This window comes from Struthio camelus, chromosome 25 (assembly GCF_040807025.1).
Source record: "Struthio camelus isolate bStrCam1 chromosome 25, bStrCam1.hap1, whole genome shotgun sequence".
NCBI classification, from domain to species: domain Eukaryota; kingdom Metazoa; phylum Chordata; class Aves; order Struthioniformes; family Struthionidae; genus Struthio; species Struthio camelus.
In genome coordinates, this window is record NC_090966.1 from 5,085,600 (window position 1) to 5,147,489 (window position 61,890).

Consider the following 61,890-nt stretch of genomic DNA (forward strand, 5'->3'; position numbering starts at 1 on the left):
TAATCTAGCAGGACCCGAGGAAGTCAGAGTTATCCGTAGCACATAAAAATGATACTTAAATTGGAATATTTCTATGTAAAAAACAGCACTACTTTCTTCTCAGCCCTTCCGTAGTTTGCAATCTTACAAGAATGCAAGAGGAAACCCTCGCTATGATCCTGCTGGGAAGAGATGCACTCGAGCACAGCAAACTGGTCAAACTGTCGTGCCAAGAGTGACCTTAAGGAACCTGGGGCGAAGGGGCTGCTTTGTCCTTTTAACATCTCCCCCCTCCTCGCTGGGCATGTGCCTGTGGGGAACAAGGCATTTGGGTAGCAGATGGGTGCTCTGGTAGGTCTGGAAACCTCTCAGGCAAAACTAAATCCTTCCTTCCCACCAGGAGGTTCAGGCCTTATTTTGCAGAACAACATGTACAAGCCGAGTTTCCCCACGGGAGTAGCTTGCCCTGTTCCTCCGGTGTCTGGCTGGATGCCGGCGTGCCACCGGCGCGCTGAGCAGCAGAGCAGCCTCGTTCCTCAGCCCTCGGATCCCATCCCTCCGGCCCAGGCAACGGTTGATGGGCGACGCTTCCAGGCGAGCGAGGGCTGCCGTGGGTTTTGCGGGCAGCGCCGAGGGATGCCCTCCTCCCGAGGCTCCGTGCGGCTCCCTTCTGCGCTGGAAAAACCGCGGCTGGGGGAGCGCTTGTTTTCCTAATGTGACATTACCCGTTGCAGCATCTTTCTCAGGGAGCAGTGCACTCTGCCATTAATTGGAGGGAAAACAATCAGAGACCTGCTGCTTTTGGAGTTTGTTGAAAGCGCAGGAAGATGGGGAAACGCTGGTGTCTGTGAAGCGGCAGCTGGTGCTGAGCTCCGGCGGGGGAGCGGGAGGAGGAGGGAAGCAGTTGTATTTGGGTTCTGGGTCTAAGTCTAATTGGCAAAACTGTAGTAATTCTTAGATCAAATACGTGATGCATCCAGCCCGCTTGTGTTTTTAGTCTACTGCGTGTAATAACAAGTCACAACACTGGGGATTTCATGAATAATCGCTTCTGCTTGGCACCCCCCCCCCCCAGTGGAGGATTTCCAGAGCGCTTGGTGATCGTGCTGTCCTGCTCCGTCCCTGAAAGCAGGTGAATGTTATCTTTATAGAGAGAGAGAAGGCAGATGAGACAAAAGCCTGGACTAACTTGGTTAAGTTTATCGGGGCAATCAATAGCACGATCCGGATTTATGCGTAGGAATGGAGATTCTCGAACCGCTCAGCCGCGCTGCATCGAGAAGGAGCCGTCGCTCCTCGGCACAGCTCGCGTCGGCTCTGCAGGTTACGTGGTCCGGGAAAAAGCAGAAACTCTTGTCTCAGCGGCGATAGAAAAGGAAAGATGCCAGGGAGCGACAGTGAAGAGACTTGAAGAGGACTTGAAAGGCGCTTTGGTGCCCCGAGGAGTGGGGAGGGCTTTGGTGGGTCCCGGAGACCCAGCTCCCGGCCAGCCGCTGCCGTTCGACCTGTCGTGTGATCTCGGGCCGGCAACGTCTCCTCTCCTTTTCTGCCTCTTGCCTGCTCAGTTTGCAAGCTTTCCAGGACCGATTTCTCTTATTGCGACTGTGCTCAGTGTGATATTGGCCTGGCATTAATTATAACAACAAAAGCATATCCAAATTTGCTTTTATGCATAGAGTGTACATAGGACAGCGTACTAGAACAGCCAGTATTAATGCATCTAGGAGACACCTATGGCTATTAAAATGGGCAATTGCAATCATAAAGGCATGGCTGATTCACTAGACCTCATTAAAGTCTAATAATCTCCATAATGATGCAGCGCTGGACATAGGCAGCCCTAGTCCGTACGAGCTGGAGAGCTGCAAAGCCTCTATTAGCCGCCTGATAGTTTGAGCGTGAAACTGTAAAATGTCTTTATTTGTGTTGTGAAAGCACTTAGCAGTCCCTCCATGCAAAAAATTACACCGTGTACCCAGCTGCAGGAGCTTGGTTACCGCCACCCTCAAATTTGTCAAAGAACACTTTAAAGCCTGTCTCAAGTTAGCCTGATTTAGGAATCATGAAATCTCACACTGTTTGATGTTTATGTTTGTATTCTGACATCTAAGCCTCTGGGAATATCGTTTTCTTGCTCTTTCATGACCAAGCCAATCTTTTTTTTTTTTTTGGAAGCCGAAGTTCTCACGTAGCCAAATCTCTCCGATAGCCACTGCTGGGAGAACGCTTCCCTCTATTGCCAAACTGATGAAAACCTCAAGGGCTGGCAACTCTTCAATTGTCATGCTTTTTAAAGAAGTTATCACGTTCAGTAGGCTTCTTATGACAGTAACTTTTTGTTCCTTATTAATTTGCAAGGAAGCTTTTTACGAACAACCTTCCTTCGTGTTCAGGACCTTGGCATCTCGTTGGAACGTGTGGAAAATGTTTATGATTGGAAAACCTCCTTGGCCCCCGACTTGAGAAAATTGATGCCTTGAGGCTGTCATAACGGTGGGAAAGATCAGGTTCTGCCATTCTTGCGTTAAATCGTACCTACCTGTGAGAGTTATCCTTTTTGCCATCTCGGAGTAAGGTATTAGCACGCTTGGGAGGTGATGGTTGGCAACGAGCCTCTACTTTGGATCTGGGGCCACTGCTGGTTTTTGGATATGGTAGGTAGAAAATAGTAGAAAGACAGAGTCTGATAGAGTGGAAGATAACAAAGGAAGGAGAACAGGTCCCAGTATCCTAAAAAGAAATGGACTGGGGCTTACCGGAGGTTGACTCCTAATCATTTTTCAAGGCACGGGACAAAACGGACAAACGGCCCCGCTTGAACGGGGCGCGACGGCTTCGTATTCCCGCAGTAATTCTGATTTCTTGGCAGGCGTCGAACGTGGGCGCTGGCCGGCGCTGACGGCCTGGCCGCGCTCTCGGGCGTCCCCGCAGCCCGGGCAGCGGGAACGAGGGGCGGTAAGGGCCCGGGCGCCGCTGCCGGGCTGCCGGAGGGTGCAGCAGCCTGTTCTGGGAAGCCGGCTGCTCAATGCTCAGGCGGGCAGGTTCGCTCAGCTCTGAGCCTCGCGAAATTTAAATTAGGAGGATTTTGCGGGGAAGAGGAAGGAGTATTAACAAACTGCGGCGAGCTAATTGCTGGAGACGGAGAACGCGCGCCGGGTAGGTCTAGCTGACGGCGTAAGTATTTCCATCGGGGTTTTTCCGTCTTCGCAGACGACGATCTCGGCCGTCCGCTGCGTTATCCAAGATGAGTGGGAGCTGCGTTTTATTAACGGAGATGGCCTCTAATGGCCAAAACGCCTGTGGATGTCTCTATGACGCTTTACTGAACTCTGGTGTCACGGAGAATTTCTGAAGTCCGCTTTCCCCGGTCATCACGTGCGGCTTCATTCGTGATGAAGTTTGCAACTCGTGAAACGTCGTCTAGACAAACTTTAGGCCCGCCTAGCCAAAACCCCTATTTTATGCTCCTATGCTAATGGGGAAAGAGATTAAACTTTGGCTCCTTGCGCAGATACGGTCACAAGGATTCAACTCCTCCGCTCGCGGCGCAGAAGGAGCTCCGGGGCCGGCCCCCGCAGCACCGCGCGGCTCCCTCGATGAGCCCCAAAGCAAATAATCAGCAGCGATAACAGAACGCAGTCGGGTAAACCTCGATTTAGCCCCTAACGTCTCCACGCGCGCAAGGTAAGTTTGGCTGAGCAGGTGGGCGCAGAGGCTCTCCATCGCATCTAACTGTGGCGGGGAGGTGGGGGGACGCGTTTTGGGGGTGTGGGGTTTTTTCCTTGCTGGTTTTTCCCCCTACAGCTTGATGAAACGCTCTGGGTGACTTAGCTAGCAGGAATCCTCTTCTCCCAAGCCGGAATAATGGCCCGTCCTGGTCTCCTAGTAACTGCCGGCTGCCACAGCACTTTTGACAATGGTGCATCCTTTGTAGCCTGCTTTTTTCTTTTTCTTTTTTTTTTTTTTTCCCTTTCTCTTCCTGCTGTCTGCTCTGTTTCTTCAAATGGCAATTGTCTGCAATTTCTCCAAATGAGCAACTTTTTGTGTGTGGTCGTTCTGTTTGTTTCGTCTGTGCTGGCAGAAAAAGGGTTTAACGTGTCTTTTTGTGTTTCTGCTCTTAAAGGAAGCATGAAACCTTGGGGAACAGACCTTTGTGAGACGGTGCTTCCTCTCCCCCCCCACCCCCCCCCCAAAAAAAAAAAAAAAACCCAAGTATTACTACAGTTATTTTCTGAAACGGTGCTTTCAAAGCATTTTAAACTTTTGTTCCCCGAGTAAAAATCTTCCCATTGATTATTGCACTGAAAGGCTTTCTTTGCTGGATGCCTGTTGGACCTGGCCTCGGCGCCGGTGTAGAAGCGCACGCGGCGAAGCTGCACGGCCGTGCGCCGCTGCCCAGCAAACCTGCCTCCCGCCTGCAGAGGTGGAAGGAACCGGACTCGTGCACGCTGAAGCGTAAAGCCCGCTTGCAGCCGCTGCAGATAACTTGCGAGAGTTGGGTTGGCGTGAGGGCATTTTTGGACTTGGCCTGGCGCGCTGGACCTGGGGGTTGTTGGCGAGAGGAAGGGCCGGCCGGGGAAGGCCGCTTTTGTTGTATTCTGGGGAGGCGTGCGTGCCTCAAAGCCGGAGCCTGAGGTTTTAAGGCGTAGAAAAGGGGCCGAGACCAGAGGTTGGGAGCAGCGGTCAGCGGCGCAGCCCTGGGCCCCGCACGAGCAACAGCGATCAAGCGCGGCGGCCGGGTGAAAGCGGTGAAGGTCAAAGTTGGAGCCCCGTCAGCCTACGAAAATTGGATCCAACGCTTGGAGACTAGCGAGGGGGAGTTCGGTAGAAGACCCGCGGAGGTCTGAACGCGGGCGCGATGCCGCCCGTGCCTCGCTCCTAACGGCACGAGTTCCTCCCTCTACCCGGAGGAGAGGCTGAGATTGCTCTCGGCAAAAAACACTTGACCTGCCTGTGCGCTCCTGTGAAAACTTTATTCTCTCTCTCAAGGACAGCTTTGTTGTTGGTTTTTTTTTTTTTTTGTTTAAAGTCAATTAAATGCTACAGTCGGAGCTCGACTTCACACACGCGTACGCGCACACGCAGGCGCGCGCCTTTGCACCAAGGAAATACAGACACGACAGCGTTTAGCGATCAGTGTGGCGGCGGGGAGAGGCGGCTGGGGGACGGCGGGGCGGAGGGCTTGGGCAGAGGGAGCCGGGAGTGATCGGAAGCACAGATGAGATGAAGAGGAAAGGCATGAATCATATATTGTGTCAGGGGAAACACATGAATCATGTATTGTGTCAGTGGTTTCGACAGATTCGACCAGGATTTCTTTATCCGCAGATCCATAGTCCCCAAACCCCCCCGGCGGAGCGGAGCTGTGCGTCCAGCTGGAGCCGTGGTGGGCTCACGCCCATGGTGGTCCCTCTCTTCTCCACGGCCTGGCGCCCTCCCAGCGTCCCCATCTCGGCAGCCCTTCGCACCCCAGTGTCCACCCGGGGGAGGACGTGGCTCCAGCTCGCGCTGCTGAACTTGAGCATAGAGAAGAGGATGTGACCGATGCCAACGGTCATCTTGTGGCCACTGAGGAAATCAGGTGCCTTTGTCTCCACTGAGGTCATTTTCTAGATCCAGGCTTTTCAAGCGTACTTCTGTAGACCTCTCTGCCTCGGATCCAATCTTTGATGACCATGTGGCCTACCTAGATCCAGGCAGATGTATTATTGCATTGGGGAACACAAATCCTGATTGTGGTTTTATGTCCTATATTCTGCATCCTAGATTCAGGCCCCGTCTTCACATGCCAGTCTCTGAAGACCACGGATCCAGGCCAGGTTTAGAAATACCAGACCCTGAAATTCCTTCTCTTGACATGGGAGCTGTTGGGGAAAATAGAAAATCCTCCTCTTCCTTGCTGCAAGAACTCTGGTTTCTAGAGACCTCTGCACACCCGCCCCGCTCATGAAACAGTCCCCATCCCTCCCCCCACCCCCCCCAGCACCCGCTCGTCACCGGGGCACCCGGAGGTGGGCAGAGCGCGTCATCCAGAGGGGTAGTAGGGCACGTCGCTGTGATAGTTGTAGTCAGGACACACCTTCTGCACGAGCCTGTAGTCTATGCTGTAGAAGGTGATGTAGATGCAGATGACTTTGAAGGGCTTCGAGCAAACCCAGGAGACGTGACTTTGGGTGTGCTCGTGGTAGCAGGTTTTAGACGGGTCGTATGTGCAGAGCGTGGTTTTCTTGGCACGATCCACTTTCTCGTATTCCACTCGGCAGTTGAAGATCTTGGATTCTTTGGCCTCGATAAAGATCTGCTGCTCCAGGTCAAACTCCACTGCCTTGGTCGGGGGGACGAGGCTGACCGAGATGTTTCCTTGCCCGGTAGAGTTGTGCCGGAAGAAGACGTTGACCGTACCGTTGCCGTGATCGACCACCTTTCCTGTGATCAAGAGGTTCAACTTTACTGTCTTGATATTGGAGTAGAAGTCTCCCCAGCCAAAAATTTTTTTAAGTTTGCCTGTGGCTGGCCCCAGGTCCCTCTGTCCTCTGGGGCGTGGAGCATGATCCCGCTCGGACAGGTGGTCTAGGATATCCCATAGCTCCCGTGAGCTGCTGACCAGCTCGAGGAGGGTCACGTTCTGGTGTAAGGTCGGAGTTAACAGGGACTTTGGAGCGAGGTGCCCTCTTCTCTTTTGCACTCGAGGTCTCTCTTGGGTCTTGGATTCACGTTGCTCTGCATCTTCCCCTCCTTCTTCTTGGCCACAGGTCACCTGGACAGGGCAATGGTGGAGAATGAAAGGTGGGTGACGTGTGCCTGCCCCCCTTGCCCAGTTGTGTTCATCATAGCCACCCCACTTCTCTGGGCAGGACCTAGCCATCCTCTTCCTCTCCTTGCATTCCTTATTTGCCTTTTCTCTCTTCTTTCCCTTCTGCTTCTCTCTCTAGGATCCATATTTCCCTTCCGGTAGCAAGTTTTCCCTGCTCTCCTTCTCCTTCCGCTCTTGCTTGAGGAACGGGTGGAAGGAGCCGGGACGGGGAGAGGGTTTGTTGGGTGGTGGCGCAGCCGGGCACTTGCACCTTTCTGAGGTGGACGGCTCAGGGTAGAGCCCTCGCACCCCAGGGCACGTCGGCAGAGGCTGGGGAGCGGGGGCCGAGGGTGCCGGCCTCGCCGCCGACAGCGCGTCCCGCGGACCCCTCTGCTCACCTCCGGACCGTTGCCGCGGTTCGCGGGCGAGCGGGGAGCAGCCGGGCAGAGCGACGGAGAAACGCAGCGAGCGCCGTCGCCCGGAGGTGAGACCCTGACCCGGGGAGCTGCCCTTCGCCTCTCCCCGCCGCGCGCGGGCTGCCCCGAACCCGCCTGCAAACTCTCTGCTCCCGCTCCCCCCCGGCACCGGGACTCGGCCCCACGTGCCCCAAGGGACGGGCAGGCACGGAGCCCTGCCGGCACCCGGGATGGGGGGACAAGATCCGCCAGGCAGGCGGATGCCGCAGGCGCGTCGCCCTCGCTCCGGGCAAATCCCGCGCGGGGAACGAGCCGCCTTCGGCTGCCAAGCAAACGCCCGCTTCGCTCCCTGGGGTTTCAGCGCTCGCCTGGTCGAGAAGGAAAAACGGCCGGGGTTGGGGGGGAGCTGGGGCCGGGCCGGCGCGCGGCACCGCCGCGCCGGGGGGCAGCAGGAGGGCGCCCAGCCCGGCCGCCCCGGGGTGCGGGGAGCTGCCCCCCTCCGCCGTGCCCGGGCAGGCTACAGGGTTTTTAGGGTGGTCGGGAATGTGATCGTCCCCGCGCGTGTCCCCTCTGCAAGCCCACCCTGCTGCCGCCCACCCGCTGCCAAGCAGCAGAAGTTTTAGGATGCTTGATTTTTTTTTTTTGGGGGGGGGGTGGAGGGGGAGATGTGGAGGGGGGATTAATTGCTTGGAAAACCATTGCTGGCTGCAAAGCCCCCCTGTCCCTTTGGCCACCCCAAGGCTCCCCCCCGGCCCCCCCGCCCCAGTGGGCCGGGGGCAGCGCGCCTTCCCCTGCCTCCCGCCACTCACCAGCCGGTAGATGCTGCCCTGGAGGAGGAAGACGATGCAGCTCCGCGCGAGATGCATTTTCCAGCCGCTGCCCGCCTGCCTTCTCCCTATCTCAAATTTAGAGAGGGTCTTTTTTTTTTTTTTCCTCCCCTCTTTTCGGGAGCGAGGGACGCAAGCGACGGCAAGGGGGGGGGGGGTGTCCCTCTTTGGCAGCGGGCTCCTAGGGCCCCCCCCGGGCCCCGGCGGCTCCCATCCAGCTGTGCAGCTGGACCGTGCAGCGGGCGCCTGCCCCTCCTGCGCCTTCACCTGCTGCTGCCGCCGCCGCCGCCGGCTCCTTCCATCTGCCGCCGCTCGCCGGAGACTCGCTCAAACTCCGCTCCATCCCCTCGGCGCTCCCTCCCCTGCCAGGTGCGGGGAGCCGAGCGGCACCTCCGCGCGTAACCCTTTGCTGCCTGCACCCCGCCGCGCTCACCGAAAGCCCCGTTTTGGGGCTGGCCGAACGAGGGGGCTGGCAGCGCCTTCGCGCGAAGGAGCCTCGTGCAGCATCCCGCCGGCAGCATCCCGGAGCTGCACGGGGAAGGACCAGCAAGGAGGGAGCGAAACGGGGTGCTGGCAACGGCTGTTAGGGAACCCGCTTGGCTCATTCTGCCCTTTTTAAGCTGCTTTTTCTCGCAGCGGGGGAACAGGGTTGTAGCACTAGCTCGTGGCTCAGCTCTCGCCCCGTCCCCGTGGCGGCCGAAGCCTCGGGGCGCTTCGCCGTCCCGCTCCCGCCGGTCCCAGCAGCAAAATGCTGCTTTTCCTGTTAATTACCTACGGGAGGCTGCTACTCGCTCTGTAAGCGTTGCAAAGAGCGAGAACTGTAACATTTCCAGGGTTTTCTGGGCTGGCAGGAGGTAATAACTTGCCGAAAGCTGGGGCCTGAATGAGGCACCCCCCTGCCCCGGGGCCGGTCGGGATGCGCCGGGCGGCGAAGCTCCCCGCCGCCTGCGTGGGAACTTTGCGCTTGTAGCGTCGCGCCTCGGCCGAGGGGTGCGTACGCGGGGCCGGGCCGTCGCCCGCTTCCTTCTGCGCCGCCGCGGGTGGCACCTCTGCCTTTATAGTCGCGAGAGGAACACGAAAACGCGGCTTCGGTCCCCACTCAGGCAGGCCCGTTGACTTTTATGTTATTCCAGGAAATACGGGGAGGGGGGCCGGGCGCTCTTGCACTTAAGGAGCAAACAGAAGTCAGCGATCGCCCGCGCCGTTACGGAAAGGTAGCCGGGCGCTCGCTCGCGTTGGCGTTGTGTTTCGCCCAAGGGAGCAGTTGGCCTTTTCCCCGGCTCGCCGCGCAGCGCCTTGCCGGAGACCGAACTGAGTCCTGAGCGGTGATTTCCGCCCTTCGCAGCGTGTTCTCCGCCTCCTTGCTGCATCCCCCCCCCTTTGTGCCGAGCCACTCGGGAAAGACGGACCTCGCTGGGTCGCCGAAGGTCCTTAAGCTGCGGGGAGGAGGGGGCGTTCTGCGATGCAGGATGCTCTCGCTTGCATCGCTTTTTTAGCTGCCGTCGATCCCGCGGAGCGGCGGCGTTTTGGGGGTGCGGGAAGCCCCCGCTGCCGGCTGAGAGCCAGCGGAGGGCGAGAGACCGCGGGAGCCCCCAGCCGACCGGCGACAGGGGACAAACCAGGGACCGAGGCCCCACAAAAGCTCCCCCAGAGCTGGGGCTATTAAGCTCCAGAATATTCATCCACGAGCGGCGGCGGAGGGACCCCGGGGCCTCCTAACGCCGGGAGAACACGGTGGCGGCGGCGGATATACGGCGGCACTAACGCTGTCCCGGCCCCGGCGGCGTGCTCCACACCTTTAACAGCCGCCACATCCTCTAACGACCGAGATTTCGATAAAAGAGCTTCATAAAACTCCCAAATGCCGGTGCCGTCACCTGCTTTTAAATCACTGCCGGCGCCGGGGCGGGCGCGCAGCCTTGCCGGAGCGAGCGCCGCTGCCCGCGCCCGACCTCTGCGCCGGGTTGTAAAAATCCTTCGCCGGGGAGGGAGGGAAGAGGCCGGGCAGCTTCGATTCTGGTCCGAGGCCAAGCTGAGGTCGGCACAGCTCCGGGCGAGGAGGAAGAGCCGGGCATAAAAGTGATTTACTGCTCCTTTCTGGGTTTTTCTGGGGTTCGGCGGGAGCTGGGGACTGGAGCGGCATAAAGAAGGGCTGATTTAGGAGCTGCTCCAGCTCGTCTGGTGCTGCTACGGCTCCCTCCGGAGCTGCTGCGATAGCCCGCGAGCGGCAGGCTGGCGCTTCCCTGCCGCCTGCCCGGGCGCTGAGCGGCTGCGCCGGGGCTGCTGGCGGCAGCGCGGGAACGGGCCGGGGGGCAGCGCGGGAACGGGCCGGGGGGCAGCGCAGGAACGAGCTGGGGCAGCATGGGAACGGGCCTGGGGGCAGCATGGGAACGGGCCTGGGGGCAGCGCGGGAACGGGGCTGGGGGCAGCGCGGGAACGGGCTGCTGCCGGCCTGGCGCTGCCGCCCAGGAGCCGCAGCCAGGGCTCCTGCATCTCCTGGGCAGAGCCGGGGCCTCGACAGCCCGAAATGCCCCCCAGCAAGGTGAAGCCTGGGCCAGCGTTTGGGGACCGAGCTCCCTTGAAGCGCTGCTGGACGCGTTCCCGGTGCGCTGGGGAACCGAGCTGGATGCGACTGGGGCGGGAGGAGAGAGCGCGAAAACACTCGTGACCGGTTTTAAGAGCATCCAAACCTTTTTTGCCTGCTGCTTTCGCCCTCGGCGGGGGCCGGGGGGGGGAGGACGGCGAGCGGGCTGGCCTGCAGCACCGAGGCCTCCCCGGCGGCTGCTGAGCACCGGCTGAATCGGTGCAGCGGCTTTGGCTCTGCTCGGCTCGGCCGCTCCAAACCCGCAGCTCCATCTGCTGGGTGCCAAAGCGGCTATTTTGCAAGTTTGTTTATTCGTCTGCGTTTTTTCCGGAGGAGAAAGTCCTGGTGGCCGAGGTGTCTCCTTCCCTGGTCGCCCTGCGCGAGGCCTCGGGCCGGGGGGGTCTCCGGGGACGAGAGCGGCAGCCAGCGGGAGGAGCAGACGGGCTCCATCTTAGGGATGCGCGTTATGGACTTCAAGCTCAATCACAGCGCTTGCTTTACTCTGGCCTTCTCTTCTCCTTCCTGCTCTACGGCTTTTTTTCCTGGGATCAGGGCACTCTTGCCCGCGCCGCTTGTTTGCGCAGCGCCCAGCGAAGCTGCAGCCCGCTGGGGCTCCGGGAGCTGCTGCAAAACCGCTCGCTCCGCCGGCGCCTGCTTCCAAACCCGGACGTCCCCAGCGCCCTGGGAAACCTTTGTTTTTAGGTCCAGGCGATCTGGCTTTTATTATTATTATTATATATATATATTTTTTTTCCCTGGGATAGGCTCGAGCCCGCCGAGAGCGGGGGCCGGATTTGGGGGCGAAGCGGGGAAGGGGTGGACGTGGGCCCTCCCTGCGCTCGCCGCAGTTGCTTTTTGATGCGGGATGTAATCGAAAAGCTGGGACGCGTTGCAGGACGCGTTGCAGGACGCGTTGCCGCTGCTCCAGAGCCCTTTCCCTGCCGTGCAGCTCCAGGTTTCCTTTCCTGGGTTTCTGTTGCCCTCTAGTGGGACCCTTCGCTGGGAAACGCAGGTTGGGGGGGGGGCAGCATATTTTTAAGCAGAAAAGGTGCAATAAGCTAAAGAGCAGGGATGCGACGAGGAAGATGCGCTTTGGCCGTGGCAGGTGCTGCTGGGCATCTTCCGGCGGCGGCGCGCGGGCCCCGACCCAAGCACCCGCGCAAGCGTGGGAGACGGCCGCTGTCAGGCCCCGGCGGCTTTGGCCGAAGGAGGCTGGGCAGCCCCGCAGCCGGCTCATCGCTGCAGTGAAGCGGCTCGGTTCTCTGCTCCTCCGCGGCGGCACGGGCCCCCTGGGCCGCGCGGAAAGCAGGGTTTTTCAAGAGCTTGAGTACCAAAAAGAAGGGGGGGGGGGAAAAAAAAAGAGGGAGTGAAGATGCTGTGGGAGAGACAGCAGCGATCGGGAGGGTAGAGCCTGGCTCGTGTAAAGCCTTGGAAGAAGCAAGCAAGCGCGAGCGGCGCGGGACCGGGCGCCTTGCCGGGAGGGGAGGAAGAGCGTTAACGCGGGGCCGTTAAGAGGCAGCTGCAGCCGCTGCATCGCCCAGCGCAGCCCTTGCTCCCTCCGCCCGCCTTTTGCTGCCCTCCCTGGTTTTATTTCACAGCCCGAAAACCCGAGCTGCCCGAGCTTGTTGGGCCCGCCAGGGAGATTTCCCCATGCTGGGAAATACGGTTATTCCGGATTGATTTGAGCGTAGGGACCCTGCGGCTAAGCCTGTTTCGCTGCCCGAGCCGCGCTGCCGGCCCAGCACCGCTCAGGCGTCGCCCAGGAAAGACCTGCTCTTGCAGGCGCCATCCTGGGGAAAGGTCTCATAAACCGCTCGTCTAAATTCGGGGCCCCCCCCGGGGACAGGGTTGGAGCCGGCAGCCTTTCTCCCGAGCCGGCTAACGCATCGCAGCCGGGTAAGACTCGCATCGCCGCCGCTCGTACGCTAGCCGTGGCCGAAGGGCAATTCGGTGCCGCAGGCTGTTTTGTCAGGTAGTAAAACATAAAGTAGTAGCGCTCCTGGGAAAGCTGTGCGCAGCTCCGGCTGCCCGGCGCCGTCCTGGCAGCCGCCCCGCGCCAGGGCACTGTGCGGGGGTTTGGTGGGTTTTTTTCCACGCTCATCTCCTTTGGGTTTTTGCCTGTGTTGGTTCGTTTGCTTTTTCTCGGGCCGAGCAAACTGGGAGAAAAGAAAAGTCTCGCTGCTGCGCTGGGGGAGTATGGAGATGACGGTCCCTGCTCACCAGGGCGCTGGGGAAACCGCGCTGCGGCTCCGTCCCGAGGCTGCTGAGCCCCCGCGGGCTCCGATTTCGCCTCCCGCCCTCCAAAGCCGAGTATCATCTGCAGAGAAACCAGGAGCGGCGTCTGCGCTCGCTGGGAAAAGAGAGAACCGTGGGGGGGAAAGAAAAGCCCCTGGGCTGGGACGCTGCCGTATTTATCCCCGCTCCGCGTTTTGCCCCCCTGCAGCAGAGCTGCCCAGCGCAGGGACCAGTCTTTCCCCGTTGTTTTTCTGTACCGTGCACGGTTTGTTTTTTTTTTTCCAAGGCAGAGCTTTAGTTTCGCCGGTAAATCCTCCCGTACAGAGGCCTCGCTTTGCAAAGCCGCGCACGGGCGGGCTGCTGCTGCAACGCCGTGGCCTCATCCCCACGAACCCGCCAAAGAGGGTCGTTCCCGGCGCCCGTCCAGCCCGCGCTCGGTGTTTCCGCTGGATGCGGTGCCGGTGGAGGCGACGGTTCGCGTCTCGCGCAGCTATTCCTGCCTCCGGAGCGCGGCGGAGATTAACGGCTCGTTCGTGCTGGGCTCAGCCAACAGCGGCCGAAGGGTCTGAAATGATAAATCGGAGCCGAAAGGGTTCACGGCCTCGTAACGCTTTCCTGGGCCGTGCCCCCTATTTATATCTCGGTGCTAGCGCTGGAAAAGCGCGGTGTAAGCGCGATGCGCTCTATTGGCACAAAAGCTGCCAGGTTTGCAGCCGCCGGCGTTTCCCGCCCGGCTCGCGGAGTGGGACGGCGCTGATTGAAACCAGTGATCGGTAAAACGCGGCGACGCCTCCGGCTGGGCCCGAGTTGTTTGCGTTGCGCTGAAAACGGTGGGAGAGGGAAAAAAAATAATAATCTCAGAGTGCAAAATGCCCTCGGTGCTGTTTTAGCCCGGACAGGGGAGAAGCTGAAATCTTTACAGTTTGCAGCTTGGAAATCTGAGCCGTGAAAGGGGGTGGGGGGGGGCTCTTAACAGGAAACCTCGAAGGCTCCAAAGCTTGGTTTTGGCCCCAAAAAAGGGTGCTGGAGCACCTCCTGCTCCGGATAGGAGCCGCCTTTGGCGAACCTTCTGCCTCCGGCTGCCCGTCGGCCCTCCGCGCCTCGCTGCCTCTCTCGTTTGTGCCTTCCCGGGCGGGCTGCGGAGCGGCGATAGGGCCTGCCTGGGGGCTGGGGAATAACGCCAACGATCAGTACCCCTTAATGCTAGGCTGGGCTGGACAAGGGGGGTTATTTCCCTATGGAAAATTTTGACTCGTTGTCGGAGCAAAGAGCGAGGGAGGGAGCATTGGGCTGAGAACCAGCAAAAAGGGGACTTTTTTTTTTTTTTTTTCTGGAAAACCTGGGGAAAAGGGAGGGAAATTGCTGCGGTGCACTTTAGGTTTGGTGCGAAAGTTTTAAGTTGTATTCGAAAGGTGTTTCCTTAAAAAGAGAGGAAAACAGAGCCGTTGTCAAAAACTCTCTGTGGAAGCATTTTTAGGTGGAAAACCTAAACCTGGGGAGCCGGGGCCATCGGAGGGGAGCGCTGCGATGCTGTGAGCTGGCTGGCAGGCTCCTGTCCGGTCCCATCCCGTCCCTTCCCGTCCCGTCCCATCCCATCCCATCCGGGGCCAGGCAGCGTCCTGCAGCGGGGTGGGAAATTCCCCCAAAAGCCCTTGAACAAGCAAGCCTCATGTTTGGCTCGCTTGATTTTAAGCCTCCCTGCTCCGCGCGGGAAGGCGGGGGGGGTCGAGCGATAGGAAATGAGACTTTGCCAGGTTTTCCCAGGCTCGGTAGCGATTCACTGCAGCTGGGCTTGTGCGTTACCGCTGCTCCGAGCCCCGTTGTCCCAGCGTCCCCGGGGCGAATAGCCCTCGTTCGGCACCCAAATGCACCCGTTTGCTGCTCCTGAGCTGAGCGATAAAACAGCGGGGCAGACGTTTGCCATTGCCTCAAGGTACAGGCGTAGCAAAGGGAGCGATGCGCGGATGATAGGAAGGAAGAAGGGGCGATGGGCGGATGCCGGGAAGGAAGAAGGGGCGATGGATGGACGCTGGGAAGGAAGAAGGGGCGATGGATGGACGCTGGGAAGGAAGAAGGGGCAATGGATGGACGCCGGGAAGGAAGAAGGGGCGATGGATGGACGCTGGGAAGGAAGAAGGGGCAATGGATGGACGCCGGGAAGGAAGAAGGGGCGATGGATGGACGCTGGGAAGGAAGAAGGGGCGATGGATGGACGCTGGGAAGGAAGAAGGGGCGATGGATGGACGCTGGGAAGGAAGAAGGGGCAATGGGCGGACGCTGGGAAGGAAGAAGGGGCGATGGGCGGACGCCGGGAAGGAAGAAGGGGCGATGGGCGGATGCCGGGAAGGAAGAAGGGGCGATGGGCGGACGCCGGGAAGGAAGAAGGGGCGATGGGCGGACGCCGGGAAGGAAGAAGGGGCGATGGATGGACGCTGGGAAGGAAGAAGGGGCAATGGATGGACGCCGGGAAGGAAGAAGGGGCGATGGATGGACGCTGGGAAGGAAGAAGGGGCAATGGATGGACGCCGGGAAGGAAGAAGGGGCGATGGATGGACGCTGGGAAGGAAGAAGGGGCGATGGATGGACGCTGGGAAGGAAGAAGGGGCGATGGATGGACGCTGGGAAGGAAGAAGGGGCAATGGGCGGACGCTGGGAAGGAAGAAGGGGCGATGGGCGGACGCCGGGAAGGAAGAAGGGGCGATGGGCGGACGCCGGGAAGGAAGAAGGGGCGATGGGCGGATGCCGGGAAGGAAGAAGGGGCGATGGGCGGACGCCGGGAAGGAAGAAGGGGCGATGGGCGGATGCCGGGAAGGAAGAAGGGGCGATGGATGGACGCTGGGAAGGAAGAAGGAAGAAGGGGCGATGGACGGATGCTGGGAAGGAAGAAGGGGCGATGGATGGACGCTGGGAAGGAAGAAGGTGCGATGGGCGGACGCCGGGAAGGAAGAAGGGGCGATGGATGGACGCTGGGAAGGAAGAAGGAAGAAGGGGCGATGGACGGATGCTGGGAAGGAAGAAGGGGCAATGGATGGACGCTGGGAAGGAAGAAGGGGCGATGGGCGGACGCCGGGAAGGAAGAAGGGGCGATGGATGGACGCCGGGAAGGAAGAAGGGGCGATGGGCGGACGCCGGGAAGGAAGAAGGGGCGATGGGCGGATGCCGGGAAGGAAGAAGGGGCGATGGACGGACGCTGGGAAGGAAGAAGGGGCGATGGATGGACGCCGGGAAGGAAGAAGGGGCAATGGATGGACGCCGGGAAGGAAGAAGGGGCAATGGATGGACGCTGGGAAGGAAGAAGGGGCGATGGATGGATGCTGGGAAGGAAGAAGGAAGAAGGGGCGATGGGCGGATGCTGGGAAGGAAGAAGGGGCGATGGATGGACGCCGGGAAGGAAGAAGGGGCGATGGGCGGACGCCGGGAAGGAAGAAGGGGCGATGGGCGGATGCCGGGAAGGAAGAAGGGGCGATGGACGGACGCTGGGAAGGAAGAAGGGGCGATGGATGGACGCCGGGAAGGAAGAAGGGGCAATGGATGGACGCCGGGAAGGAAGAAGGGGCAATGGATGGACGCTGGGAAGGAAGAAGGGGCGATGGATGGATGCTGGGAAGGAAGAAGGAAGAAGGGGCGATGGGCGGACGCCGGGAAGGAAGAATTCTCGTTAGAAAAAGTCACCAGCAAACGCAGGATTGGGGGTTTTTCACAACTACCCGAAACCAAAGACGCGCCGACAGCGGGGATCAGGATAGAGCTGCTCAAGGGCGACGATTTGGGCGCGCAGCAGCCTGCCGGGAAGCAACGCGAGCTCCAGCGGGGCCAAACAGCTCAGAAGGAGCCGCAGCGCGGGAGCGGGGACGCGGGGGCGAGCGGCTCGGAGGAGCCCTGGCTCAGCCGCCGGCGCTGCCGCTCCGGAGCGTTTCAAGGCCATGCGGGATATCGGTGGCTCGCGCTCCTCCTGCGGGCCAGGGGAGAGCACGCGCCGGCCCTCTCTTCTCCGCCAAGGGATTCACGCGCGTCTTTCATCTCTTCGGAGAGCGGTGCCTCCGTGGAGGCTCGCGGGAATCGGCGGCGAGGGGAGAAGCAACCGAATCGCAGCCGCCTCTGGCTGAGCTCTGCAGCCGGCGCGGGGGGCGAGGGGAGCGGGAGAGCTGAGCGCCGTTGCTTTGCCAGCGCCTGCTTATGCATTTTATCCAATTACGGCTTAATGCGAAATGCATACGGAGGCCTTGGAGCGGGGACGGGAGCCCAGGGCTCGGCTCGGCGCGGGGCCGCCGGCCCGTTCCCGCGCCCTCTGCCTCGCCGCAGCGGGACTGCTGCAAAGCTTCGGCCGAACGAATGAAGTCGCTCCAAGGCATCATCACTGGCGACGAGTCTGTTTTGAAAAGCCGGAGCCCTTGGCGGGTCTGCTACATAGTCGGCGTTTCCGCTGTGCCGGGAACTTTGCTGGGAGCCGGTCCTTGAACCCGGCCGCCCCGCTGCGGCCGCGTCCGACCTCGCCGTGCCTCTCGCTTTCTCCGTCTTCGTTTTATCCCGAGCGGTTGCTGGCTAACTTTTGCTCTGCTTTAGAAGCAAAAGCCTTGTCTGGAGGCTGCGTTTGCTTCGCTTCGGCATCCCGCTGTTAAATCTCAGTCGGGCTTTTGCTGCTTGATGAAAAGATTTTTTTTTGCGCCGGAAAATCGGGCTGCTTTTCCGATGCCTCGAGTTGGCCGGCCCCAAGCGCTGAACATCGCGGGGGAGCGCTGCAAACGCGAGCCGCCGTCTGCCCAGCGCCGCTTGCTCGCCCTGCCCGGCTAAGCCGCCGGCTGCCGCCCCGGCTCGCCGCTCTGAGCCTTCAGCAAGTCAAAGCAACAAATTGTCCGTTTGAGTGAAACCTACCTGCTAGTCCTGGTCCCGGAGGAAGCCTAGCTCCTGAGCCAAAAGCCGGGAGAAAAATCAATCATTATTATAGGAGATAAAGCACCGTCCAAAGCTCACTTTTTTTTTTTTTTCCTCCCTCCTTGACAAATCGCTTTTTGGCTCGGATTTGCACTTTCTCATATCTAAAGCAGACAGGGAGATGCAGCTAGATAGCGGCCTTCCCTCGCCTCTCCAGCTGCCGCGTTCAACCCCGCGGAGAGGCTCTGCTGGAAACCAGCTTCTCTCCGCTGGTTTTAATAGAGAGAAAAACCGCGCGAGACGATCAACCAGAGACCTTTCTCAAGCCCGGCAAAGACTTTTTTTGGCAACTTAATTGCATTGCCTCTCCTATTTCTGCAGCTTTTCCGCTGCTTAGTCTGTTATCGATAGCAAGCACCCGCCTGGGTGGTCACCGGCCTCCGGGGCCCGAGCAGGTGGGAACTTGTCCCGTTTTGGGCAGGCGCGTTGGCCTTGCGGGTCCAGGCCTGGGAGCGCGTGGAGGAGGGGGTCACCCCTTGGCGGGGTCGGGGGGACTGCTGAGACCCCGGCGGGGCTCGGGGGGCGCGCGGTGATGGAGCGTGGCAGAGGTCAGAGATTTGCAAGCCAGTTGGCTTGGCCCAAGCGTCATCGCTTTGGACGTGTTAATTCTCCTTGTTGCCCGCAGCGAGTTGTTCCCGTCTTCTCTACTTCGGGGACGCTCCTGCGCATCTTTCCGGGGGAGCTAGCTCTCAAGGGGTTTTGTGCCCGCGACGGCTGCGGCACAGATCACTCCGGCGCTACAGCCGCCGTCTCCTTCTGCTCCCAGGGCAATGCATAAATCAAAGCCTGCAAAAATTACGGGGTGGGGGTCGGTGCGGCTCCGTGGCGGGGACGGCACCGGGGGGTAGGCGGCTCTGCCGGAGCCGGGGACAGGGCCAGCTGCGCACAGCCGAGGGGAGGACCCGGCTGCGAGGCCCCGGGCGCCGAATTGTCAGCGGCTCTGGGTGGGAAAGGGGGAGAACGGAGCCAGGGCGGTGGATTAATCGGCCTAAGATCACGCAGCGGATTTTTAGCAGCTGGAAATCAGATGCCGCCTTCCCAGCGCTCTGCTAACCCCAAAGCATCCGTCGCTCTTCCCAGGCGGCTCCTAGGTGCCCCTCTGGTAGCTGGGTGCTCCCTCTAACCGCAAATTGTTGGGTGTCAGGCGCCCAAACGCCTCCTATCCTGATGAGTTTGGATTGCAAAAAGCCCTGACGATGCACGCCAAAAAGCTCGGACGGGGAGGGCTGCAAAGGCCGCCGGCGGTGCCGGCTCTGCTCCCCGCGCCGCGGGACGGCCGCCGCGGAGTGGCTGCGCTGCCCTTACACGATGCTCTGCGGATGTTTTGCTTTGCACCACGAGGTGCTGCTGGCCGAAGGAGGGATGGGTTTGCGAAAAGACGATCGGCTACTGATAGCAAAGTGATTTACGGCGAGGCTTAGGCAAGGCAGCTCCAGGAGTGCTTTTACGTGATGGCCTAATGGTTATTAATTTGTCTGGCATTTACTGTAAAGCTATTAATCCTGATAGGCTTGTTGGGTATTTAATGCAAATATTTTAAGTGCTTCTATGGGATTTTTTTTTTCCCGCAAACGGCGCGTTTAGCTGCACAGCCCGCGTGCAAGCGGTAGCTCCCGTTTCGCTGGAGCGGCCCCGCGTTTCCTGCTCGGCCGCTGCCGTCCCTGGAGCCGGACTCTTCCCCGGCCGCCGCCGGGGCTGGAGGGCTCGGCCGGAGCGGAGAGACCCGCTGCTCGCCGCGCTCCCGTGCTCGCCGGGTTATTTCTTGAATTTCTCCCTCCCTTTAATTGCCTGTTTTACGTTGCTCTTTGGCAAGCTGGGCTCTGCCCATGTGTTTCTATTTAGGTGGCCTGACAGATCGAGGTTTCTGGCCTTCTCGGTGGGAAACGCTGCTCCAAAAGCCTGGAAACGTGTGAAGGCTGCAACCCGATAGGGGCTGGTTCCCCCCCTCGCCCCCCTCCCCGCAGCAGGGAGCACAGCTGATGCCGGGGCGGCGGCGGCGGGAGGAAGGAAAAAAATATCCAAACCTCCCAGGGAAATTGGGAATAGGCGGGACTTTAGCCAGAGATCAAGGTAATAAATCACAGCGTTGTCAGAGCAGCAGGTTCCTTCGGGGGGGAAGTCTGCTCCGAGCCGGGCAAGGCTGGGTTAGGTCCGGGCCGGGGAGCGCCGCGGCGCAGCATCCCGGGGCAGGAGAGGCTCTGCCGTAGCTGTGAAACCGGCTACGTGTGTTTGCCGTGGGCAGCCAGCCCCTGGCTCCAGTCCTCTCCGGAGGGGTTTAAGCCTGGCGTGGGCCATCAAAGGCTGTCCCAGCGTGCCACCCGGGCATTTATTGCCCTTCCGGAGATCCCGGAGCTGCCACCCTGCTGCAGACCCCCTCCAGAGGAAACAAGAGCAGCGTCCTCGGCGTTTCTGGGTGCAAATCACCCAGCCGGGCTTCGTGGCCGGGCCACGGTGGATGGAGGGATGCCGGAGTCTCCTCCGCCCTGGCCGGGGCTGCCAGAGCACCGGAGAGGTGCCCGGGGGGGTCTCCCAGGACCCCGTGTGCCGGGTCCAAGGTGGGAGCGAGGCGCGGGCCACCGTCCCACGCCCCTTGCAGGATCCCACCGGTCGGGACGTCGGCACGGGGCGCGCAGAGACCCCGGCAGCGCTTGCAGCCCCGGCTCGCTCCGGCCGAGCTATGCATCGGGCAGTCCCCGAGCCGGAGCCCACCACAGTGGCTTCTGGTCTCCTCTGTGTGGGACCTCCACCCCGCCACCATCGCCAGGGCTCGGAGCATCCCAGCCCTCGTCACCAGGAGGAGCCGGCACGAGCCGCAGCTCCGGCCGGGGGGGCCCGGGCGCGCCGGAGCCCAGGGTGCTGGGGACAAAGAGCCCTTTGAAGCCCTCGAGGACCGACTGCAGGGCTGGCCCTGCCCGTCCTCCGCTGCGCCGACGGACGCGTCACCCGGCCCCTGAATCGATGGCTTTATCCTTTCTTTTCCGGCTTTGCTCGGTCCGGAGCGCCTGAGCGGAAAGCCGAGGGGGATGCTCGGCGTTTCGGGGGGCTCCTGCCGCCCGGCAGCAGGCGCCCGGCAGCCCGAAGGCAGGCGACCGCGTCGCCTTTCGTGACCTTCGCTCGGAGCCGCGCGCCGGGGCTCGGCTGCCGTCGGGTCCGTAGCCACGGGCTTGGCGGAGCCTCGGCGGTCGCGTCGCTTCTGGTTTCGGCGGCGGCCCGAAAGGCACGTTCCCGCGCCGGCCTCGCGCCTCCGACCGCAGGGCGGGCGTGCGCCTCGCCTCGGCTCCGAGATGCTTTGCTGCTGTTTATCGATGGACGCCGAGGTCTGCGTTGCTTCCTTTAATCTTTCTTACTGCTCCGCTCCGGGGGGGAGCGAGATTTATTGCTGATGCTCGATTGCTTTTTTTGCCTCCCGACATCTGTGTTAACTCTTCCCTCGGCCATTCGGGAGGCATTTAGCCGGAGCAGCCGGGCGGAGGAAATAGCGCAACCGGCTTCGCGGTGCTTCGGAGGGGGCAAGCGCTCCCGGGCCAAGCGCGGCGGGAGGGAGCAGGTGACGGCTCTGAGCGTTTTGCCATATTGCGGGGCCTGGCTGGATGTTCGTGCTGTTGGCTCTGCTCTTCGAATAGCGTTTGGGGATATAAGGCTGCATTGCACGCTGCCGTCCAGACTTTTCCGCGCTGTTGTCCCTTCCACCCTGTCCCCGCCGCTTGCTCGCCATCCCCCGGTCTGCGGCCCCGGCCAAGAGGAAAGGAGATATTTGTGGTAGCAGCCCACGTCCGGCTGACGTTTCTACCTGGAGATGCAGTTGTGCATGCCCCCAGTGAGCTTTGATTATTTTTGAAGATTGAAGCTCTTGGCTGGAAATTCTGGGGTATTTTGGAAGCTCCCGGCGGGTCGGTCCTGCCCTGGAGAAGACGTTCGTCTTTCCCAGCTTCCTCTCCCTGCAGCGGCGCAGGGAAGACGGCTTTCTGCTTACGCCGCTCTTAGGTGACCCGTGTGATAATTGGGTCTAAATTGATTTCACTCATTTCCTGTAAGTCTCTAGGGAGCAAAATTCCCGGCTCGATGGAGGCCGCGAGCAGCCATTGGAAATCCTGCTACCTGCAACGCCTCCCGCGCGGCCCGCTTAATCCCGCGCTGCAGCAAGGGCCCAAATTCTTGCTGAGCTTTCATGCTCTGTGCATGGGCCTCCGTGACTTAACATGCAGCATCACCTGTATATAAATGCATATTCATTTGCATAGCATCTGTTTAAACACGCGCCGCCGCCGCTTTTGTGTTGCAGCTGCCCCAGCCTCTGCTGCGGGGCGCAAAGCCCGCCAGCGGCTCCCTCCGCGGCGACGGGGTTTGCAGCACGGAGCTAGGGCTTGGCAGTACGGATACGGGCAATTTCCTCCAGGCGCGTCTGGATCGCTAGGGCCACCCGGCACGGCCGGGGCTTTGCCGTGTTGCTGTCAGGGCTGGAGCGATTTCGCCAGCGCTGGGGGCGTCCCGCTGCCGGCCCGTCTCGCCTTTCCCAGGCGCACGATGCCACGGGAGCTGCTCTTTCCTACGTATAATTCAGATGGCAGAGGCGGAAGTTGGCGCTTTGCATCCCGTTTCCGGCCGGTCCGCGCCGCCCCGCGCTGACCGCCGTCCGTCCGCGAGCCTGCTTGCTCGCGTGCTTCCCCTCTCCGCTTGCCCTGCCTTAAAATTCACCGAAAACATCCCCCCTCTTTTTATTTTTTTTACGCCCCCGTCAACAGGAAACCGAGTTTTCATTTCGCCCCGGATTTGTGCCGAACGCGTTTGCTTTTCTAGCGGCTTTTATTTATTTGTTTCTTCCGCTAGCGGGGAGCGGGAGAGCTTGCAGCTGGCGGATAGCAGGGGAAGCGGCGGGCGCTAAAAGCGTGAAATAAGTCGATGCAGCGACTTTCACCGAAAACCTAAAACCTCCTTGCAAAGGAAAGGGAGGAAAACAGAGGATAACGTTTCCTCCCGTTCCCGTTGGTCCTGGTGCTGGAGTTTGTCAGAGCGGCGATGATTTACCCGGGGCGGCGCGGGGGTAATCCCCGCGCCGGGGGACTGACGGCTGATTTATGTTGCAGGAAAATCGAGGAGTCTTGTCTTCATCAGCGTGTTCCCTCCCAGCCCTAGGAAAGCTGGTTTGTGTTATTTTCCTTCCGGTAAAAAAATCCCAACTGAGCAAAAAAGTCCTCTGGTTTTTGCAAAAAAAAACAAAAAAACAAAAAAACAAAAAAACACCGCTATTTAGAGCTTTATCTACCCCAGAAATGACCAGACCTAACCCAGGTATCCACAGGGATCGCCCTGCGGAGACGCCGGGATGCGAAGGGCAGATGCTCCGAGGCAGCATCACGAGCGCCAAAGCCTCGCGGCCGCCCCGGCCCCCGCATCCCCCCTGCTCCGCCGGGAAGGAACCAGGTGTAGCCCGAGCTTAATTTGTTTTAAATTAACACGCGGTGGGAGGGAAGAGGGGGGTTGATAAGGCCAAGGGTAAATTTTCTGGGGTTTTGTCACCTGGGAAAACGGCCTTCGCCGGTTCTCCGCGGTGGGGGGGACGGCAGAGGTCTCGGAGCTCGCTTCGATTAGGGGCAAGAAAGCTCTGCTCTCCTCGGCCCCTCGGAGCAGGGCGTTTACACGGTGACCGGTTTAACCCGCTGCTGGTGGGGTTAAGCCTTCTCCCACCCTTCGGAGAGGGGTCGCGGTGGCTGGCGGCAGGAGCGGAGGGCGTCCGGCGAGGGCTGGGGCCGACTCCCGGCGTCCCGGCTGGCTTGGGCGCCCCGGCGCTGCTGCGAGCACGCAGGGGCCAAACTGCCAAAAAAGCCTGGCCGAAATCTTCCCCGCGCTCCGGGATGCTTCAGGGGACAAGGTCGTGGTTGCAAATCACGCCGTGGTTTTACGCGTAGCCCCCTAAGGCCCTTGGCGCTGGCCGGCTCGGCTCCGGGACGCTTCGGGCCGGGGCGATGGACCGAGCGGGGCTGCTCTGCCCGGCCTCAACCCTTTCCCGTTCGATCGAGAGAAGCGAAGCAGCGTGGGGAAACCGGAGGTTTCTGCTGCCTTAACTGGGGAAAGATTTATCTCCGAAGGCAGGAAACGTCGCGTGCTTTAAAAAAAGTGCATATTTTAACCAAATTTGTTCTTTAACTGCACCCTGGCCCGGCCGAGGCGTAGGGGAAGGGGGAAACGAGCCCAAGGGGCCGGGGAGGGATTTCTCCGCTCAGATACAATTTAGAGGGCGGTTTTTCAAGTCCCCGCTTTTGCGGCCGTGCAAAGTGCTGCGGGAGAAACTCAAAACCATGCGAAACTTGTTTAGGTTGGAGCCGGGCCGCGAGCGCGACGCTCGCAACAGATGTCTGCAAAAGGTTTGGCCGGGCTCGGCTGGCAGCCCGCGGGCCTAAATTAGACCTAATTTCTCTCTCTTTCATTTACTTGTTGCGAACTTGCTGAACGCCTTCTATTTTTGGCGTAGGCCCTTTAGCCGAAGTGCAAACCGCGTCACCTGACGGAGGAAATATTTTCTTGATAAGGCAGTTTTTTCCCCTTGTTTTGCTGCCCGGGCCGGGCCATCCGCAGCCAGCTGCTGGGCTGCGGGAAAATATTTGGTATAACTGAACGTGACCCAGCTGTTTCTCGCTGAGAGCTCTTCACAGAGGCGCATTACTCGTCCTTCCCCGGTTTAATAATAATAAGCCGTTAATGCATTTTTTTTTTTTGCCATCCAGCGAGGGAACGAAATGCTCCCAGGTGTTTGCATGGCAGCGGCGCGTTGGCTCTGCCTGCTCCCCGGCCCGGCTAAACCCACCGAGCGGCTCCCGCGGCGCCTAGCACCAAGTCTGGTGATAGGACGGGGTGTATTAGCACCACTGAATGACAAGCTTATAAATGCAATGTAAAATGTAAGGAAAAAGCGAATGTTTCCAATATGCTGGTGGCCCTGGAGAGCCTCTTCCCCCCCCTCCCACCGCCGCCTCCAGTTCACGTTCCCTGGGAATCTTGTGCAAATATTTGTTTTTCGTTGTGGTTTTCAGCAGACGCGGCGCCGCGCGCGGGCGGGTCGTGGCCTCGGTGCGAGCGGGTCCCCGCGTCGCGCAGCCCGCGGGCAGATGTCCTCCTCCTCCTCCTCCTCCTCTTCCTCCTCCAGGGCCGGACGGGGTGGAGGACGGCGACGCTGCGAGCAGAAACGGGTGGTTTTGTCCTGGCGGGGCCACCGGGAAGGCTGAACCGAGGTAGGTTTGCAGTTTGCATCGCGCTCTGGGGAGAGGTTTGGGGTCTTGGCACCTTCGCCCAGCGGCCGAGGAGGCTTCCGGGGCGCCCGCGGGCTCCCCGCCGCCCCGCGTGAATCGGCGCCGCCTCGTCCTCGTAGCGAACGCGCTGGAGCCAAAACGCCGCGGTTGGTCCGAGGTCTCTGGGTCAGCGGCTTTGACCGGCCGGCCGGCCCGGGGGCCCGACGAAAGTTCGGAAAACCTCCGTTTCTTGCTCTGCCAGGGGATTTTTTTTGCGCACGACCCGATGCGATACCCGCGCGGCCGGGCGGCTTTGCTTCCTTCCCGCCGTTTGCTTCCTTCCCCCGACCCCTTCTTGGTGCAACGAAGAGCAATCGCTCTTTCCGGAAGAGCCCCCTTATTTTAGGGGACTTGCAGGGGCTTCACAGAAGGGGCAGGATGCGCCTTGGACCAAAGTCGGCGATGCAGCTGGTTCCTCCGACGAGAAGCAGCGTCGCGGCCTCGCAGCCGCCTTCCCACAGCTACCGAGGGAGCCCGCGCGGCCGCTGAGTCCTGGCCGCCGCCGGCTCCCGGGCGGGAAGACGTGGCCGGGCAGGCGGGAGGCAGGTTTCATCCCAGCTTTTCCACCACGCTGCAACCTTGCACGGGGTCCCGAGGGGTTTCGGGCCGGAGCTGCGCCCCGCTGGCCCCCTCCTGCCGGGAAACGGTGCCCCCCGAGGCCGGGCATCCGAGGCACCGGAGCCGCGTGCCGGTTTTGGGCATCCCGGCTGGATCGCAGAAGGACCGAGCCGCCTCTGCCCGCTCCCTCTCGTCCTAGCTCGCCCGGCAGTCTGCTCCGGGCCGCCGTTGTCCCTGGTCCCCGGGGCCGTCGGCCGGGCTGTGTCCCCGGTAGGGCCCCCCGCACCGGCCGCGTTGTCCGGGAGGTAACCGTAGCCGGCGGCGGGGGCCGCCCGGAGACACGGAGCGGCCGGAGAAGACAGCAGGATGGGTGCAATTTAGTAACTCGACCTGGCGGCTGTTCAAAGGCAGAGAGGGCTGCAGTGATTTCCCCCCGGCAAGGCTGCGATTACGCAGCGGAGGTGCCGAAAGGCCCCCGCTACCCCGGCTCCAACCCACCAGTTCCTCTCGCAGCGACTCCCCGTCCCCGGATTAGGTCCTGGTGTCCAACCCAGATCCCCCCCCCCGGCTGTAATTTAAGCGGCTGCTGCTCGTCCTGCCCGCAGGGGCATGGAGGGGACAGCTATTCCCTCCCCGGCCGCAGCCGCGTTCTGGCCCCGCCGCCCGCTCCCCGTCTCGCTCCCGCGGTAAAGAGCCCCGATTCCTTATCGTCGCCCCTCCGTTTCTCCATCCCGGCCTGCCCCAGCGCGTGCCGCTGGACCGAGCGCCGCGGGGGACGCGGGAACCAGCTCAGCCCCCCGGGGGAGTTTGCAGCAGCCCCAGTTGCAATCACCTCCCCTTGGGTCGAGCAGCGGTGACAGGGGTCAAGGACTGATCCGGCTGGTGCTGGAGCCCCTGGGTGCGGGCAGCAGGGCCCAGCTGGCCCCGGTCGCTGGCCGGCCCTTGGGGGGGGGCTGCTGGCGGGACGGGGAGAGGAAGGGGTGCTGGGGGTGGTGAGTCAGGGGGAGCATTTGCTGCTGGGGATTAAAGGCTCAATGCTGAGCCAAGAGGAGGAAATTAGAAGCGACTCGGCGAGCCTGCTGGAAAGCAAGGTGGGATTTATGGCTCGGGGGCAGCTGGGAGCGAGGCCGGTCGGGGCTGCGGTGCAGCTGGCGGGCGACGGGGCCCGAGCGGCCCCAGGGCTCCTGCGAGGGCGAGAGCCGCCCGGCCGGGCAAGGCGGACGCCGGTCTGCCGCGTCCTGCGGGAGCGCGGAGCCGAGTTCCCACGGGCCGAGAAGGGGAAGGGGCAACCCAGCCTCTTCGCGCGCCAGGGGACCGCTGGCCTTTGGGCTCCCTAAAAAGGCAGCTGGGTTTGTGAGAGCAGCTTCTGCCCCTCTTCCCCCCGCTCCCCGTATTGCCAAGTCTTTTCCCCACCTCCGCTCATCGCTTTGCTCTACCTCCAGCCTCTCTTTTCCTCCCTCTCCCTTTCCCTTTTGCTTTCCCTGCTTGCAGCCGGGCAGCCCCGCTCGGCTGCCGAGAGGCTCTGCCTCCGCTTCCCGGAGCATCCTGGACCGCCGGCGCCCGCTCTGCGCCGCGACGGGGTGCAAACGGGGAGCCGGGCAGGAACCGCCTGTAAAACACAGAAAGTTAATCAGGGAGCTAATTGAAAGCAGGAACGAGCGGCTCTTTGCGAGCCGGAAGGGGGTGGGAAGCCGGGGAGCCTGGGGGGTTTTGTAAGCCGCGAAGGAAATCCATATGGTTGTGGAGGCAATTCCCAGGAATTTTTTTTTTAGCCCCGGCTCGGTCGTAACTGCTCCAGTCCTTTCCCTTCGAGTGTAAAATCGAGGCGCTGCGGGAGGAAATTGCTCGCGTGGCCGGTGTCTCTCGGGGCTGGGCGACAGCCCTGGGCGTCCTGCCCTCCCCGGACCGAGGGGCCGGAAGGGAAGGCAGCAGCTGGAAGGACCCGTTTGCCTTGGCAGGAGGGTGGGAAGGAGGGTGCTGCTCCGAGCCTGGCGGAGGGCGACCAGGAGAGACGCGAGCCCGTCGGCCGGAGCAGGAGCGGGCGCTGGGGGTGGCCCCTTGGCGCTGCTCCCCGCCAGCCCCGCTCGGCCGGCCGCCGCCGGGGTCCGGTGGCTTTGCATCCATCCTCGGTGGCGTTTTTCCCTGCCGATAAGGCTTGAAATAGGCTGGCGGCCGGCTGGGGAAGGCGGGTGCCCCGCGTGGTTCGCGGGCCGCGGCGGCACCCCTGAGGCTGTTTGGGGGAGCGGGCGGTTGGGGCCGTGCCGGCAGGCGGGGGGTCATCTGCCTGCAGAGCTGCAACTGCTTTGCACCCCCGGGTTGCACCCTTGCGGCCGCGCGCGTGTCGCCGCGGGTGTTTTCCAGGTCTGAGCTGAAGCATCTCTCCAGGGCGCTCTGATTATTCCAGGCTGAAAAGCAAGTTTTTGAAGCAATTAGAGTTGGAAACAAAACCCTTCCAGCTACAAAAAAAAAAAAAAAAAAGGGGGGGTGGAAAACAGGGGGGAGAATTTGTGTGGGCCGTATCCGAGCTTACAGACGGGCTGCGCCTACGGGGGGAAACGTCCCTTCCCGCTCAGCAGCGCAGCAAAATCCTAAGCGGACCCCACTTCCCTGCTTTCTTTTCGTTTTTTTCCAAGCAAAAACCCAGGCTCTGTCGCCGTGACCCGTGCCCGGGGAAGGGCTGGATGGGGCAGGAGGAGGGAGGCGAGCGGCGACGCGCGCCCGTCCGGCGGTACCCGGGCCGGCCGCCCCGCCGGGGTCCGCGGCGCCGGAGCCGGCCGCGCTTTGCTGCCTTCCCACGGCTCGCCTGGCGCCCGGCCCAGCATCCCTAGTTGCAAAACCAGAGCGCCGCGTATCTGAGAAGTTCATCTGGCAGCTCTGCGGAGCGAAACGCCGGCGGCCGGGCCTGGGGGGGACGGCGCGCGCTCCGCTCGGCAGACCCTCGCTTCGCATCTAGGGAAAATTTCATCCTGTTTGTTTGGTTGGTTTTTTTTTTTTTTTTAAAAAAACCAAAAACGCAGCAAAATTTCCAAACCCTAAGCAGCCTGCAACGGAAAAGGGGGAAATATCTATTTTAGCCATGAGACGGTAATGCACTAACCCGGGAGCCAGCCTCTAAGCGGGATTTACATCTGCTGGTTTTCACATTGGGAAAATGAGTCAGCGCTCAATGGCCAAGGGGAAGCGAGGAACTGGACAGAGCAACCTGTCGTCACCTTCCAAGGGAAATAAAAGCCCCTTTCTGCCCCTTCCCGTCAGGGTCCGCGCCGCGGTTTTCGCAGGGGAGCCGAGCGGCTGCACCCCGGGGCCCCGCTCCTCCGGCGGGAGCCCCTTTCCCGGGACCGGCGCCGCGTCCTGGCACGTCCGTCACCTCCCCGGTCCCTTTGAAACGGGAGAAAGTCCGTTCTTCCCGGCCGCGTGGAGACTTTTGCCTCTGCTCTGGGTGACTTTGTCTTTAGCCCGGCTTTGGAAGGAAACCAAAACGACCACTTTCTCTTCGTGTCTGTAAGTCATCCCCCTTCCCCCACCTCTGCACTGAAATAAAGGAAATAATTAAAAGACCAGGAAAACGAGCTGTTGGCAAGTTTCCTGCAAAACTGCTCGGCAGTACGGCGCTTTGCAGGGTTTGAAGTGTTTCACGGTGCAGGGCAGGCTTTCAAGGAGCTGCTGTAATTCCCGCTGCCAGAGGAAATCAGCCACTTTGTCACTCTCTGCTCCCTTTCCCGCTGCCTTTTTGCCCTGGGATGGCAGTTTCCCCGCTGTTTTGCTGGAGCAAAAACATTGCTTAAAACCCAGGTGGTTTCATTTTAGCTTTGGATGGAGCCAACATGTGCAAATGGGCACAGGAGCCTGCAATCAGGTACCGCCTGCCCGTGTCGGTGCGGTTAGCAGCTGGCAGCAATTTGCATTTTGAAGTGATATAATGGAAACCAGAGCAGTGACTGTGGTTTGTCCTGGGCTGTCACTGATGTTGGCTGGGGCACAGGGTGGGTTTGGCGGTTCCCTGCATGTCTCTGTCATCTCCTTTCCCTGATGTTCCTGGGTTTCCTAAGCAGATTTTTGGCAGTGCCCCTGTGCCGGACCCTTCTGCCCAGGGCCTTGCTGGGATGCGGATGCAGAGCGCCTGTAACCCAGCACCGCGCAGCGGCGGCTGCAGCAGGTGAGCGGCCCCGTCCCTGCCCCGGGAGCAGGAAGCTCTCCGTGGGGCTTCATTCCACGCTGTGCGTCCTCCGTGCGTTCCCAGGACCCCCAGGCAGCCTCGCGGCATGGAGCCGTGCCCGCTGCTTGGCACGCAGCCGGCGCTCCCGGCTCTGCGCCCGATCTGCTTCCCGTTATCCGGGAGCGTGGCTCGTGCTGGCACGCGGAGGGGAAACCGGCCGGCGGAGGGTGTCTGTGGCCTGGGCTGGGCACTAGTGGGGTCAGAGAAGCAAGTGCCCAAAATTCCCGGGGCGAGGAGGGACGTGAACCAACGCTGCTGCTTCCCGGGGCTGGATTTCAGCCCTGGAGCTGGGCTGAAGGACTGGGAAGGACCTGCAAGACCGCTTGCTCGGCTCGTTTGTGGAGGTGGACAGATGCACAGGGAAGAAATATAGGTGGGATTAGCGTTTGTCAGCTGCAGCTGAGAGCCGAGAGCTGGCGTTTCACGCGTAAAGCCCTGCCTGCTCCTCGGGAAGCTCGGCTTCCTTTTCTCATCCTCGCCCGCTGCAAAGGCAAAGCCGTGGGGAAAACCTTGCCAGGGTGCTCCCAGCGCCGCGGGAACCGGGAGGCCAAGCAGAAGCGTCTTGGTGCCCTGCGGAGTTTTTATTTCCCCCCCCCCCTTTTTTTGGGTTCACTGATGAGTTTTGAACGCTCGGGCCGCAGGTGGAGGACTTTCCCCCGCCGGGGGATGGCGACCGGCTGGGCGAAGCCGGAGGCGATCCGGGTGGGAGCGGGTGGCTGCGCCGGGCGCCCGGCTGTTCCCCCTCCCCTCCTGTCCAGCAGATGCGCGATTAAGCCAGGGGCCGATCGCTCGCTCCTCGGGGACCTATAAAGAAGGGAAAGGAAGTTTTCCAGGGCCTTTTCCCCCGGCCCCGCTCACCAGTCGATGCAAACATCAGGTTCCTTTTCCAGACCTTATTGCCAATATTCTCCCTCCTGCACCAGCCATAAATCAAGTTCCTCTCCCCAAGGACCAGCTAATGCAGCTGATCCCGCACACGGAGACCACCGTGCGCAGCCCCTTCCCAGCGCCGGCCGCGCAGGGAGGCTGGGGCAGGACCCGCTCTCCCCTCCAGCTCCTTCCCCGCAGCTAAAAGCCTTTTGGCTCCTGCTTTCAGCTCCTCTTCTCTGTTCCAGCCTTTTTCCCATGGGAGGATGGGGATTAAGCAGAAGCAGATTAAAACCTAATGCATTGATTGCAATTATTTTCCTCTTGTTTATTTGCAGTGTCGGGGGGGAGCCTGAAGAAGCAAAACGAAAGGAAGGGGAGCGCTCTTTCTGCCTACGTGGTCCTGGTCGTCGTTACGTTTCCGGCTAGTGAGAGACCCCGGCCAGCCAAGAGCAAACCCAGCGGGGAAAACCAACTGCCCCGATATGAACTAAAGACGTCCTGGGCCCGGGGTTTTGCAGCAAGGTCTCGGGAGCCTGAGCCTGCCCCTCCTGGTGCCGGCGGCAGCAAACGGGCGCAAAGACTTCAGGGGGAAAAAAAATAAGCGGAGCCTTTTAATGCTCTTTTATGGTGGCTGAAATAAGTGATCCTACCCTGGGCTGCTGGGTGGGGGGGGAAACTGAGGCACGGAGGAGCCGAGTAACCCAGCGGCAGAGGCACGCCGCGAGGCTCTTTATTCGCATCCGCGCGCTACACAAGGATAGGTACCCGCAACCCCCCGTCCCGCCTCATGCTGCTCACCCCCGACCCCGCAAAAGCCCCCGACTCCTTCCTCATCCCCCGTAAGACTTGCTAATAAATCGGCGTTTGTATTACAGAGGGACCGGGGTAACGACTGGAGAAACGCGTCTTCTTTGTACAACAGAAATATTATAAAAGGACACAAAACGTACCAACGAGCACTAGCTTTGGCTTATTTTTTCCCTCTTCGGGGTTTTTTTTGTTGGGGTTTTTTTTCCCCCCCTCTCTCCTGTTTGCAGCCAGGGATTTGAGGCATCCCGCCGCTGCTCTTGGGATGCTGAGTTTGCCTCCGTCCCCGCAGCTGGGAGGCTGGCGAAAGAGCGACGCGAGGAGCCTTTAGCTATGGCAACGGGGACCTGAGACCGTGGCAAACCTGTCCTGAAGGAAAGCGATTTGGTTGCGGCGAGGTAAATCCAGGGCGGTCGGTCGCATCGGGCCAGGCTGAACGGGGCAGTTGGGTTTTTCTTTGATGCGCCGTTAGCGGTACCCAGCTCGGGCACGATTTATTCGACTCAGACTGAGTCCGTCTTGGAGTCACTTGATGAAAAAAGGTAACGGAAGCGGCATCACGACAACCAGTGTTTAAACTCTTCCCGAAGCGTCCGTGCAGGCGCTGGGTCTGCAGCGAGCCTCGCAGGCTGCAGTCGCCCGCTGGGAACGGGGTCGCAAATCCGGAGCGGTTTCCTTGGTCTTCGGGGATGGGAGAGATTTAGGATTCGGGGTTGGGAATCGGAGCTGCGTCTGAGCCAAATTTCCCTAACCAGCAGGTTTTGTGAGCTCAGCTGGTGGCTGAAGCATCTCAGGGGTTGATCCTGCAAAGGGACCTTTTTGCTGGACAGATTATTTTGCGGGAAGATAGGATGCATTGAGTACCCCCATCTCAATTTACCCGGTGCCTTATCTTCCAAAGCAGGGGGAGTAAAGTTCCCGAAAGCTTTCAAAGGACTCGGGCACTCGACTCCTGTTGACTTCGGAAAGGGGGTCGGGCTCCGAGCCCCCGGCGAACGCCAAGCTCTCCTTTCGAAAGCGCCGCAGCTCCGTCTGCAATGTCCAAATCCCCCGCTTTCCCCCCGATTTCTCAGTCCGGCAGTGATGATTTTTGGCGCGTGCACACATACGGGTCTCCGTGCTCCGTCTCGAGTCTTTAAGGCCAGAAACGAAGCTCAAAAGAAGACACGGGCTGCAAAAATCAAAGCTCGCCTTGCACCCGTGAGAGGCGCGAGCCAGCGGACCTCGGCCGAGCGGAGCGGCCGCGACGGGAGCCTCGATCGCAGCCCCGCGGCCGGCTGCTCGTTCGCCCTAAAACCCTCGGCGTGCTTAGAAACGCTTAGCAATTAGTCCAAGGACACGGTATGATTTACAATCCTTCCTTAGCAAAGGGGTGAGGCTGAGCGGGGAGCCGGGGGAAATCGCCTTCCTCGTTTAGCGAACGAGGCAAACGGCAGTCCGGTTGGTGGAAGAGGCCGTCCTCGGTCGCGCGCCCGAGCTCCCTGCGAGCAGCAGAGATGTGACGGGCACCGGCGCGACGTGGCCTTGCGGTCTGTCCCCTTGCAAAAAGCCCCCGGTTTCCCTCCGGGGAGCCGTCGCCAGTGTCAGCGGCCCCCCGGACGGAGCTCGTCCTCCCGCCGGCGGCTGCTGCCCGGGGTCACTGGCGCAGGAGCGTGGTCCTGGGAGCAGGCTGCTGGTGGAGCTGACGGGGTCTCGGCCCTGGAGGGGGTGATGCGGCCGGTGGGTGCGGGTTGGGGCAGCCGAAAACGCCGCGGGAGCCGGCGGCCGGGCACGAGGATCACCGAACGGCGGAGGCTGGACGGGACCTCTGGAGACCATCTAGTCCCACCGCCCTGCTCCGGCAGGGTCACCTGGAGCACGTTGCCCAGGGTCGCGTCCAGAGGGAAGGTCTGCAGGGAAGGAGGCTCCGCCACCTCTGCGGGCGTCCTGCCCCAGCCAAGGCGGTCGGGGCGCCGACGGTAACCTCCGGCCGGAGGCGAAGGGTCCCGGCGAGCCCGCGGGAAAGCGCCGAAGCGTTTCCGATGGCCCTTCACAGTGTCGGAGGAAAAGCAGCCCTTGCGATCGGGGTGAAGGCGTTTGGGTGGCAGCTCCCGGGCTCGGCGACGGGAAGTGCCGGCGAGCCCCTTCCCGGGGCGTTTTTCCCCCCTTCCCCCCCAAGGAGGCAAGGGAGACCCCAGGGGCCGGGTGTCCGGCGCGAGGCCACGGCTCCTGCAAAGGGAGGGATGAGCGAGGCCCATCATCGTGGCTTCCCCCCTGCTGCTGCCGCAGACAGGCACTTTTTCAGCCCTTTAGACCCCGCCGCGGCGCTCGGCTGAGCCCGGCACGGCGGAGACGAGCCCGGTTCGCCGGAGGAGCCGGTCGCTCCTCGATGCGTTGCAGGGGGTGCCAGCTGCTCCCCTCCGTTCCCCCGAGATTCACGGTCGGGCCACGGGTGCATCCCTCCCGCCTCCCATTTATGTTACAACAGCTCCAGTTCTCTGCACCCGCATCACAGCCGTCCTCCTTTGCTCGCAATTCGGGGAGGAACAGCTGGATTTCAAGGTGCAGAAAATAAGGGCTGCGGGTCGAGGAAGGAGGGCAGGAGCGAGGGGAGGACCGGAGCCTGGCCAAGGGAGAGACTGGAGGCGGCGGTGGAGGGAGGGGGGGGGACGTTCGTTCGTTTGAGGATGCTCGGGTGGCAAAAAGCCGTCGGGTCCGGAGCAGGATCAAACCCGGTGCGGTGCCGGGAGGGCAACGACGCTGCAAACGCGAGCTGGGGGGTACCCAGGCTGGGGACCCCCCCCCCCCCCGGGGGGCTCCTCTCTGCGCCGGGGCCGGGAGAGGGGCCGGGATGGGCAGCCCGGCGGCGCCTCTCCCTGCCCGGCCGCCGCTCACACGGGCGACGTGGCCGTGGACTCGCTGTAGAGGCTCTCGGCGATGTCGCCGCGCTGGATCTTGCGCAGGGCGGCCAGCAGGACCTCGAGGGTGGCCGTCTCCTTGGAGGCCCAGTCGGCCAGCAGGGCCCGGGCGGGCGACGCATCGCGGGTGAAGGCGGCCACGTGCTCCTCCTTGTAGCCCAGCTCGGCCGCCAGCTGCCGCCAGGTCTCCTCGGCCGAGCTGCTCAGCAGCTTCTCCACCTCCTCCTGCTTGCCGGGCGGCAGGTTGGCGTAGAGGCTCCCGTCGCCCTTGGGTGCTGCCCGGGGAAGAGTCGGGGAGGGGGAGCGAAGCGACGTCAGGGCGTGCGTGTGTCCCCCCCCCCCCAACCCCTTGCCCGCCCGCCGCCCCGCGCTCGCCCCTACCCGGCGCCTGCGTGCCCTGGCCGGGCGCCTGCTGGTCGTGCAGGCTCTGGCTGTCGACGGAGATGCCGCTGTCGCTGTGCAGCTTCTCGCCCTCCGGCGAGGGCGTCTGGTTGACGGGGCGGTTGTTGGCGCCTTGCTTGTTCTGCTTGCAGCTGTTCCACCTGCGCCGAGGTTGGGGGGGGGGGGCAGACAGCGGGCGAGAGGTGAGCGCGGCCCCCCCTCCCTCCATGGGGTTGGGGGCTGCCGCCTTCGCCCCCGGCTCGTCCCGGGCAGAAGCGTTTCTCCCGCCAGCGGTCGTATCGGCACCTCCAGCCCGCCGAGGTTTGCAAAGGGATGGAGCGGGCAAGCGGCCGCGTGCATGGAGGAAACGCAGCTGCGAGCCGGCCCGGGGCACGCGGGGGTGCACGTGCGTCCCCCCGCACCCGGCTCCAGCTCGGTGCATCCGCCTGCGTTGCAGCCCGGCACGTGGCTGCAGCGCGTGCCGGGAGCGGGGAAGTCCGGGACCCCCCCCCCCACCAGCCGCCACGGCGCTGACCCACCTTTTGAACGCGATGTAGGCGACGAGCCCCAGCACCACGGCCGCCAGGATGGAGCAGTAGACGGGGATGAGGTTGTCGGCGGTGCCGCGGCTCACGACGGGCTGCGAGCTGCCCGCCACGGTGGTGACGGCGTCCGCCGCGGTGCTGGGTACCAGCTCAGTGCCGGCCGGGTCCCTGGTGACGGGTTGGGGGCTGTCGGAGCCCCCCGGTGACGGCATCTGCGTCGTCCAACGAGGGTGCAGATCTGGCCGGCCGGAGGGCAGAAGAAATATTTGTAGGTGTGTCCCCCCCCGCCGCTGCCGCCGTGCCCGGCTGGCTCCCCCTCGCCGCCGCGATCCCCCGGCAGTCGGCACAAAGCCCTTTTCTCTGCCGCCGCCCGGGGCGGGGGGGCGGACACGGGGTCCCCGCCGCCCCCCTCAGGCTCCTTAGAAACCCCCCCCACCGCTCTATCCTCCCAGCATCGTTAAGTCCCCTCTGCCGAACGAACGAGGCGGCGGGACGTTTGCCCCCCGCAGGGTCCCGCGCCCGGCTCATCGCGTCCCATCGGCATCACGCCGAGGGAAACTGAGGCACGGAGGGCTGCGGGCGAGCCCTGCACCCCGGGGCCGGCCGGGAAGGTGCGGACGGCTCCCGGCTCCTTTCCCCAGCTCCCGCAGCCCAGTGGGCTGCTGTGATTGAAGGGTCTGGGTAAGGCGGAGCCAGGACGCCTGGGCCCCCCGGGAGCTCACGCATGCGGCGGTCGAGGCACTGCCACCCGCTTCGAAGCCCACCGCGGTGGAGGTCCTCCCCAGCCATCCCGTTCCTCCGGCGGCGGTGCTGAGGACCGGCCGCAGGATGAGGCCTGGGCCCCCCCCCCCCCTTTACCTCTGCATTCGGCGTCGGAGGTGGCCGTGCACTCCTTGACCAGCACCTCGTTCTCCTCGCAGATGGTGCAGGGCAGGCAGGGGTCCACGAAGTTGGCTTCGTCCGAGAAGGTGCCCTCGGGGCACTCCTCGCAGACGGTGTCCTGCGCGTCCCGGCAGGGGAACATGAGGCCGAACCCCGCCGCGCAGACCCGGCACTCCCGGCAGCTGCCGCTCGCCTCGTCCTGGTAGTAGCCGTAGGCGCAGCGGCACACGGCGTCGTCCGACTCCACGCAGGGCGCCGACATGCTCTGCAGCCCCACGCACTGCGTGCACGGCTTGCACGGCTCCGTGGCGCTCACCGTGTCCGAGTAGGTCACGCCTGGAGCAGGGGTTGGGGACGGACAGAGGACGAGGTGAGCCGGGTGCCGCCGGTCGCCGCCGCTCAGCATCCCCCCGCCGTCCGGCTTTCCACCCCGACGCGGCACCCGGGGGGTCCCAAGCCGCGCCGGAGCGGGACGCGGGCAGGAGCGGGGGGCTCATCCAGCCCCAGGACGGTCGTTCGTGCCACCGTTTATCCCTGCTGCGGCCGGTCCCCCCCTGTCCCCAGCCCATCGCTCCGTCTCAGCATCCTCCCAGCACGCGTGCCACTCCGCGTCCCGCCGGCTGCTCATGCTGGGGGGGGGGCTTCACCCACTTTCGCTGCAGCCCCCGGCCGTGGGACCTGCCGGGGGGGGGCCGGGGCGCGCGGGGCGCGATGCCAACGCGAGGTTACAGCGCCGCCGACCCCAAGGTTGCTCGTTCTCTGGTTTCAGGGCAGCCGGCAGGATTGATGCCGCCGTGGAAATCAATCCTCCGCCCGAAGCCCGGCGAGCCGCCCCCGCCGGCGCGGTCCCGGCGGCCTTCGAAGTTATATATAGCCCAGGAAGAAGGGTTCGGGGCGCAACTGCTCTCTCTCCACCTGCCCCCCTCGGATTGATTCCCCTGAGCCCCCCCGTTGCCGAAACACCCCCGGCCGCCCTTCCCCAAAACGCCGGGTGCGCCTCTCGAGGGCCAGCGCGGTCCCTCCGCTTGTCCCGCTCGGCTGGAAAGCGGTCGGGGCGCGTCCGGATCTGCAGTTAGCTGCGCGGCTCGCGAGGATGCTCTGGGGCCATGGCCACAGGATGCGGGGGCTCAGCGCCGTGGGGCGAACCTGCCTTTCCCCGGCTCCCTGGCCCCGGGGCCTTCTGCCACAGCCCTTCCTCATCCTCAGCCTCCACAGCCTCTAGGCTGTTTGCCCTGGATCAGCCAGGAGACGTGGAGAACCTCAGGTCAACGGTGTTTTCCTGCTTAATTTTGACTGCTTTCAAGATCGAGTGGAAAGAAGGGTCCTGAGTCCCCGCACCCCTGGAGGGCCCAAGTGGCCAAGCCATCGCCAAGACATCACCAGCTTGAGAAGAAACAGCTCCCAAAAGCCACCGTCCATCAGGGACGGTGGCATCTCCATCAACCATTCCCACCCCCGCGGTGGATCCCATAGCGCGGCGGCGCTGGGCCGCGGTGCCGGGCCGAAGGGGGCTACGTGCCCCTTCGACTGCCGGGTGCTGCGGGTGCCGCAGGGACCCCCGAGGGGCCATGCTGGGCCACCAGCCACCAGCCACCTCCCCGTCCCAGTTCCCCCAGGCCGCATCTGCATGTCCCGCTCCTCTCCGGGGGCTCGTAACCACTGTCCTGGAGACCAGACCGCTCCTCGCACCGATCCTGCACCCGTCCGGATGAGCAGGGGCAGAGCAGCCCCCGGCCGGCCGCCGGCGCGCGCAGCTCCCATTAACCTGGGCTAAGCCCTTGCATTATTCTGAATTATTGATAGGCGCCATTAGCGCGGGGAAGTGGCCAGGAAAGGCATCTGGCTGAGTGGGCACATTTTCAGGGGCAGCAAAAGGTATCTGAGCTGAGCAATTACAGCCGAGATTCAAACGGGGCCTCCTCCCTGCCGCGGCCATGGAGGCTGGGGAGCTGCATAAATAAATCACGAGGCAGCAATCAGGGGCGGCTGGCGAGGGGGAAGGAGCAAAAGAATAATAATTAAAAAAAAAAAAGCAAGTGGCTGTTTGGGCTAATGCAGGGACCGGGGGGATGAACTTTGGCGTGACAGCCCCCATCCCCTCTGGACTCCTCCAGCTCCTTGGGTGCTGGGGGCCTTGGGTGCTGCTGGTGCCTGGGGGCTCCCAGCTGACGAGCTTTTGGCGATTAGCCTATGCTGAGGTTAATGAATGAGGGACTACAGCTGGGGGGGATAAAATGGGTGGGTTTGGAGGTGCTTGGTGCATGCTCCCCTGGTGGTTAGGTAAGTTGGGGGTCTCCTGCGGTGCTCCCCAAATGGGGGTGGCAGGGCTGCAAGCTGCTGTGCTGGGGGGGGGGGAAACTGAGGCACGGAGCGGGGCCCAGCGCTCCCGTTCAGAGGCCAGGCGTGTCGCAGCCAAGCAGGGCGCGAGGGGCTGCCCACGGGCTTGGCTCTCCCGAGCTGCTCCGTTGTTCGCTCCCAGCCTCTCCTTGCCCTGCAGGGAAGGAGGAAGGGCCAGAGCTTTTTTTCCCCTCAATGTTTTCCAGCTCAGCTCCCTGACCCGACCAGGCGGGTGCCAAATCTTAATCCTGCTGCAGGAACATGAATGCCGGCCCCAGGCGAGGGCCGGGGTGATACGGGGCAGGGTGAGCCGGGATGCACCGCGGCCGGCACGCATGCACAACCACTGACATGCGCCAATGGCTCGATGCCACCGGCTTCCTAACGCTGCGCCCAGGTCACGGTCCTGCTCTCCCATCCCACGTCCTCCTGGAGGGGCTGGAAACTCCCTTCCATCCTCCCACTTCCCAGAAAGCAAGCGGGGAGGCAAGGCATCTCCTGGCCTGGAAGCGCGGGGGGGCGTTACGGGAAAGAGGCACGCCTGAGCCTTGCTGGCAAGGGGGTGAAGCAACCCGCCCGCGCGCCCCGGATGTGCAGTCCTGCGTCTTAGGCGACGCAGTCTCAGCATCGGAGCCGAACACCCCGGCAAGCTGTTTGCAGGGCGCAACCCGTGTGAAGGGTTGCAGGGGCACACGGTGCAACCCCAGGCTTGGTGCCCCGGCAGCGGGATGCTCCGGCTCGGAGCCGGCACAGGTCCGAGCTAGCTCATACAGGAGCCCCAAGGTTACAGCCGGGCACGCGGTCGGTCCCCCGGGCCGCTGCTGCCCGTCGCTCGCAGCGTAAGTGCCGTGCATTGATTTTGCAGGAAGGCAGAGGTATTTTTAGCGCTACACTGACACGCTGCTCCGTTCCCCCGCTCCGCGCCGGCGCTGCCCTGACTTTCTGGCAGCCCTTTGGCTTGCAAAACCGGCATCCCTTTCCCAGGGCTCGCCAGCCCCTTCCCCTGTCGCCCCCCACCCTCGGGGCGGCACGGGCTCGGATGGCTCAGACGATGCTGCTCGTGCCTGTCCTCAGCCCTGTTTGAGGCCTTCAGAGAGTTTGCAGCAGTAAATTTAGGGGGCAGATTGCTTGTGCATATCGTGGCATTGTATAAATAATAATAGTTGGGCCGCTTCATCTGTAAGCATTTATCCAGGTGGCCAGCACTCATCTCTGACTTTTAGGAAGTGTTTGGCAGAGGCAATGTGCCTGGAGCCGGCCGGCAGCAAGCTCTGCTCCCGCTCTGGTGGCGACCGCTGTGATTTGCCTCGCTCCCACCAACCTCGCTTCTATTCTGCAGGTTTTGCTGCCTTAAAAAATACAGGGGGCTCATGGGGAGACGGGGGCCGGATCGGAGACCAACGCGGAGTCGGCCTGGGGAGGGGAAAGTGTCGGAGGCAAAGCTTGGCCACTGACCCGTAGCTGGGGAGCCTTCGGGGAAGGAAGGGAGGAAGAGGGACGTGGCAACGTGCCGTGGGCTGAAGGGGTTTTGCCCAGGCTGCTGCCCCAGAGCTGCCGTGTCTGGGGCTGGGCACGGGTGTCCCGTGGCTTTGGGGAAATGCTGGAAGTAACCCTGACATCTGGGCTGCTCGGGTGGAGGTTGGTGGCCTGGGAAGGCGGCGAGCACGGCGGAGCTGGTGCGTGCCCGGGACTTCTGCTCCCTCGTTGAGACAAAGGGCAAAACAATCTGCCGATCCCGCCCAAGCAACGCTTCCGGGGAAGGCAAGAGGATGCACGCGGGGAGAGCCGAGGCTCTGCTAACGCTCACGACGCCCAAAGCCCCTCCGGCGGAGGGGAGCGCGTGCCGCCCTACTCACTGTCCAGGCAGGGCTCGCAGACGGTCTGGTTCACGCCGCAGGGCTGCACGACGCCTTCGCCCAGGTTGCAGGCTTTGCAGCACTCCCCGCTCGTCGTGTACATCTTGGTGAAGCACTTGTCCTTGGAGGCCCAGGCGGGTCCCTGCCAGAGAAAAGGGAGCCCGGAGGCGACTGTCGTTACGGGGCTTGCCCCTTGCGAGGGCAGGTGGAGAAACGCATCCCGTCCGGGCAGCGGGCGATTCGGGAAACCTGGGTCCCAGCTCAGTGCAGTGATTTTACTGTATGTGGGGACCTGAAATCAGAGCCCCCCCGCAATGGAAGTGACTTTGGAGAGAGCCCCGAGACCCTTAGCGGCGTTGCTGCCTAACGCAAGGCAGCGTATTTGCTTGCAGAGCAGCCTGCTGCCTCATCTGGAAGCAATAAACCCGCCGCAAGCGGTGCGGTCAGGGCAGCTCTGCACATGCACTTTGCAGCTCTGGGAGCGTTCGCGGACCGGCCGGTCCCCAAAACACCTCTTGGCCGGGTCCGCTGGGGCGTGGGAAGCGGGGCTAGGGGCTACCCGAGTCTTTGCCAGGGCTATTTCTTGCTCCCTCGTGCTGCAGCCAGGGCTGCGTTTGTGCAGAAGGAAGGATGGGCAGGAGGGGCAGAAGGTGCTGGGGACGCTGAGCTAAGCCGTCTTTGCAGGAAGAAACGCGAGCTGCCGCCTGCCCGGGGCCGGGAGGCGATGCCGCCTCCCCGCGTCTCCGCTCCCTGGGCCTCCGGCTGCCTTGTCGGCCTCTTGGCCGCCTCCTCGGCCAGCGCCGGTTATGAACTCGGCTCCAGTTATGAACTCGGCTCTGTGCATCATCCGGCCGGAGACAATGGAGCGCCAATTATAGGCATTTGAATGACAAAGTGCTCCAATTACCCTGCGCTTGAAAGCATGTGCTCTGGGCGCTGGTGCTGCTTCGCCGCCCTCCGCGGCGCTGGGCCCTGGCACCGGGGGGGGGGGGCGGGGACCCTCCCTGCACCCCCAGACGACAGCTGGGAAACGGGCTTGCTTCGTGCAGCCGGATGCCTCTCCAGCGGGACAAATCCAGCTCGGCCGGAGCTTGCCCGCGGCACCTCCTGGCAGAGCGCGGGCTGCCGCTCGCCAGTCCCCCCGGCTGGGGCAGGGGTCTGCTGCGGCGTGGGGGGGTCCTGGCAGGCGGCCCGCGCCGGGGTTGGGGGGGGGAGCGGCAGCTGGACCGGGGGAGCTACCGAACGCGCCTCGCTATAAATAGCGCTGGGAAGGAGCGGGCCAGCGCAGCTGGGGCCGACGCGGCCAGCTCTCCCACGCCGCTCCGTGCGGGCTGCCCCGGCGGGGTCTGGCTGCAACGCTTCCTTCCCGGACCCCCCCCCCCGGCCCCAACCCCGGCTCTGCCACCCAGGGATGCCCTGCATCGCGACGCAGGAGCCGCCGCTGCCGCCTGTCCCTGCCCGCCGGCCGCCTCGGCGCCGCTCAGCGGCGTGCAAAAACGTGATATCCCAAACCCCCGGAAAGACCAGGGCGCTTGCAAGAGGGGCGCGGGGGTCCGCGCGCGACCGCTGGCACGTGCGCCTCGTTACCGCAGCGCCTGTTGACAAAGCCGCAGGTATTAACGCCGTAAAGCGTTTTTGACAGCTGGACCGAAAAGGGGTTTTTTTGGGGGGGGGGGGGGGATTGGGGGGGGACGTGCTGAGGGTGAGCACGACGCCTTTGCGGGCTTTTAACCGCTTGCTGAGTGGCGCCGGCCCGTTTTGCTCTCGCGGCAGAGCGGGCCGGCGTGGAGCTGGCCCTGGAGGAAGGGTTCTCGCAGCGCGCCGGTTCGGCGACGCACCATCGCCATCACCGCCGAAACGCTGGCGCGGAAAAGGCGCTGGGGCGGGGGGCCGGCCTCGCCGCCGCGGCTGGAGACGGGCCCAGCTGCAAGCCGGGACGCGAAGCGCCCGCCAGCCTGCCGGGGCGGGGGCCGCCGCGCTTCTTGGCGATGTGCCCCCACCTCCCACCCCCCTTTCTGGCTCCGAGCGATCCCCAAACTTGGGGCAGCGGAGGGAGGAAGCCGCGTCTGAATCCGGCGCGTGCCGCCAAGCCTCGGCGCGGCGGGTCCCGCGGGGCTCGGCCGCCCTCCGAGCGGTGCGGGCCGAGAGCGGAGGCGAGGGGCGGCACGGCTCCCACGGCCGGGTTGTCGGGCCGCTGGCCGCAGCGGTGGCCGCACAGCTGGATCGCGGCCCCCCCCCGGGCAGGAGCCGGAGCAGCAGCCGGGCTCTGCCCGCTCCCTCTCCCGGCTCCCAGGACCGGATGGACTTGGCAGGTCTAAGCCTAGGGGGTCACATCCAGCGCTAAACGCCGGCAAGTGCCCTGGCGACGAGCCGCCGCCGTCCTCTCTCGGCGCTCAGCCGGGACCCCGCGAGGTGGTCGCGGGGGACGCCTACGCCTGGCTGCCCCCCCTCCCCGGGCCGTTGTTCCCCGGGGGCGAAATCGTTTCAATCGATTCCCCAGCACGGTTCCTGCCTCTCCGTCTGCCACCGAGCGGCCTCGGGGACGGGGCGAGCGCGGCCAGCCCCGCTCCTCTCCGCAGCGGTACCCGGCGTCCGCGGGGATGGAGACCCTCCGGAGCGGAGCAAGGAACAGCGCTCTCCATCCAGGTCTCTGCGCCACACTGGCTAAAGCACCAGGTTTAACGCCCCGTCCGAAAGGTGTCCTGCTGCCTAACGAAACCTCGGGGACCCGCACCAAACCGTCCTGCAGCAAAAGCCCTGTGTCTGCCCCAGGCAGGGCCGTAGGTCTGCTCTGCTCCTGGTTTTTCCCCTCTCCTGGGCTCCCCCTTGCCCCGAAGTCTCGGCTCCGGTTGTCGCCCTTGCTGGGGGCTCGCCCCGGGGAAGGGGGCTCTTTCCCACGCTCCGGGGAAGCGGGTTTGGAGCCGGGAAGGGCAAGGCAGGTCTGGGGGAGATGTGCAGACACCGGAGGGTGGGAGATGGGGCTACCAGGGTGGGGATTGCTTTCTCCCCCCGCCGTGCACTGCCCTTTGTATCAGCCTTCCCGGTGGAAAAGGGTGACTGAGCCCCCTGCTCGGGGTAGCGCAAGCCGTGTCTGCCCGGTCCCGCCGCCCCCCCCTGCTCCCTCCCTCGGCACCCAGGGGTGCTCTAGGCGGGTCCCCCGGGACCCGCCGCTCCCGTATCCTCAGGACTCGCCATCCCGGTGCCTCGGGGACCCTCCAGCCTGCGTGTTTGGGAGTCCCCTTGCTCCAGCCCGGTGCCTCGGGGTGCCTCTGCCCGGGCTGCGCAGCCCCCCCCCCCCCGGGGATGCTCCATGGCGGGGCCCCTCCGGGCGCGCCCCGGCACTCACCGCCGGCAGCAGCAGCAGCAGCAGCGGCAGCAGCGGCGGCGGCAGCGGCAGCGGCAGCAGCGGCGGCGGCAGGAGCCCGGCCATGGTCCCCGGGGCGGCGGCGCCGCCTCACATCCCCCCCCCGCCCCGAGCCGAGCAGCGCCTGCCGCGGCCGGGCTGCCTCCCTCTGCCCGCCCGCCGCCCCGGCAGCGGCGAAAAAAGGCCTGCAAGTCCCTCCTCCTCCTCCTCCTCCTCCTCGTCCTCTCCGCCCCCGGAGCATCGCGCCAGCCAGCACCCTGCTGCCGACCCCCGGCAGCCCCCCGCGCCGCGCCCCCGCCGCACCTGCCGCCGCCGCCCGCCTGCCCCCCTGCACCCTCGGCCGCCCGCCCGCCTCGTCCCGCTCCGGCCCCCCGATGGCTGGTCACGTCGCAGCCCGCCGAGATGCTCCGGGGCGCACGGGATGGGGTGACCGGACCTCCTCCAGGCAGGGACAGTGGTCCCGCAGGCGCCCGCTTTGGAGACACCCCCTCGCCCGGGCACCCGAGCTGCTGCCTGGCCCATCGCAGCCCTCGGGGACCGGGTTGGGGGGGGCGACGTCCCCCCCGTGCGCGCCCCAGGGGGACCGTCCGTAAACCCACCCTCGGCACTGACGCAACCGCATCGGTTTCCTTCGCGTCCTGCAAAGCTTCCCGCTTTTATTACAAGGACAACTCTGTCTTGCTTCGGCCTGAGCCTGCAGCGATGGGTTAAACCGCGCTAGCGGGCAGAGAGGGTCGAAAGCGTCGCGGCCTTTCCCCGGCCTCGGTGACGGACCCCGGCCCGGGCAGCTGAGCGCGGTGCTGCCGGTGGGGGGGGGCTCGCCAGAGCGCGCCGGGGCCGGAAGGGCTCTTTCTGGGGGGGTTTTATGGTGGCTTTGATAAAGCAGGTTGGTTTGAAAATGACCCAGCGGACGCTGTCGGGTGCCACTGTGCCCCGAAATGTCCGCTAGGCCGGGCGGCAGCAGCGAAGGTGAGCGGAAACTTCTGCTCCCGGCGTAACCCTCCGCGGCTGCTTCGGCGAACGGTCTCGCCGGCGCTTTTCCTTAAATCCCCCTCGCGCGTTTTTCTGTCCCAAAGAGCTCGCAGCCCTTTCCTGGCTCTGTGCAGTGACGGAGGGGCTCTTAAAGGTCTGCGGTTGCCTCTGCGAATTAAAACCAAAGGCTCAAAGGATTTATTTGCTGGCGGAGCGCAGCTTTGATGTGGCTCGCTCTGGATCGACCCTGCGGCAACGCCGAGCGGGGCCAGAGCCTGCGCCGGCATCGCCCTCCGCTTGCACCCTGCAGCCGGAGCGAGCTGCACGGCCGGCGAGGATGCGCGAGGCCGTGTCGTTGGCCGGCGCGGATGGAGCAGGGTGGAAACGTCGCCGGCAAGAGCTGCTCGGCGAGGCCGGGACGGCCGCGCTCGCGGGTGCCTCCCTCCCCCGGATAAAGGCAGGTTTGACTAGCGAAAGCCCAACTGGTGAAATATCCCATTAAGTCTCGCTCAAGGACAGAGCATCCTTGGAGCAACGAGCTCTCTCGCTCTTCGTCTTTAGGCTCGGCCGGGTCTTCCCCGAGCGCTCGTGAAGGCCAAAGGTGTCCGAGCGAACCCAGGCGAGCTTGTCCCCCGTCGCCCCACGAGGACCCACCGGAGCCCCCAGAAATAGGCTCCGGTTAAACACTCCCCGCTAGTTCCTGCCTGCAAACTTTGTATCGATTTTACTAAAAAGCGTAGGTAATTACTTTCCCGACAAAGACAGTAGCGCGGTAATGGTAAGTTATAAATAACGATGAATAAATAATACATATCGAGACAATCTCATCGCGCTGCCCGGGCCGTTCACAGCCAGGGCTGAGAGCATAAATAAAGGGCTGCAATGAGCAGAGCGCGCAAAAAACCATTGTGAAACGGGCTTTGGTGTCCGGCGAGGCGAGAGGCGTCATCGGTGGGCTGGGACCGCTGGGGAGCGACGGACGGGCCGGGCGGGAGCGCGTCCCTTCGCGGGGAACGGGGAGGAAATCCGGGCTGGGGATAATCCCAGAGGGTGATCTGCCCAAACGCGGGGCTATTGCGGCTGCCTTCAGGCAGGGCTGGAGGATTGCACCTTGCCAGGAACCGTAAGGGTTTTTCTCCAAAGACAGTCTCTGGAGGGTGGAGAGGAATTCATATAAACAAGGCTTTTTTTTTTTTTTTGGTTAAAGAAAATTCACTTTTTCCAATAGGAAATGAGACCTTTTCATTTGAACCATTTTGGCCCGCTTGGGACCCTTGGCGAGAGCCAAGCCCACCGCTGGAGAGCAGGAAGCAATGAGCTGAGGCCAAGGGCTCCCGTGGTATTTGAGCCTCTGATCCTCGTTTAAATCAATGGGATTTAGGCACGTAAAAGCTTTCGAGGATCCAGTCCAAGGTCGACGCGCGCGGAGCGAGGCGCACAGGCGGGCTGCTCGCCTGCGTGCTCTCCTCGGCGTCTCTGCAGCTCCAAAACCGCCCGCTTATTTCCCGTGAGGGGGCCGACGGGGAGCGCGGGGAAGAACGGCTCCGTCTCAAACTGCGATCTAGAAACGGCCGAACGCCTTCCCCGGCAAAACCGCAGCCAACGCACGCGGCTCCGGGCTCGGAGCTATTTTACCATGGCAAAACTGCTCCCTTGGTTTAGAAAGCTGGGGAGGGATTGCTGATAACCCCCCCACACCCCTTTCCCCTTCCTGGAGCGTTGCAAGGACTCACTAATACCGGTGTGTCCGGGGAAGAGCCGCGAGAGCCGGGTCTCCGACTCGGAGGTGCCCTCGCGGCTCCCGCATCCTGCCTCCAAATCAGTGCAAGGCACTCGCCCAGGGCACGGCGGCCCCGGCGCAAGGCCCCGTCCCTCCTGCCGCCGTCCTGCCCGGCACTGGGACCCCGCGGGGCGGCCGGGCTGGTGCGGGGCCACCTCGGTGCCTGGGCACCCCTCTGCAGGGCTGCGAGGTTGGCTGTAGCCCCCGGGTAGCCTGGAGCAGCTGGATGCTGGCCCGAAATCGCCCCGGTGGGGAGGATCTCGGGTCGAGGGTGTTCGGCTTCGGGCTCGTGAGGCTGCAGCACCCTAAACCCGTCGCTCTGAGGTAGAAGGGATATAACATTCCCCAACTCCCCAAAAACCTGATTTCCATTAATATCAAAGTGTTCCAATCTGGTTTTTATTACACCCCTTGATATCCATTCCTATAATTTCTCCTAATGCTTCTTTCTAATCCTCCAGCCTCTTTTTCCCTTGTTAATCTCCTGCTTTCAGGTTGCCCATCCTCCCTTTGTTCCTTTTTTTCCTTCTTTAACTGTTCTTTCAGTGCAATCCATCACCCTGAAGAGCAGCGGGGGGTATTCATGGTAATGTGTGAAATGAATCTTTGGTTCCTTATAAGGAATGACCGAAGCAATCTCCTGAGAGCAGAGACCACAGTGTCCAGGAAACTCAATCCCTTCTCGGGATGGAGCGATGGTAAAATAGTGAGACAGTAAAAACAGACCGTGATTTCCCTCCATCTCCCTCCCCGAGAAACGAGACTTTGCAAAATTTAAAATGAGAGACTGCATTCAGAGCCAGGCAAGGGGCAGAAAAAAAGTCACTCCTGGTGACACGTATAATAAAGGACATAAATATGTCCACAGCAGCAAGAGTATCAATATTTTTCTGGTTAAGGTATTGATTGGTTCCACATGTCAGGGGCAGGGCTGGCTTTCTTCTCACCAGCCCAGCTTTTGGGAACCCATTGATTCAGTTTTGTTGCTGATGGATCAAGAATTTTGCTGTTGGGAGGAAATGAATGTCAAACCCTTGGCTGCGTCGATAAGGACGGAGCAAGGCAGGCGGCGCAGCCTGGGCAGCAGGACTCAGCGGGAGGTTTTTCCTGGCTCTCTCAGCTGTTTCTTTTTTTTTTTTTCTCCCTCCCTGCAAAAAATAGGCATTAATTTTAATGACTCGATGCTTACTCTGTTATGGGATGTTTTTTTCAGCTGTTTTTTTCAGACTGCATGTTGCCCAGGCAAGGTCCAGGGGCGTTTTGCCTCTTCCCCCCAACTCCTGGCATCTGCCCCACACCAAGTGGGGTCTGTGTTGGCGGACGTATTAGCAATACAGCTTGCAACTTCACCGTGCCTCAGTTTCCCCATGCATCCCTGCCGAGCTCAGAGCTAGCTGGAAAGGGGAGCTGCTGTTTTGCTGCGTGCATAGAGCTATTGGGGCTCTTTCCAGGACCGCTCGGTTAAAGCCCCTGCGGACGGGCGTTTCGTCTCCACCTTTGAGCAGCATCCTGCACCATCGCGCTGCAACTTCCTCCAAGCCTTTCATAAACCTGATCAGATTAGAGCTTTATAACGAACCCAGACCTCTCCTGATGCCAGCCAAAGCCCGGCCGCGGGGGCTGAACATCCCGGCTGGCGGCTGAGTGCTTTCCAGCAGGACGAACCGTTTGCCAATTAGCTCTGTCTCTGCATATTTCATTAGCCACCAGGCTTGCACCAAACCCGCCGGTGCCTTGGAGCTAGAGGGCTGCGTCCGCCAGCCCCAGGAGAGAGAAAACTGAGCGCAGCAGTGCCTGGGAAAGGCTCTTTTTTCATTTTATGCTCCAAATTGCAGCTCTTAGGACAGCACGTTTCCTCCCGGGCAGGCCCTGGTCGAAGGGTCCCGGGAAGGGCACGTTGCTGCTCTCCAGCCTGGGCCACCCAGGGCTGGGTAGCAGCGTCGGCTTTTCCATATGGATGTAATTACACTGCTAGAGCCCCGGTATGGATGCCTACAGCCCAGGAGAGCGCAAAGCTGCTCCAGAGCCTCCCGGCATCTGTCGGTCCCGCAAGCTGAAGCCCTGCAACGTGGTGGTGGTTGTCCGGCTGTCACTGGTGCAGGCAAACCCGGCGAGAGGAACCTTAACGATAACCGCTTGTTCTCCTTCTAACGCAACAATGCAATCCGCCACATTGAAAGGCGAAAGCTTCGTATCGTCTCCTGCAGTTTTGATTACAATTCAAAGTATTTTGGAGCACTTAGCGGGGGAAAAAGAGCGTGAGCGAGTTTGGCTTCTTGGAATAATGACGGTGTCGGGGATGTCAGCTAACGCGGGTGTGTCGTGCGACTCCCGGGGACACCACGGGGGATGCAGCGGGGCCGGCGCGGAGCTGGCAGCGGGGCGGTGGGTTTGCCGCCGAGACGCCGCGGCTCGGTGCCCCGGCGCGGCCGCCGTGCGCGGTGGGGAGGTTTCGCTTGCACAGTCTGAATTCGGCTCCCTGACACCGATGCCAAGGAGGGTGAAAGCTAAGGCAAGGAGGGAGCGGGAGCAAAGAAGTCCAGGCTGACGCTGGGCGATAATGTCCCTATGGCAACTGCTTTCAGCAGGCCCCGGCTGCAGCATCCTCCTCCTTGCAGCCGCTTTTGTGTGCGTCTGAGCACAAAGCGGAGGCACGAAACCTCCCAGCCTGGCCCAGGGCAGGAGCAGATCACAGGCTGTTTTCCACCGCGGCGCTGCAAGGAGAGGAGGCCAATGGGGGGTTTTCTGCTTGGAAAGCTGGGCTGGGATGTCCAGCGGTGCAAGCGACCCCGTTCCAGCCTCACACGCTGCTCGGGACACGCTGGACCCATGTGTTCTCCAAATGCTTTGTTCCAGCTTTCCTCCAACCCCCCAGGAGACTGGCTTGAGGGCCAACCTGGAGTTTAAGCCCTTGTGTCCCTGCAGACCCCCCTCCTCTTGTCTTTTTCCCCAAATTGTCCACTTTCAAGGATGCTGGGGGCCTCCGTAGCCTCATCCCAATGATGCTCAGGCAAGTCGGGGAGGGGGTTGGAGGGAAGGATCCCAACAGGGTTTGAGCCCAGCTGGCTTCACTTAAGGGCTTTTAAGGTGGGTAGAAGAAGGGAGCTGGTCGTTTGGGTGGTGGGTGGGGGCATCACACCTGGCATAAAAGAAGGGAGGCAGATGCTTCTTTTTTTCCCCTCTTGCCCTTGCTGCCATGCAGGGTGGGAGTCTTGTGCTGGCTGCTCCCACGGTGGAAGGAGGTGAGAGCAGCCCGGGCCCATGCGCAGCACCGCTGGCCACTCTCGTGCCGTGGCCTTGTCGCGTCTGGCCGCAATTTAGCCTAGAGCAACCCCTGGGGCTTCATTCAGAGTGGTAACAGGCAAAAATTCCCCCGATCACAGCCAAGCTTTCTCAGTGTTATCAGGATGGTATCCCTGCCTTAGCTTTCCAGAAAAGCTGCATGATTCTCAATACACCCTCTTGAAAGTGCTGGAGGTTGGAGCCTCAGAGATGTGCTGGGTCCTTCTCTGGGCTCAGCTGGATGCATTAACCAGCGGCAATGTGGTTGGGAGAAATGCATTTCCATCCATCTCCCTGCAGGAGAGGAGATGCTCTGATTAACACTTGGCAGCCAAGTGCTCATCAAGGTGAAGAGCACGAGAGCCCTAATGGGGAGAGGGGCTTCTCTGCGCCTTCCAGACTCATTAATATTCCTCCGGGGGATACACGTGCAGGGAGAATTACGGCTCCTTGCAGTGGGAGGAAGGGCTGCCGGGTGCGGGACTGACAAACTCATCTCTTGCATGAACTTTCCTCCCAGGCGGGAGTCTGCCGCTCCGGAGCTGGACACGCGGCTCGTCCCGCGGCGGGGAGCGCCAAGCAGTGCCCGGTTCTGATTTCTCCCACACGTTTTCCACTTGAGGAAGGTACTGAAGATTTTTTTAGGGGGGGATTTCGGTTGGAACGGGCCCCTGGGCGAGGAGGGGACGTGCTCGAGGGCGCAACGTGGGGCAAGACGGCGGCCCGGCGCCCGCCCTCGCGCTCCGCGCGCCTCCCAGGGCAGCCGCTGCCTCCCTGCGGCTCGCCGCTCCCTCGAGCCTCTTCCCAGCAGCTGCGACTCAATCGGAAGGGAGCTCATTTCCCAGCCTGCTGAGACGATGATGTAAACTAATTGCTACCTTCGTTCCCCATGCAAATGAGCCAGCCCTGGCCCTGCCAGCCCGACGCGCCCGCGCCAAGCGGCGCTTTCGGGGTGGCTCGCGCCCGCTCGGGCTCTGCTGGAGATGGGTGGCTGCTGGGTGAGGAGGTCGTAGACCGGTGTCAGAGCAGAGCCGAGCAGGGAAAGGAAGGGAACTGTGTGTTGTGAATGTCCTGTGCTCTGGAAATCAGGTGAGAGCTTTATAAAGGTCAGATAAATGAAGATGGATCGGATAAAAGTAATCTGATTGGGACGAGCAGCGATGTCTCCGCGGGCGAAAGCAGGCCTTTCAGACCTGCTGGAATTCTCTAAGCCAGTAAACAACATCGAGGGCAAGGAGGAAATTGGTAAATGCAATTTTATTCTGGCTTCTAGAAAGATTTTAATGAGGGCCATAACGCGACAGGGAGACAGAAACGCAGCTGCCCCGGGCTGGATGCTTGAAAGGGCGGATGGGAGCGGAGAAAACCCACCTGCGAGCAGCAGCGACCGCTGGGAGCCCCGCTCGCAGGCGATGCACCAAGAAACTGCCACCTGGGGAGGTGCAGCGGGTCCCTCCGGGCGTCCTGGGAGACGAGGGCAGCGGTGGTGACACGGGCTCGGGACGTCCTGCAAGAAGCCACCTCCGGGGTACATAAATCAGGAGCTCTCGCCCCAGTTGCTGTCAGCCGAGGCTGCTCTCTGCGTCCAGCGAGGAGCACGGGGGCTGCTGAGACCCTTCCCAGGCGGCCGTTGAAGGCCTCTGGGTCTTGGGCGACTACCAGCACCCTGCGATCTTAACGCAAGCTCCCCGGCCCTAAGGGCAGCGAGACGGCTGCAAAGCAACCGAGCCGTTAGCCGCGGCGGCTGCCGCCGAACGCCCTGCGCGGCGCTCGCTCGGGCGCGAGCGGACAGCGCGACAAGGGCCCACGGCCCCCGCGCCGATGCAACGCAGAGTTTGGGCCGATGCAACGCAGAGTTTGGGCCGATGCAATGTCTAGAGGGTGGTAAGAGCAGCTCAGCATCGATTTTTCCTCCGCCTGCCTCCCTCCCTCCACGGCAGCGGGAAGGGGCAGCAAAAGCTCAGCCGGGCTGGGAGCCCGCTGGCCGCGACGGCGGCTCCGGGGTGCCGGCGGCGAGCTCTTCCCGCGAGCCCCGCAGCCAGCCTGGCCCAGGCTTGACCGCGAAACCGCCTGTTGCCAAACCCCCTCGTGCCGCCCGGCGGGTCCGGCTGCGCCGCGAGCAGCCGACGCGCGCGGCAGCCCCGCGCGGCCCGGCTGAAACCTGAGCTGCGGCCGCTGGCAGTGACGGATCGACTCGGGGCTCGAGGCTGCTTTTTGCAAGTCTCCTTGGGTTAAAAGCATTACGGCTCCCTGGCTAATAAACCGAGGGATTTGCTGAAGCCGCTTGAGGTCCCATTTTCTCGGGAACCCATTTCCACGGCATGAATCACCGAGTGGAATGAACTCAATTAGTTCAGACAGAGGCAGGAGATAAATCAGGGTCCCATTAGGAAACCCTGAGGTTAATTTATGGCCTCGAGCGGCGCTGGCTGTCTCCCTGCTCCCTCCCTGCACGCAACCTGCTTCAGAGCAAGCCGAGAAACGGGGTGGGCTCTCCGTTGTCTTCCTCCGCAGCAGAGCTATTCAGCCAGCTCCCACACCTTGACCAGATGACCCCGACCCGCTGGAGGAGCAGCTTTGTGCACGGAGAACGTCCACTCGTTCGCTCCCTTATTCATTCATTCATCCTGCTTTCCCCGCGTAGGGATGCTCGAGCGAAATAACGGCCCAAGAAATCCGGGCTGGCGTTGCCCTGCCAGCAACCCCGAGCCTGAACGTTGAAGGCTTTGCCCTCTCAAATCCAGGCGGGTGCGGGAGGCTGGGGCCGCATCCTGCTCCCCGGCGCGCTCGGGCAGGGAGCCCCGCGAGCAGGCCCGTGCCCCAGGTTGGGCGTCAGTAAGAGATGGCTCCTCCGAGCCCTTCGAGCCCCTGCGGCGAGGTGGCTGGGCGCTCGGCGGGCGCGGGGAAAGTACTGCGCTGTAATATCAGGCTGAGCATGAATAACGGAGCTGCTCTGGTCTCCTTCCGGTCAAGCAGAGAAACGGGTATCTTCCAAGGACGGTTTGTATCTTAGCTGGGCTGAATCATTGGCTGGAAGGTGAGAGGCATCTCCATCGCTTGCTGAGGGGTCTTAACGCAACCAGCCACCCGAAGCGGGTGCTGAGACAGCGGCGGGGAGGCTGGAGCAGGATTCACCTCTGTGCCCGCACCCAACTTCGCTTGCATCCCTGAGCCGGGATCCCCCAGGGCACGATGGATGCTGCGAATCCGCCCTTTGCTATGGGGCCGGTGTGAAAGCAGAGCTCTTGGAAAAGCCACCGCCAATTCGGGGCGCTTGAGCCGGTGAAAGCTGCACCCAGACTTCCCCCCGAGTGATGCGTGGGGCGCCGGGGCTGCCCGGAGGCAGCGCTGCCCTTCCGGGGAAGAGCTGCTCCTGCCACGCTCACTTCCATCAGGCAGCGGCAGGGAGAAATTGCAATTTCTCTTCTGCCTACTGCCGCCCCCAGACAGACCTTGAAGAGGTGTCAGAGGGGAACGGGGGGACGGTTTGGGTTGAAATGCAGCAGCGTGACACTTCAGTTTGCAGCAAAATGCCAGCGCAGAGGAAAGGCGATGGCGAGCGGCTGGAGGCCGTAGGAATGGCACGACTCCTCCAAGCAGCAGTGCAGAAATCGCTGATTTGGACAAAATCAAAAATCTTCCCCACTTGAGTCATAACGCAGCTTTGTGCTGACCTTAAAATGTCACGGCTGTGGTGTCCTGCGCCCGGCCAGTCTCAGCGCCTGCGCATCCTGCCAGCGAATCCCTGCGAGCGGAGCCGGGAGCCTGCGGCGGCCCGGGGAGACGCCGCTGCGCAGCCCGAGTCGCTCCCGAGGTCCCTGGCTGCTGCCGCCCGCCGCTGCGGCAGGTTTGGAAAGAAGCTGCTGAGGCCACCGAGCTGGAGGCCTTGGGAGAGAGACCTCCCCGCGGGGACCGGGCGCTAGGAGCGGGCCCAGACCCCGTCGTCGCGCGGGGACGGACCCTCGGGGCTCGCCTGCCGCCTTGCCGAGCGGTTCCTGCCGCGCAGGCAGGCCGACATGGGATGTCCTCTCTCAGACCCACCCGGGAAGCGGCTGTTCCCGTGACAGTCCCTAGACAGAGTGCTAGGTCATTCCGAAAAATAGCAGACCTTGCCCTCTGCCCGAACAGCCACATTCAGAGATTTTTGGCTAGTTATGGCTTAAAGGCCTTTTCTGAGGATGGGAAAATGATGCTCTGTGCCACATCCTGCCTCATCTTCTTGAGCATCGGGCTTGATTATTCTGCAAGAACGACTTCCCCAAAGCTCTGTGGCTATTCCCTGCTCCGGTTCTCCAAGACATCCCTTGTTGCGCTTTCCTTCTGCCCCTGTTATTTAGCCACCCGGCACTTGCAAAGCTCTTTAACGATCCTTTCGTCGGGATCCCTGTGTCGAAGGCAGCCGCCGGGTCGGGTTTTGCTGCCTGGCGTTTCCCGCACAGTGGAGACTTCCCTGGGAGACCCAAGGTGGCCGCGACCAGTCACTCTGGGGCTGAGGAGCATCTTTTGGAGAGAAATGAGGCACTTGGTTGATGATCCTGGGCTTTGGGTCACAAATTTGGGGCAGCGACTCCTATTCCCAGTTACTCAGGCAGCCACCGAAGCCAGTACGGGAGCCGGGACCCCAGCCAGGTGGCAGAGGGACGGGACGGGGCGGCCGGGTGGCCCCGGGGCCCTGCTTTGGGGACGCCGGCAGCAACAGCGGGAGCTGAGCCGTGCGGTCCCAGGGAGGCGAGATGCGCAGCCGGGGCAGGAACCGCCCTTCGGCATCCGCCTCCCGGCGCCCGGCCGGCAGCGAGCGCGGCCGCTGCAGCCCGCCGCAGCCCTGGGCATCTCCCCGTCCCTCCTTGGGGACCGACGAGCCGCGGCTCTGAGCAGCGGCGGAAGGCATTCGGAGGGCAGAGACGGCGGCACGGGGACGGCTCCCGCGGGGCGATGCTGCGAAGCCGGCCGGCGGATCGGCAATATAAACCAGATGATGCTATTTCAGGCCCGCGCCGGCCGGCGTTGGGCAGGTCAGCTCAGAGGCTAAGTTAATTGTGGGAAAGCGTGCCGAGGCTGAAGGGCGCAGACGGGAGGCGGAGGGCCGGCTATTAATCTGTCTGCTCCTGGCGCTGCCTCGGCCCCGGACCGCAGCGGCGGGGACCACGCAGCCGAGCATCCCCCCCCGGGGCCGTCCCCCGCCGCGCGCGGGGCACCTGCGGATGCTCTCGGCGGAGGGGACGCGGGAGCTTCCCCGATCGTCCCGGCAGGAGCCGGCCCTCCCGGAGCCCCTTTCCTGGCCGTTCGGTACCACCCCGCTGCTTCATCCCAGCGCCTCTCTCGCGACGCGAGGCTCCACCGCCCTCCGGCCAGAGCAAGGAAAACATGCTAAGTCTCAGCTTTGGAGCGGGGGGAGCAGAGCTGCTCGCCGTCGCTCTGCCCAACTGGCGGAGACCGCCAGGCTTAAGTGAATTAAACGCTTTAGGGATTTCCCCGGAGCGCGAGAGGCTGCGGAGCATCGGCCCGCCCCGGCTTCGGTGCTGGCTGCGGGCGGAGGGGGTCCTGCGCTCCCCTCGCTGTCTCCATCCCCAACACCTTCAGGGAAAATTCCCGTTGGGAAACGGGGCTCCGTCCCTAGCGGGGCGACCGACCGCAGGCGTTCGGGGCCGCGGCGCGGGGAGGCTGCCTCTGCTGCAGGTCGCTTGCCTGGCTCTAAGCGTCTTCTCCAGGGTCCCGGGCCGGCTCGAGCGTCGCCCGCGGCCCCGATTCCCACGCTAGCACCCACCCAGGGGTGCTTTCCCCCGGCCTTTTTTTTACCCCCCCCTCTCTTTTTTTCCCCCTGTTTGCCAGCCCCGGTCCCGTGCCGAGGAAGCGACCGGCAGCGGGGACCCGCTCCCGGCTGCCCCGCCACGTCCCGCGGTTCCCCTGGGGTTTGTTTAGCCCTCCGACGCCTGGCTCCGATAAACTTCACGGCCTCCTCCGTGGGCAGCTATTAGCTGAAGCACGTTTCTCATCGCCGTTTCGTGGCCAGGCTCAGGATTTCGGCTCGTCACTGCTGCCGCTCCACCGAACGGGCCGCCGCCGGGGCAGCGTTCCCGCGCCGGAGCGGAGGGGCGGACGGGGCAGGGGCCGGGCTCGCCGGGTCGCCGCTGCCCCAGGGGGCGGATTCGGGGCACGTCGGAGCGGCCGGGGGCGGCGGGAGCCGGGGGATTTGCCAGGGGGCTGCCCCGGGGTCCCGCGGAGCAGGACCGGGGTGATGCTCGCGCCCTCCCGTGCCGGGGATGTTGCAGGAGCAGCTTCTGGTCGGGCGCGGGGTGGCAAGAAGCAGCCCCCGGCCGCTTGCAGGCTGAGACCCGAAAGCTGCTGTTTCAGCCCGAAATGTCACCCCCCTCCCGCCCTTCCCCGGCTGAGTCCGCAGCACCGAGGAGGAGGCAGAGCACAAAGAGCCTTTTAGATGGCTCAGCCGAACAGCTAGCGCGGGGCGCGGATGAAAACGCTAATAATTGGCTTTCTCAGCATCCTTTCCCCGCTGCTCCCAGCTCTGTCTGAGCAGAGCCGAGTTAAAGACGGGCTCGTACAGCCCCGGCGTTGCCTCTTTCCCAGTATCTGCAAATTAAAGATTACGCGGGTCAGCGGGGAATTTGGGGAAATCAATCGGCAGGCAATTAAAGCGCATTGAAGTTTTGGTGGATGGAGAAATAGGCAGCAAAAAGGTTTAATCTCGCCGAGATCTGCTTGCGAGCGGTGCCAGTGAGTGAAAACGCTGGGACGGAGCCACGGGGGAAGCGATACCTGGGGACCGGCGGAAATGCATTTGGCAGCGAAACCCTGGTTTCTTTTAGAGGGTTGAGGGAAAAGGCTGGAAGCCACGAGGCTCTTAGCCGGGCTGCTCCCGGCCCCCCCAAGCCCCCCGGGGAATTGCCCGGGGCGGGTGCTGTTAAGGAAGAAGAGGGGGAAAGCGTGCACGGGAGCGAGGAGCATCGGTGATGCTGCTGTGCGAGCGGGGCTGCCGTTTCGGCAGCCGGCGCACAAAAGGGAGCCCGAGGCCTCCTGACCCCAGCGCTCGCTTTTGGGGAGGTTTCCGCCGTCGGCAGCCGCTGCCACAAAGCGGCGGATTGTTTCCCGCGGGCGCCGGCAGCGTTTCTGCCTCCCGCGAGCCGGGAGCCGGCTTTGCGCGGCCGCGCGGGAACGGCTCCCTGCAGCCCCCCCCTCCTCCGCGCCCCCGCTGACATTTGCGGCCGGCTCATTAGTCACTGGGCTGGCGCGGCCGCGGCCCGGCCGGGGCGATGCTGGGAGCCAGCCGCGCAGCAGGCCCGGAGCCAGGGTGATGGGCTGAGCTGCCCCGGGGAGGGAGCAGCGCTCGCGGCGTGGCTCGTGCGAGGAGGGATGGAGGGAGGCTGGCGTGCACGCGCGTGCACACGCGTTGCCCAGCCGGGGTGAGAAGCCGGAGGAGACCCGGCCACCTTAGCCGGAAGCGGATCGATGCGGCAGCAGCCTGGAAGAGCCCGGCAGGGCCGGACAGGCATCCGCTGGGGTCACGCAGACAACAGCCAGCACCTGGCACTAATCGCTCTAAATAAATGAGCAATTGAGGCTATGGCAGGAAGACCAAAGCATCCCAGGACCCCCCCCCCCGACCCTCGTGCCGTTCCCAAGGAAACGGCCGCCCATCCCGGCAGGTCCCCGCTGGGCCAGGGGACGGGGGGCCCCGGGCGCCCGGCGAGGGGACACCCGCCGGGTCAGCGGGCCACGGCCGGCTTTTTGTTTTTTGCTCTTTCGCCGCTGTAAATCAAGCAGCGACTGGTGCTATTTCGGGGCCTGCCTGGGGCCCTTCCGGCCGCGGCGGGGCGGAAATGCCGCGTTCCCCCCCCCCAACCCCCCCGGCCAGGCAAATCCCGCGGCCTGCGCGGGGTCCCCACGGCCGGGGGCGAAGCCGGACAGATGGGGTAGAGCATCCCGGCTCCTCGCGGCCTGTCCCGTACCGCCCCGGCTCCGCTGCGAGGCGCCTTTCGAGCCCCTTTGCTGGCGGCCGAGCGCAGCAATACAACTCAAACGCCACGCAAAGGCATCGACGCGCCGGGCTCGCTCCGCGGCGCCTCGGCCGCCGCCGCCGCTGCGTTTCGGACCGGGGAGCGGAGGGGAAACCTCAGCCGAAACGCCCTGGGGCGATGCGGGTTATTCCCGCGTCCGCATAAACCCCGCGATCCTGGCGCCAAAGCCGGGCGGGCGAAGGGGGAGAAGCAGAAACGCTGAACCCGGCCGCTCCCCATCATGTGATGGGGGCAAATGAGCGAGGAAGTTAACGAGGAGGGGAGGCAGCCCCTTGGGCGGTCCTGCTTGCTCCGCCAGGGCTGTAAGATGGGTGCCGGGTTCGTGCCACCCGCTGCTTTGGGGTTTGCGCAGCGCCAGCACCGCGGGAGGCGTCGCTGCCTGCAGGGCAAACGGGGCCGGGGGGCTCTGCCCCCCCGCAGGCTGGGCTTTACCTGCCCCGGCGCCCGCTTTGCTCACCTGGCACGTTGAACTGGCGGCCAATTTGCTGGGAAGGAAATAAAACCGTATCCAATTAAAGAGCTGGTAGCCGCAGCGGGAGAGGGTCAGCGGTTCACGTGCTAATGCAAGCAGATTTTGTTATGATTCATTAAGCCATTAGCTTTCTTTTAATTGCAGCTCCTTTAGCGGTGATGTCGTTTTTACCTTTGGAGAGGAAACGGGAGCCGACCTTCGGAGAGCAAAGGCAGGAGGGGAGCAGAGCCCCGAGCTCGCGGCACGAGCCGGCTGCTCCGGCGCCCCGCTGGGTGCCCGCGGGTCCGAGCAGCCCCAGGCTTTGCACCGGTGAGGCTGCCCTTCAATAAAAGGGGGGGGGGGGTTTCCAAAACCCCCCGGGGCAGGCGGATGTTTCCTGCAGTCCCAGAAAGCAGGAACGTGAAGCTGACAGCTCTCCTGCAAACTTGAGGTTTCGGCTTCAGCTCACCCCAAGGCCATCCCCAAAGCTGCCCCGAGGGGAAGCGGCTGGACGTTCAAGGGGTCCAGGGGATCCGGGGCGCCCCTCGGGGGCACCCAAAGGTTGGGTCCTCCCTCGCCCAGCGCCAGCCTCCGCCGAGCTGCCGGCCGGCAATTCCCAGCCGCCGAGAGCCGTCCCAGGAGCCGAGCCGCAGGGCGGTCGGCAGCCAGCTCCAGCCGCCGCGCTCCGCCGCGGAGGAGGAAACTCGGTTAAGCGCAGATAGCGATCTGGCAGCGGCGTTAAGGCCGAGGAGCAGAGCAGCCGCGAGGCAGGTGCTGCGGGGCCCTGTCGCCCTGGAGCATCGCGGCGGGTGCGGGACCCCGGCATGGGGCGCAGGACCCCGGTGCAGGACCCTGGCGTGGGGTGCAGGACCCCGGTGCAGGACCCCAGCGTGGGGTGCAGGACCCTGGCGTGGTGTGCAGGACCCTGGCGTGGGGTGCAGGACCCCGGTGCAGGACCCCAGTGTGGGTGCAGGACTCCAGTGCAGGGTGCAGGACCCTGGCATGGCGTGCAGGACCCTGGTGCGGGGTGCAGGACCCCGGCATGGGATGCAGGACCCCAGCATGGGGCACGGGACCCTGGCACAGGCCTCACGACCCCAGTGTGGGGCACAGGACCCCAGTGCGGGACCCCAGCACAGGGCATGGGACCCCAGCACAGGGCGCAGGACCTCAGTGTGGGTCCCCAGCACGGGGCACAGGTCCCCCACAAGGGGCGCAGGACCCCGATGCAGGACCCCAGCATGGGGTGCAGGACCCCAGCACGGGGCACAGGACCTTGGTGCAGGACCCCAGCATGGTGTGCAGGACCCCGGTGAGGGGCGCAGGACCCCGGTGTGGGGCACAGGCCCCTGGTGCAGGACCCCAGCACGGAGCGCAGGACCCCAGTGCAGGACCCCAGTGCAGGACCCCGGTGCGGGGCACAGGACCCCAGCGCGGGGCACGGGAGCCGCTCAGGGTGGCAGCAAGCCCACGGCTGGGGCTCAGCATCGCGGACCCCAGCACCTTCCAGCCTGGGGCCGTACCCCAAATCTGCCCCAGGGCTAATGGCTCTTGGCCCGGCGGGGGGGCTCCGTTATCCAGGGCGAGCCGGGTAAATTGGCCCAAATGAAAGACAGGCGCAATTTTAAAGCAGATTAATTAAACCGCATTAAGGCCCTGTGTGGACACAGCCGAGAACGCAAGCGGCCTTAATTCGATTTCTCTGACTTGCAAATTGTGGCCGCGAAGCCAGCCGAAATCACATTAAGGCCGTTTGCGCTCTGCACCGTGTCCTCGCAGGGCTTTAACGTAGTTTAACTAATTTGATTTCAGCGCTTGTTCGGATGAACCGGTTTACGCGGCCAGTTCGGGCTCGGTCCCCGAGCGGCCGGCGGAGGTGGGAGCCGTTTCCCGGCGCGGCCGGCGGCCGTGCGGCGACGGAGGAGCCAGCCCGGGTCCTGCGGGGGGGCCGCGAGGATGCTCTCGCTCTGCCGAGAGATGCAGATTTGCTGTGCAAACCACGCACGGTTTTTAGGTGGGGAAAACGGCATTTCTGTGAAAAGCACGTCGTCCGCTTGACGCCCGTTTCGGAACAGATGTATGCTGAAAGGCAGCCTGCGCCGGGAACGCGCTATTCCTGCAAAGCTGAACGAGGAAGGAAAGAAGCTTTTCCGGCCAAGCGAAAACGCATACGCGCTCTCTGCTCCGCGGGTTCCCGGCCCGCGCGGGTCGAGCCCGACCCTCACCAGCCTTTCGGCGGCGATGCTCACGCGGCAGCCGCGCGCAGCAGCTGGTTACGCCGCTCTCGCTGCCCGGCCGCAGGAAGCCACTCGGGAAAATAGCGGCCAAAGGGGTTCGTCGGACGGATGGGGCCAGAGCTGGACGTCGGCAGGACGCCGAGTCAAACAGCCGTTTTTGGGGAGCGCGGCGGCTGGGACGCGCCGGCAGCTCAATGCCCGTCTGCATAGCGGAGCGGCCGGGAAGCGCAGCGCCGGGGTCGCTCCGATTCTCCCCGGTTGGCAAATGCCATGCCATAAATTTTTCCCGGGTGCGCTCAGGGCAGCGCCAGCCCCGCGACGCCGGATTTGGGAGGGCTGGAGAAAAGGAGGCTTTTTGTTCGCGGCGCTGGCCGCCGCGGCCGGAGCGAGCGCCGGCTGCCCGGCCCCGGCCTCACCGCCCCAGGACAAAGAGCCGCTTCTTGCCGCCGAGGCCGGCGCTTGGGTCCGCCGAGGGTTTTTGTCTCGTGGAGGAATGTCGGCTCCGAAACGCGGCCGGCCCCGGCGCTCTGAAATCCCATTGTGAGCGCCCGGAGCGCGGCCGGCCGCTGCTTTTTCAAGGGGTCTTTTGGAGAGGCAGGAGGAGACGGGGGAAACAAGCTGTGATCGAGGCGAAGATGAAAACCTGCCCGGGATTCGTGTGGTCGCTCCCGGCCGGAAAGCGCCGGGGGGGGGATTCGTTTTCTCAGCACCGTCTGCTCCCGGAAAAGCAGCTTCGAGCTGGCCGAAGGGCCGTCGTGAAGGGTTTTTGTGGGGCTCGCGCGTCGCTTCTGCGCCCCGGTTTGGGAGCGACAAGGGGTGATGCCACCCTACTGCTCCGGCCCGCCGCGATTCCACGTCCCCGGGCAGGAATTGGCACTTAACGGTCCCCCGCCACCACCCACCACCCAAATTTCCTTTTTCTTCTGAGCCAGGATCAAGGGTCCTGGGGGAGCAGCCTCCCGCGGGGCGGCAAAGCACGCGGCTGAGCTCCGGGGACGGCGGCGAGGAAGGTGTCGTCCCCCACCGCTCCAGCTCCGTTCGCCCTGCTCCATCACTGGGCGCCCACCTCCGTCCTCGGGCGAAAACACACTAGTTTCGCTCCTCGTCTCGAGGCCGAGCCGGCGCAGCTCGAAACGCGCTTCCGCCTGAGCCTGCGGCTCCGGCCGGGGCTGTCGTGGGGTTGATTTTCCTCCGCTCAACCTGCCCCTGCCACCCCGGCGGGGCGACCCCCCCCCTCCCCGCCGGCTGCGTCCCCTGCCTGGAGCCGGGGACGGTGTCGGCGCCCGGGGACGAGCCGCGGCCCCCCCTGCCCGGCCACAAAGCGATGTGTCAGCGGGCCCCGCCAGCGTCAGGCCTGGCTGAATCACCCTCGGGAT

The 61,890-nt window shown here is 63.1% G+C and overlaps 2 protein-coding genes and 1 long non-coding RNA gene across 5 annotated transcripts; 1 reads left to right on the plus strand and 2 right to left on the minus strand.

Annotated features, from left to right (window-relative positions):
- Positions 1–4,634: 4,634 nt before the first annotated feature.
- NXPH3 (neurexophilin 3) lies at positions 4,635–11,101 on the minus strand. 2 transcript variants are annotated; one of them, XM_068919223.1, is made up of 3 exons: positions 10,706–11,101; positions 7,998–8,083; positions 4,635–6,736 (listed from the first exon to the last, which is right to left on the minus strand). In XM_068919223.1, the coding sequence occupies exons 1-3, from the start codon at positions 10,869–10,871 to the stop codon at positions 6,005–6,007; spliced, it is 984 nt and encodes a 327-aa protein (XP_068775324.1). In that variant the 5' UTR covers positions 10,872–11,101; the 3' UTR covers positions 4,635–6,004. The 2 variants fall into 2 exon arrangements, with proteins under 2 accessions (XP_068775324.1, XP_068775325.1); XM_068919224.1 differs by lacking the exon at positions 10,706–11,101 and having other exon boundaries at positions 7,998–8,324.
- LOC138062230 (uncharacterized) lies at positions 9,940–31,642 on the plus strand. 2 transcript variants are annotated; one of them, XR_011136316.1, is made up of 2 exons: positions 9,940–10,094; positions 31,029–31,642. It is a non-coding gene; the product is annotated as an uncharacterized lncRNA (long non-coding RNA). The 2 variants fall into 2 exon arrangements; XR_011136315.1 differs by lacking the exon at positions 9,940–10,094 and adding an exon at positions 24,796–24,992.
- A 2,350-nt stretch (positions 31,643–33,992) lies between these two features.
- On the minus strand, positions 33,993–43,889 carry NGFR (nerve growth factor receptor). Its single transcript, XM_068919221.1, has 6 exons — positions 43,745–43,889; positions 40,399–40,540; positions 36,182–36,541; positions 35,318–35,561; positions 34,779–34,939; positions 33,993–34,672 (listed from the first exon to the last, which is right to left on the minus strand). The coding sequence occupies exons 1-6, from the start codon at positions 43,826–43,828 to the stop codon at positions 34,371–34,373; spliced, it is 1,293 nt and encodes a 430-aa protein (XP_068775322.1). The 5' UTR covers positions 43,829–43,889; the 3' UTR covers positions 33,993–34,370.
- Positions 43,890–61,890: the final 18,001 nt, after the last annotated feature.

What these genes read in the sequence shown, in the direction of transcription:
- NXPH3 (XM_068919223.1), bottom strand. Translation starts at nt 10,871, where the DNA reads ATGGAGCTGCGGGTTTGGAGCGGCCGAGCCGAGCAGAGCCAAAGCCGC. An exon ending in GAAAGCAGCAGGCAAAAAAG is followed by an intron (nt 8,084 to 10,705) that starts GTTTGGATGCTC and finishes AATTTGAGATAG; the next exon opens with GGAGAAGGCAGGCGGGCAGC. An exon ending in AGGGCAGCATCTACCGGCTG is followed by an intron (nt 6,737 to 7,997) that starts GTGAGTGGCGGG and finishes TGCCCTGTCCAG; the next exon opens with GTGACCTGTGGCCAAGAAGA.
- NGFR (XM_068919221.1), bottom strand. Translation starts at nt 43,828, where the DNA reads ATGGCCGGGCTCCTGCCGCCGCCGCTGCTGCCGCTGCCGCTGCCGCCG. An exon ending in TGCTGCTGCTGCTGCCGGCG is followed by an intron (nt 40,541 to 43,744) that starts GTGAGTGCCGGG and finishes TTTCTCTGGCAG; the next exon opens with GGACCCGCCTGGGCCTCCAA. An exon ending in GCCTACATCGCGTTCAAAAG is followed by an intron (nt 34,940 to 35,317) that starts GTGGGTCAGCGC and finishes ACCTCGGCGCAG; the next exon opens with GTGGAACAGCTGCAAGCAGA.